Source organism: Lytechinus variegatus, chromosome 17 (assembly GCF_018143015.1).
Source record: "Lytechinus variegatus isolate NC3 chromosome 17, Lvar_3.0, whole genome shotgun sequence".
Lineage (NCBI taxonomy): Eukaryota > Metazoa > Echinodermata > Echinoidea > Temnopleuroida > Toxopneustidae > Lytechinus > Lytechinus variegatus.
The window spans coordinates 7,778,518-7,850,606 of record NC_054756.1 but is presented as its reverse complement, the minus strand read 5'-3'; the positions used below and the strand labels follow the sequence as shown (position 1 = coordinate 7,850,606).

General features: G+C 36.9%; 2 protein-coding genes across 2 annotated transcripts; one reads left to right on the top strand and one right to left on the bottom strand.

The window, feature by feature from the left end:
* Positions 1-33,984: 33,984 nt before the first annotated feature.
* Positions 33,985-37,109, top strand: LOC121430920 (vesicular inhibitory amino acid transporter-like). The gene has a single exon (XM_041628352.1). The coding sequence runs from the start codon at positions 33,985-33,987 to the stop codon at positions 35,155-35,157; it is 1,173 nt and encodes a 390-aa protein (XP_041484286.1). The 3' UTR covers positions 35,158-37,109.
* Positions 37,110-46,390: 9,281 nt separating this feature from the next.
* Positions 46,391-64,018, bottom strand: LOC121430746 (armadillo repeat-containing protein 1-like). Its single transcript, XM_041628123.1, has 8 exons — positions 63,835-64,018; positions 60,192-60,322; positions 59,745-59,819; positions 58,560-58,651; positions 55,434-55,650; positions 53,633-53,749; positions 51,246-51,320; positions 46,391-46,783 (listed from the first exon to the last, which is right to left on the bottom strand). Exons 2-8 carry the CDS (start codon positions 60,264-60,266, stop codon positions 46,589-46,591), a joined length of 846 nt encoding a protein of 281 aa, XP_041484057.1. The 5' UTR covers positions 60,267-60,322; positions 63,835-64,018; the 3' UTR covers positions 46,391-46,588.
* Between the last annotated feature and the right edge of the window lie 8,071 nt (positions 64,019-72,089).

The window sequence follows — 72,089 nt, the reverse complement described above, 5'->3', positions numbered from 1 at the left end:
GGCGTGCCTCGCAACTTGCGTTTGTCTTTTTTCGGACTTTAGTTATCGGAACTGGCCATCCCCAAAAACCAATTTATCTAGCAATGCGAATTATATATCCAGGACAAACTCTAAAATTTGTGAAAGAAGAATATGGCTCACCATAATGATTTATTTTCATGATTAACAATAAGCATGATAACCCACCGTGATATCCGTATCGCATGTTCCTTCATTAATGTCATAAGGTGGACTGGAGGAAGTAAAAGGGGGTTAACTTACAGTAAAAAAAAACATGTATTATTATGGAAAAGTGGACATTACCGGGAATAATCAGCCAAAAGGCCGAGGAAGTAATGACTAAAAATGAGTAAACCGTATCGCTAACCCTTGTCGAAGAAGAAGGGGCCTGGGGTAGCGTGATGAGAAAGATGTATTGAAGATGATTTAACATGATAGCTATAAAGTTTCAGGTAGCATCAACAAGCATGATAAGGGATGTAAGGAGGGAAGTGCACAGCAAAGACTGTAGTGTTTACCGTTGTACATAGAGGACCACACCAGTTATTTTACACCGGTGTTAAATTGGTGGTGTTAGTTTTACACCTATAGGTGTTATTACAACACCTATGGTTGTTACATTTACACTCTTTGGTGTTATGTTCAATCTCTAGGGTATTATAAACACCTCAGGGTGTGGTCCTCTATTAACACCAATTGGTGTCAGTTTTAACACCACAGTTTTAAGGTGTGGGACAAATTCGAGATAGATAGTGAGTGAGAGGGAGAGAATGACAGGGAGGGGAGAGGAGGGAATAGAAACTTTAAATAAGAATTATTTATGAATAAAGAGATGAATAAATACACCTTTTTGCGTAATTGACGTGACCATGTGGAGGTTTTATGTGCGTGTGCGGTTATGTGATGTGAGAGGATGTATATGGGTGTGCGTGTATGTGTGTGCGAGGATGAAAGTACGAGTGTGTGCGTTCGGTGGGTGTGTGAGAGTGAGTGGATGTGTGGTCTGAGTTTGTAAAGACCTACTTCTGGGGACATTTTTCTTACATTCTACACATCAACTGGGGACGTCCCCTGTCCAGATAAGCATGCCAATCGATCCTTGATCTCATTATAAACCGTTTCATAATATTAAACTTAATGATTTGTACAAAGTTCCTGATTGGCCATTACGGCCTATCAAATTTAGGTTGTGTGTAGGGCATTTTAAGGGTCCCAGCTTAGCGAAGTACGCTGTTGTATGTCCGAATATGAATCCGGTTAGCATTAACTTCATTTTAAATGTATAAGACTACAAACGTCCTCACATTGACAAATGGTGATAAGTGAGTCATTACAAGTCACCGAGCATGAGTGTGTGACGGTGGATGGGTGTGTGTGTGTGTGTGTGTGTGTAAGTGGGTGTTTATGTTAGAGATATCGGGCTTTGGGATAGGATTACAGACAGATAAACAGATATACAGACATTGAATGAGACGAGGAAGTAAAATAGTGAAGTTGATACATGACTTTCAGAAACATGAACCTCAGTATTGCAAGGCAAAGCTTGCGCCTAAAGCGTGTTATTCTATTCCGCCAAAAAAAAATGGCTGATCTTCCAAAACGGACGAAAATTTGAACTGGTCGCCAGCTCCTCCGGCTTTGCATAAGGACAAAATCACTACGGTTTTTTGGTGTAGGTTCGTGATTGATGCGCGCATGCAGAACTCGTAATTGAGGCGATTTATCGCTGGGGGCACCGGTGCATCACTTTCGATATAGGAAGGCATCCATCTACCTAGGTTTAGCACCTTTATTTACCTGACCTTGATGGCGGAAGGGGGTTGGTCAAGAAGACTGCCAAAACGGAACATGCACTTTGGATACGACAAAGTACATAGACATCCAGTCCTCTCTCAACGATGTGCTCTCTTCTGAGTCCGTATGCATTTATTCTTCACAATGGCGTAGTCCCTATACTCCTGATATTGGCAAGCCTTAACTCGGAGATTGGAGATATATTGCAACTTAAATCTGAAAGATTCGGATTGGCCAATTATTTTTCAAACTTTATCCTATATGTCCAATGCCTGTTTCCTTCACCACCCCTCCCCCCCCCCCCTCCGCCATTATCATCATTATGACATTTAGCAGAAATGTAAACATTAACTTTTAATGTACTTTTATGCTATTAATTTCTGAAGACATGCTAATTTCACGATGTAATAGTTTTTGTATTGTGTGCTATTGCCCATTCTTAAATAATATTGATATAGACAAATAACCTCAAAAGGCTTGAGTGAAAAGCCTATATGCATTCTTATTGAAATTGCAGTTCCATCTACAATTACTGTTTAGTTAAGTCTGTTCATTATTACAGTGGCGTACAGATGGGGGTGCTTTGGGGCGCTTGCCCCCTCCCACCAAAAAAGAAGAAAAAAATATGACCAAATAAAACAAGAGAAAAGGGAAAGAGAGAGTATGTTTTAATATTGTGTTAAAATCTATCCCAAAAGTTGATATTTGTATAATGAAAATGGCGATATTTTGCTCGCTAGCTCAAAACATTTTATGATATTTGCCCGATACGCCATATTTGGCCTCAAATATTTTTGCTCATTACCCCACAGATTTCTACTAAACTTTATTTTTATTTCGTGTTGAGCATGCACGTTGAGAAAAGTGATGACGTTAGTCAACTCAATTCCTCCTTTTTTTCAAGAGAAACACCTTTACTCTTCATTCTTATGCTGCCAAACAAATATAGAGTGCCTCTGACTACTCTTAATTACAAATGGATATTTGAGGAGTAATTATTGTATTATTTGGATACACTGTAAAAAGAACTGCAATTAACCCCAGTTGGTGTTTCTACAGAGGACTGCACCCTGAGGTGCTCAATTTTTACCTTACAGTGTGAACATAACACCAAAGAGTGTAAAGGTAGAAATATCACCCTTGGGTGTTTAACTTACACCCAGAAATTTAACACCGGATGGCCAGTAGTGACACGACATTTTTCTCCTACGACATTTGCTCTCATAGGGCATAAGGGGTTCGAGTTAGGATTGTAATAGAGTTTTGTTACAGAATGATGCAAAGATCAGGATTAGGGTTTGTTAATTTTTTAGGTTAGTTTTCATGCTTGGCTTAACATGCAGATTTTCCATCGCTTGGAAAACTCCATGAACACTGGTCAACACTACACTTTTTGTTGCGACGAAACCTCCAATCCAACCAATGGTAGGTCTGTCTACTTAGAATTGCTTTGATCGGCCTGGAGTCGGTCTCGCCGGTGCTACTGTGGCATAGTAACCCTGTTGCCGATTTCACCAAAGAACTTTCCACAACATTCCGATAATCGGATGCCTGCTTGCCTGTTTTCGGAACCCATACTATGAGCGCGGAAAGCTTCTTTGCAAGCTCCAAGATCAATACCAATGACGTCACAATGCTTCTTAAGTCTACTGATCGAGACATAGAAATTGAGGTGAGCACTTGCCAACGTACTTCAAGAGGGTATGCCACATTTCATCATGGCCATTTCAATGCCAATCATCCACGCATCCATGTTCCGTGACACATATCTATCTCTCTATGGCGACAGTCACACGAGGCATAACAAATCCCGACCGACAGATGTTAATACGTTATTACCGATGACATACCGTCGGGCGATTTGGAATCGTGTTCGTTGGTGTGACTGGCATATCTTTCAAGTACCCGTCCGACATTGCTCGCAGGATTTCCCCATCTCGTAATGGACCTCAAGGGCCGTGGTAATCATAATTACATCTCTTGATAGAAAAAGCTTTCGGCCCACTTCTCGGGAATGAATGAATGATGAATGTGTCTTAATGAAATTAATGCAGTTGTGCAAATAACGTGGAAGATGTGAATCTGTCTGTCATTACTCGCCCTGTTTGCCCCCCCCCCTTCTAACCAAACGTGAAACCGAACGCTCCTTATACCATTCACACCAACGAAACAGACCCCAAACCGATCAAAACCACTACATTTTATCTAATGTCATACCATCGGTCGGGTAGGAACCGGTCTCACCGATGTGAATGCAGCATAATGCTACAGACAAAGCAACGAAACCGACTCCAGACCGAGCAAAGCCATTACGTTCTTTCTAATGGCATTCCACCAGTCGATGCGGAGACTTTAATCAAGTGTAAACTTAAGCTTGTAAACATTAATCATGAAAACAAAATATAATTCCTTAAAAAAATTAAAGTATACTGCTCTATCCAAGCTTGAAGGTTATTAAAGCTACTCCCAGCAGTCAACTATTCAAATATGTTTATTTTAGTATGATTATAATTTTAGATGTTTATATTAACATATCATACAGATATATAATTTAAATGTGTATACTTTCTAAAACAAATTCTTAAATTTTGCTTGGTTTGCATGAGTGGTTTGGGAGGGATTGCTTCTTCGCATGTACATGAGCGTCTCTTTAAAAAGAATCCTAATAACTAAAGAACCCTTGATAAATTGTGACGAGAAGCATGTGATGAATACTACTTTATCATGTTTATTGGTAAGTGTTTGGCAATGACAATCAAATTACGAAGCAGTTATGGCAGCCGCATATCAACGGAGCGCACTAATTGTCACACCCTAACACGCCAGGGTTCTGGAGCGCGCTACCAGCGCCTCAAGAATGGGGGATATTCTATTTTTACTGCGTTAGTATAGAGGGCTTTGTATATCAGCGAGCTTACTTTATTCCCTTTTTGAGGTAGTGGAGGTATAATAGGTGTTCATTAATGAGTTACGATGTTATTGCTCTGTGTTGGACTCCGAGGAGTGGTTGAATGAATTATGTCTATAGTGAGGGTGGGGGATATGGAAAGATGACTATACGGCTATATAGGTATATGCATTCGATGGATAGTTAAGACGGAAAGATGAGAGAGAGAGAGAAGGAGAGAGGCGGATGAGGACAGAGAAAGCAGGATTTTAGGGAGATGGATCGAAGTGGGCACAGTATATTCACCCTAAAAAAACAGGTTAAGCAACAATTTGCTCAGTAATTGGTGTCACCTTTTTTAAACAGTGTTGCGATCAACGATCAAGAGAAAAAAAATTAGGAGAGACTTAATGAAAATGCTACAATTTTAATGAATAAGCTAATGAAGACGGTTTCCGCTCAATGACTTAAGCATGTTACGAGAACTAGCGCAGGTAAAAAGGCTTAATTTGTTTTTAAATGCATGGATGAGGTAACACAGTACCCATTTATCGGTTAAATATCATGAAATTGGATTTTGTTAGTGCCTTATGCTGATTTAATGGGTTATTCCGACAAGTGGGAAAATCGGGAGAAAAGGCATTACCTTTAATTGTGGCCAGAAGCAGTGAAGTTGCTTTTTAGCGGGATCCTCCATTTTCACAAATTATAAGTCACAAATCCTTTACACATGATTATTTTGTATGTAACTTTCTTCTAACAAGTTGATTTTATGACCTTAATATATTTTTTTATGATGTTGACCTGTTATGATTGTATTTATTTGATTTTGTTGAAAATGAAATAAATGAAATGAAATGAAAAGTTAAAGCACAAGTCGTGTTCATTGCGAGGGTGGATTGTTCTTACCCCCCCCCCCCATTCCGATTCCCAAATGGTGATTGTTTGAGAGCGGGGCGGTAACTCGCCAATAATTCATCAACGCTTGGCTAAGGCAACGACCCAGCAACCATTGGTTTTTTAGCTCGACCAATGCAACACTGGGTGCTCCAAGATGCGTTTAATGCAAATATGAAGTGTGGAATGATTTATGGATCCGGCAGAACATCCCTAAATTTGATTAAAATTGCTACTTTAGACGGCGCTGCTTGTCCGCCTTCCTTCAATCAAATGCCTCAGGTATCTTTGGGGAAATCAGTCTACCTGTTCAACGGCGATACTGCGGGGGGCTGGGCCGAGCACCCCCTCTCCCCTTCAGCTTTTAAAAATACGGAAACAGAAAAGAGCATAAGTACAGAAGAAGCGAGGAAAAGGAAAATAAAGAGCATGATATAAATAGAAAGGCCAGCAAAATTATTCTATTACAAAAAAAATTAAGTAACTTTTAGGCCGTCCTGCCCCTCCCCTTCCCGTGGTGTAATCAGCCCAAAATTAGAGGGGGTCAGGTATGGCGTATCGGGCAAAATTTAGGATAAATAAAATGCAAGAGAGTGAATCAAACGTGCGGAAATTTCGACATTGTTTTATTACCAAAATCAAATTTTATGATAGATTTTGACATACTTAGAAAATGATATCATTTTACTCTTCTCTCTTTCCTTATCTCTTTTTAGGGGGCCTGAAAAAATATTGGGGGAAGTGCCCCCGGCCCAACCTGTATCAAAATATCCTGGCGTTGCCCCTGTATACCTGTGCATGGAATAGATGTGAAAGTTGTGCTGAATGATTGCAAGGTGATGTGTCACATGACAGGGGATGCTGCAGGCGTAGCTAATACACCGTAAAAACACTGTTTAAAAACCTGAAATTACACCAGTCGGTGTTGTGATGTGACGTGCACATCAATGTAACCCACATCAAGTATTTAACACCGGCGCCGGGACCGGTGCTGAATTTGTTGCGTTAACTGAATGTTATTCTCTTTGTTTTATCAACACTATACTGTGTGTTACAATTCAACCCTATGATTTTTCGACACCTTAGGGTGAGGTCCTTTCACAACTCCGATACGGTGTTGACAAAATATATGCAAAAACTGAATTCCAATACAATCGTATTCATGCAACGCATTGATTGTAATATATACGTCGAAACTAAACTATTTAATAAATATATTTGTTGACGAAATATATGCAAAAATTGAATTCCAATACAATCGTATTCATGCAACGCATTGATTGTAATATATTCGTCAAAACTAAACTATTTAATAAAAGCTGGCATGAAACGTGTTTATTTAATCACTAAACACCCCCTCCCCCCACCAAAAAAATAAATAAATAAATAAAAGAAAAAAAATCAGGCCATTTTATTTTCCCCTTTCCCGCGGCGTTGTATCGTCCAATAAATGAGCTCGCAAATCCCTCTCAAATGGTTTAATAAATCCCGTTGATTATTGGCCAGTGCTTATGAACTCATGCTGATAATGACAATAATCATCTCGCTGCGTTATTAATTTCATGGCAGCTCGAAGCAGTATGTGATATTAGACATATGGGCAATGATGAAAAAAGGTAAGGCATAAAACGATAAGTAAGGCAGGTTCTTGGTAGGAATAGAATATAGACCAAGTGGTATTGGACCAAGTTGATATAGGACAAAATTTGTAAGCCTATAGGGCTAAAGCCTCATTCGAAATTCGCCAAACAATAGCTAAAAATATATGGAAATAAGACCGAATACTGGAGGAACTGTTTGAATATTAATCATCATCATTAGCCCGATCGAATTTTATCATCATCATGATTATTTTTGTTATAATCATCATTATTGTGATTATTATTACTTTCCATTTTTATCATTTTTACTATTATCATCATCATTATCATTATTATTATTGATATCGTTTTTATTATCATTATTTATTAGTATTGTTTTATTATTAGTATTAGCATTATTATTATTATAATTATTATCATCATCATTACTATTATTATTATCATCATCACCATTATCATTTTTATCAGTATTAGTATTTCTAATAATATTGTGACACCAAACGGAAAGTAGGTGAAATAGGTATAGTCCAAGTCGCAAATTTACTTCAAATAGTAGTTGTTCTTTCACCGTTCGTCAGCACTGATAATAGTACCCTGTTTTCAATACATAATGTGTTAACCCATATTCATGCATATAGCTCATGCACATGATACACTAGTCATTCCACTTATTCTACATGATCAGTCAATTCGTGAAACATGGAGATTACACGATCTAAATATCATTTCTTTCGAAGGAAGGTATCATTAAAGACAAGCAGTCCGCTGAATAGCATATTCCTGGAAAAGTATTATTTTAGAATTCTGAGTAAATTCTGAACTTAATTTGTTTTGTCTTATTTCTGCGCTTTTATTCAACTTAATGGTATCAATCGTCATCTTATTCATTATTTATTTTGTTATATTCCCACATTATAAAAGAGCGACATTATTATCTCACTTTCTGCGTATCATGGGGATAGCGGATCTGCCTCAATTCCCAACAGTAAGATCCACTTCAAATTACATCGCGTTTAAATACGTTCACCTGACGTATGACCGGTGAATCGCTGGTAAGACTTTGCTGTGTGTGGCTAATAATGCTTAAAAATGGATATGGAAATGGACTGAAAACGGGGAAAGAGGAAGAATTAGAAAACGCAGGAGATGAAGAGAAAGAAGAACTAGGTGGACTTGAAGAAAACTAGGAATAATTAAAAGAAGATGAAGAATTAGAAGAAGAAGAAAAAGAAGAAGAAAGAAGAAGAGAAGGAGGAGGAAGAAGATGAAGAAGAAGACAAATGAAGGTGGAGGAGGACATAGGATTAAGAAGACAAGGAAAACGACGACGACGATGAACTTGGATCATGATGTAGAAAAAGAGGACGGTGTCGAAGAAAAGACAAAAGAAATAGGAAAATGATCGATCTTTAAAACAAAATTTGAACAAAACTAAGACTTTTCCTGCATAGCAGAGAAAAGTTAAAGGTTAAGTCTACCTCAGAAAATGCTGATTTGAATCAATAGAGAAAAATTAGACAAGCACAATGCTGAAAATTTCATCAAAATCGGATGTAAAATAAGAAAGTTATGACATTTCAAAGTTTCGCTTATTTTTAACAAAATAGTTATATGAAAGAGACAGTTGCAACCAAATGAGAGAGTCGATGATATTACTCACTATTTTTTTTCTTTTTATTATTATTGTTTGAATTATATATATTTCAATTTTTACGAATTTGACGATTAGGACCTCCTTGCCTGAAGCACAAAATGTTAAAATAATGAAATTCCACGTGTTCAGGGAGGAATGAAATTTCATTTCACATGACAATGACGAGAAAATAAAAATATTTTATATTCCATATTAATAAAATACAAAAGAAATAGTGAGTGAGTGATGTCATCAGTTCCTCATTTACATACCGACCGAGATGTCCATATAACTGTTTTGTAAAATGAAGCGAAACTTTAAAATGCCATAACTTATTTTACATCCGATTTTGAAGAAATTTTCAGTGTTATGCTTGTTGAATTTTTCTCTTTTTATTCAAATCAAGCTTTTGTTGGGGTGGACATGTCCTTTAAACGAAAATGAAAGTGTGAGAACCTAAATTGGATGGAGAGAGGAAGAAATATTGAAGAACAATCATTTGATACATCGTTCGGATGCGAGGTGAGATGAAAATCTCTATAGGTTGATGGTAACTAAATCGGCAACTTAAGCCTGCTTTTGAGTAAACTCAACGACGAGAGAGATAAAATCATCCTCGGTATTTCGCGCGTCTGTTTGATTTTCATTTCAAGAGCTTAGTAAAGTGCACGGTTTTGGCTTCATGCAGGTAGACCACAAAAGCAGTATATAGTAGCGGCTTTGGAAGGGGCTGGTGTATTCTCCTGCTCTACGGAAAAAATATTTCTCTGATGATATATAAAGAATGTAAAATAGAATATGAAAATGCTGATAATTTTGGGAAGGTTGCAATTCGTCATCCCCCCCGAGCACTATATAGGCTACGTACAGTCGAAATGTTTAAGCTAAACAGGGGATTGCTAGTGTCACTAGCATTAGGGGTGGGCAAAAGCTTTTTTAAAAAAAATAATGGATTATATGCCTATTTTGACTGCTGGACACAAATCCGACAACCATTTTGATCAAGAATGTAGTTTTATATTAATTGCTTCCCGCCATTTTCTGGAAATTACATGAAGGGAAATGGTCTGGGTGCCACTTTTTCACATTAAATGGCACAAAAGGGGTGTGTAATCTTTGTGTTACATTTGAAGAGTGCTGAGTTCAAATATGAGAATATCTTAAGGCCTGGTCACACCGCCCGAGCGTTGTTGGAGCAGTCGTGGAGCGGTATAAGGGAGAGAGGGTCGAATTTCGCTCACAAAATTGGGGAAAAAATCGAAAGAATCGAAAAAAAAACAATCGAAATCGAAAATGGTAAACGGTAGCGAGTGGTGATGATTTTTTTCTCTCCGCTCCACGACCGCTCCAACAACGCTCGGGCGGTGTGACCATGCCTTTAGGGATTAGAAGCACAGGTATGGTGATACAGTAAGAAAATATTTTTAACAAAATTAGAATACATGCTTTAAGTCTATAGGAATCCATTGATGATTATTAATTACTTTAATGAATTACAATTATGCACTTGAAAATATCAATGATTTCATTTATCTGCAGACCAGCTAAATCATCATCTGATATTGTATTAATAATAGAGTATATTTTCACTCTTCACATTTTGCAAACTTGACGTATATCTGTTTGTGAAACGAGCTTATAAGAAGTGGTGTAGACAAGTAGAGCACGCGATTTTCTACAAGGAACATAATCATGAAAATTTAGCAACATCTACTGTATAATTGGATTCATAAACGGACGATTCTCACAAACTGAGGTCATGATTTAGGATGGTTCGTTATTTCACTTAAATTAAACGTGATCTTTTGGGGGAAAAGATTGACACAAACAACCATTCTCATCATGTTTATAACAAGTTTTAATATCTATACTGGCAAGCGGTTTCAGCAATTGCGTTGTTAAAAAACAGCTGTTGTCCTATATTTTTATTCATTAGCTAGAAAATCGATAACCCTGGAAAAAGATTAATGCACATTTTTCAATGAAGTTTGTATTCCATTTTCATCCTTCTAAAATGACAATATGCCAAAAGCGATATATGCACTTTCTTCATTCCATTTTTTTAAATTATTTTTTCATGTTATTAACATGAAAGTAAAGAAGCGGTAGAAGAGAGTGGCTTTAGTCATTGTGAGCTTTTGAATGGGATACCATGGTAACCAAAAGTGTGTATAGAAAGGGGGATTTGGCGGTATCCTTGGTAAATATCATCGCAAGTAGAAATATAGGCAAACAACAGACAATTCGGATAGGTGTCGAGACATTAATTGGTCGCGACCGAGTCACTGGATACATCTGTGGTAAGCCACTTTTGATGGCGCAATTAAATAATAAATCATACAGGCGCATAGCATAGAGTGATTAAAGAGTAAGATATGGCGATGTGGCCCACATCACACCTTGTCAGGCGCAGGGGAAAAAACGATACCTTGATTCGACTAAACAGTATCTGCCTGCATATCCCAACATGCCATGTCTTTTCATTTACAGCATAGCCGTACGTAATTCCCGGCGTACTGAATAGCACACAATGTCAAACACTGTGTGTCACAGTGTGAAAGACAATGTGAAATCACATTCACACTGTTAACATTGAGCGTTTGAACGGTGTATCTAAAAAGTCAGATCCGGGACGTGAAACTTTTTTTTTTTTTTTAAGGATGTGTTATTGTATTCTCTCTAATCAAAATACACAATCACATTCTATATGCAATTTGTACAAACTATTTGAAACATCATTATAAATTATACAATAAATCCATTACAAATATGATTATAAGAATTGTACATTAAACCTAAAAAATAGTAGAAATTAATACTAATGCGTTTCAGCAATTACAAAATGAAATATCAACAAGATATATGACATGATAAGAGAGAGAACTTTACCACAGATCATCGATTAAAAGTACTTTTTAATGGAAAAAAACCCGCCATCTTTAGTTTGTCTGATCCAGCCTCCTCTCTTTATAGGGAATACCACTTCAAAAGTACGACATCCACCTTACAGTTACGCAGAATAAAACAAACCGCATTGCGAATTTCAGATTAATTTTTCTCCGCCCCTGACTTGGCTTTGCAATCAATCATACCCCACTTCCAATTCAATTATGCAGCGATTTATTCACGATTTACCTTATTTAAATCACTTGGGTGCCGCTGTTTAATGATTTGTGTCTAAACCATTTGAACCCAGATAAATATATGGAAGGGCTTATAAATTATATGTGCCTATTCTGTGGGAGGAATAATGATTGATAACAACTGTCCTTAAAAGGAGAGAGAAAACAAAAGATGTCACAAGTGTAGTTTCAGTTTGAAGAAAGGGTGAACAGGCAAGGTCATCTATAATGATTTACTCACTTGAAGTAAAAACACTATTTCCCAATTATAATTCTTTATCTTAATCATATTTGTAAAGCACACAATCATATCCACCTTGTTAAATGCACAATGTTATCCCGGTCTACCGATTCCAGTGATCATAGCTTATTATTTCCTACCTGCAGCGATTCACCTCAACTGGGCTGAGTGCAGTACATTTTCGATTAACGTCTTGCTGAAGGAAATTACACCATAGCAGGGATTCGAACCCATGGCCCTCGGTTTCAAAGGCGAGAGTCGGGCCAGGATAGCATATCACAATGTTCCATTATCATTATAAGCCCTCATCTGTTCTTTGATAAACTAATTCAAATATATACACCTTTGCCATTTTGTAGTTCCTGACGTGATACCATTATAACATTCTCGGGTATTTTGAAGGAAGGTAAACGTGCCTTGCAGATAACGCAATGATCACGCCAAGAATCAAGCCCGATATGTCCTATGTTCAATGCATCTGCAACCTCATTATACCACTGGGTCACTGCACCTCGATATGTACACTCTTACAATGTTAGGCAACATATATTATCTGCACAACATTGGTTAAAAAATACCAAAATCTGGGTAGTTTTCAACCAATACTGTGTAGCTTTCACCCAAATGCCAAATCACACATCATTGGTTTAAAACTACCCAGAATTGGATAGAGTTTTAACCTATTGTTGTGTGGACAGTGTGCTGCCCAACATTTTTAAGAGTGTGTCAATATTATTGTCTGCCATTTTTATGAACATTTTATTTAGCCCCCTGCCCGAATGTCGTGTTCTCGGATCCATCTCTCGTTTGCATCAGTTTTAACAGCTTTCCTTCATCTCATCTTGTTGTCATGGCAACGATCTGATCAATGATTGAGATTAGCACGTCTCAAGTTTCTCCCCCAAATGGACTAGGAAAGGAACAAGAACAAAAATAAGAGTTTCCAACATTCGAAGACATTTCATCATCTGAAGGGTATAGCATGCAACTTTTATTCCGAACATATAATGGCGTATAGATGGGTGATGGGTGCACTAGTACTTCCAAAAGCTACAAAGACCAAAGCCAAAAAAATATAATAAAAGAAGGGGAGAAGGGAAGAAAACGAAAGGATAAGAGAGAAATATGATATCAATCTTTGTATAATGTGTAAAAATATGTTCAGTGGTCGTACGCAGTGGAATGAAAGGAGGATCCCCCCCCCCCCACACCAAAAAAAAGTCAAACCTACGATTTGTGTAAAAAAAAGAAATTACGAAATTGTGCATGAAATCAATTTAATTAACGGAGAAATATAACAGTGTTCTCGTGATTAGCTCCATCGTTTTGCATTATCGCTTGTTGGAAAAGAACGGGGGAGAAAAGATAGTATATAATTATATTCAATTTCTATATGCCGTCTTTCAAGAAACAATACTCCATCAGTAACCCATATCACGGAGTACTTTTTCATATTCATGAAAATTTCATTTCTTCGCTATGATAAATGTTATTAGTTCAATGAATTTTATGGATTCGAAGTAATCCTGTCGGAGTATTGCTTTCAAGAGGTTTCCGGTTTGTTCATGCTAATTTTATTTCAATTTCTAAGCTTTCTTACTGTTTCTGTAAATCATTTCAAACGTAAATATTCCTCAAGTCTTAGTATGGAAATGGAGACATGTGCAGTGTATTAGAGTATTCCAATCAGGGTTAAACAGTTAGCTCTGCGACCGTTGTGAAAACAACTCTAACTTGAATCAAATTAAGGAGGCATAATTCGGTCGCCGGGTACTGCCAGGAATAAGGAGTTTTTGCCACTCGTAGGAAGAACTAGGAAATGTCATGCTCTGTATAGTCTATGATTATTTCTTCTAAAGTAGTGTAATCGTACACGATAACCATGCCCCTCAAAAGAGAAAGCGATGGGACTATTTCCTGTGTCTATATGTTTTTATCATCCAATTATTACCATGAAGAAAATAATATGAACACGTAGTTTCATTGCAATTAAATTCTCTTGCTCCCTACACATTCAAAGCTAAAGTTAATGTCATGTTACTGTCGGAATATGTAAAGTAAACTTTCTCGTGTCATAATCGTGTTCTATTATTCCTTTTCAATCATCAGTATCATTATTTCCACCGTCACCACTATCACCACCCCGACACCACCACCACCATCATCATCGTCATCATCATCGTTATCATCATCGTCATCATTGATTATATATTATAGCAAGTGTTGGCCTGTTAGATTTTTTTTTCTCTTTTTATATTATACTCGATACTTTAATAAATCGTTATTATCAATTCTGCTCATAATATGATTATATGGTTAACATATGTTTTGGTTTGTTATATTTTTCAAGCAATTTTTTTTTGCTTACGATGGCAATCCATCTTCTGCTACTAATTTTATGCTAACTGATATATGCCAGATTTATTGTCAATATATATTTGTTATATCTATGTTATATTATATTGTTATGTAGAAGAAAAACAAATCAAATCAAATCAAATTTCAACGCATTAACATTCCGGTTTTATTGTAACAAACAGAAGATACTTGGCACAATTCGGAGACACACATTATAACTACAAGGTAAACGTGAACATGTATTTTTACTCCATTATTTGAGATATAGATATTTCCAGCCTTTCCATCCCTTTAAAGTATGAGGTAAAGGGAGAGATGTCACCATGGTAATGAACGCAATGTCAGAAAAATAAAACAATTCTATTGTCTACAATTTGTAGTTGAAAACTTTAGTATAAGATAAATAACAGAATGTCGCCAAGATAAAGGAACAAATTGGATTCAAAGAGATATAGAGACGTCGTATTAGAAATTAAAAAAAAAAAAAACCGAGGCTACCGCTTACAAGCAAGTTAAATAATTGCTATACAGCGTGTCTCACAAAAATATTAATGGTACTTTAGATGGGTACGATATTGAAATTGCAATATAATATTCTTCATATTTTTACACCCGTATAAACTACAAACTATTTTCTACAACTGGATGAAATTTTATGTAGTATGGTCTGCCTACCACAAAGATATGAACATTCTTTTTCATTACACTTCACGAAACCTCTCCATCCAAGTTTTGTAATAAAAGTAGTATGTTATATACATAAGAAAAATTGTAAGTGGAATTACATTTATTTTATTTATTTATTTTCTCTTTAAGGATGTTCATAGCATAGAATGATTAAGAACATTCTAGAATGTCGTGTTCTTTAATAGGCTGAGGAATTTGTTATTTCTGAATAGAGACTGCAACACAATAGAGATTCCTAGTGGTTGTGGAAATGGACAGTAGGATTTATAGGTATGTTGTTTATGTACATTGTTAATTTCACTGAGGTCATTCAAGAATGTTCTAAAAATAGACTGCTCTAGAAAATGGCAGAATGTTCTTTTTGTAGACAATACTAGAAGCTTATGTAGTCAGGACAAGAATAATTGTCCGTCGAGCTTTCCTCCGCATGACTTAATGTACACAGACTGCAGATACGCATGTGCCTTGACGGGCAAATCAGTAATTTAGTCTAGAATAAATTATAATGATAATTCATTACAGAAAAATGTTATTTCAGCATGTAAATGCTTATGCAAAAAAAATGAATGTATGAAATGAACTCATGTGCAAACTAGAAGAAAAAATACACAAATTTTCAAGACGAGATCATGAAAAAAAAAACGTTTAATTAATTTCCTTGCATGATTCATTTCCTAGTATGATTTTTAAATTTGATTGAAGATATCTTGCCAATTTTCTTAAGCCTTCATTTTCTAAATGTAAGCATGTGCCCGCGATTTGTGGGCACAATTCTTTTAAAAAGGAAATGAGTGAATGAGGACATTCGTACTTTATTAAACGTAATAACGAAACTTGGATTGAGAGGTTTTTCTGATGAGTGCATACAATTCTTGCCAGTTATATAAAAACAGACGCTAGTTTGCGATTATAGTATCATATACAATATGATGTGGCAAGTGTCACTTAACACTCATTTTAAAAGTCATTTACATTTTTGTGGGACACGCTGTAGAATATTTAAAAATAAAAATGATGAAGTACGTAACATGAACAATGGTATCAAGGGACAGGTGAACCTCAGATCCAGGTTTAAACCCCTAATCTTATGTCAGAGTCCCGGGTATTGATCGAGCAGTGTTCCTGGAGAGTCCGTGTTGCAGGATTCTATTGGCATAGAGATGGTCACGTGATTCAGGGCTCAGAAAGGATAACCCGGGAATGACAGTCTGATCTTATCATTCAATCATTCAGGGATTCTTACCCACGTGACTTCAAGATGTGCAGCAAAGTTCATTGGTCACCGTAATTATGATGATAATAATTATTGATGATGATTAAAAACCCAGTCTGATGGTGCGCGTTATTACTATTTGGAAGATGATGATGGTGGTGATGATGATGGTGATGATGATGATGGTGGTGGTGGTGGTTGTGGCGTGTGATACGTCGAAACTAAACAAAACCTAAGAATCAGACCGAGTCTAGTGTGTTGATGTGTGCACAATGAGACTGGCTATTCAATCTGCAATTTAATAACAGAATAAACAATACTTGTATAAGCTGAATTGACAACATGTCATGACACTTTAATATAAATAATGTCTACAGATTTCCAAACAGGCAAATAACGTTTACTTGTATTACAACTTATATTATTCAACAACCAAGAATGACCTTGACATGCTTCAAGGTCATATCAAGAATCAGCGTACTGTAAATGTCATGTATTGATTAATGCACCCTAAATTCTTCCTGTTGTAAAACAGTTTTCATAAAAGAAATCATATACGACTTTAAGTGCGTTTAAACTTCTCTATGTTTACATGGCTTATGACAATGCATACATCACGTGCCCGAAGGTGCCAAATTCAAGTTGCTTGCCTTTCATACAAAACAACCGCCACGGACGCTTTCTATTACCATGATTACGTAATGCATGCATGTACACGTATACTGCGTTTTCATTTGAACACATTCACTCGGCCTATATAACTTGGACACATCAATTTCATTACTTAAGAACAGTGGTGGTCACGATGATGATGGTGGTTGTGATGATGATGATAATAATGATGGTAATAATGATGATGATTGATGATGGATAATGATGATGATAATTATGATAATGATGATGATGCTGACGGTGATGATGGTGGAGATGATGATGGTGATGATAATGATAGTGATGATCGTGGTGATACTGATGATGGTGATGATGGTGTGATGATGATGATGATGATGATGATGATAATGATAATGAAGATGATGAAGATGATGAAGATGATGATGGTGATGATGATTATGATGATGATGACGACGGCGATGATGATGAATGAAATATATTGACATATACCCTTTTACATCTAAAAATGAGTGCCTACCAATATGAGAATGTGCAACCTGGTTGTGGGGTTTCATAAAATTTTTCCCGGTTGAAGTAAAGTAGTTTGCAAAGCATGTTTTCAAACTGGTCTTCCTCCAAGAGCAGGAAGATAGGAGGTGCATTAAAGTATGACGAAAAATAACCAAATAGATCAAAAGAAATGTTCAAAACTGTTGAATAAAATTCGAAAATGCATGGGCAAGTTTATAAAATGCGAAGATGTTCTGGATGAATTACCCTAGGGGAATTATAACAGCTGCTTGGCGTTTGTCTCCGTTTTCCCTACACGGATGGAGCGATGAGAGTTTCAAGACGTTATTCCATACCAATCGCATCACTCAAAGCAATTTCCTTAATAGCTCACAGCAAAGCCCGAAAGAATAACCAGAGTTATGTGGTATAGATGATGCAAGGGCATTCATGTCCACCTTTGGTTTCATGTTTTTGCTTCAGAGTGAACGTTATGAATGTACGTAGAGAGGGTGTGTAGGTGCGTTGGTGAGTGTGAGGGTGGGTTTGTGCGTGGGTATTGTATGTCATGGGCGTGTGTTTTAGTGAGAATGGATAAGGAATGGTGGTGAAGATGAGTGACGATTTTGTTGACAATAAGAGATTTGATGTTGACGACGATGATAATGATGATGATCATCAGCAGCAGCAACAGCAGCATTTTTCATCATCATTATCATCATCATTTTTCTTCATAATCAACATCACCATTATTGTCATCATCATCATCATCATCATAATAGACAATTCGTTGAGATAAACCTCACTAAAACATTATAAGATATAGATAACATGTTTGGGAAGTATAAGTAATTCTTTTTAGCAATTTTCACTTTCCTGGATAGGACAATTGATATTGCTCAATTACAAATACCCTTTGTGTACCAGTTACAATAACACAAAAGTTGGCCACTTTCTCCTTGGCGTCTAGCATACACGGTACTGCTACATATAGGCCTACTTGTCAAATACCACTGCTGCTCGAAACCATGACCCTAAGCCCCTTTCTCTAAATCTTCATTCCACTTGACTATGAAGAGGCCTCTACCTCTGGAGGCATTTAGCTTAACTTGAGCATCCCGCTTACAGAATTGTCTGCAGCGGCACAACAAGGCTTTTGACAAACCCATCTAGGAGACCACTTTGTCTGATATCCTATCGCGAAGGGTCCACACAAGAGATCTGTTCAGCTGTCTCCAGCTCGTCAAACTCTTCTAAGACAAAGTCACCATGATGAAGATATTTAAAGGTACACGAATGTCTTGAGAAAGTGGAAATAATCCTTGAGAACTATAAAAAAAATGTTTTCAATATTTAGGGAAAGCATAAATTTGGTTAACTGTAAAGGATGCACTGTTAGAAAAAATAAAAGAAGTTCCTGCAGCAGAGTCTCGAGAACACCTGTAATCTTACCGAATTGCGTAATAATCATTCTGTAAATTCATAAAACAAGAATTTTTCTGCAATTTAACAGAACAGGTCTGTTTAAAAAGGGGAAAAGGGTGTTTTATTCAAGGAAATTTGTAAGATTCCATACATCAAATACCAATTTCCTGTAAGATTACGCAATTCGGTAAGATTACAGGTGTTCTCGATACTCTGCTGCAGGAACTTCTTTTATTTTTTCTAACAGTGTGCGCATCAAGTGCCCTACGTAAAAAATAAAAAAAGACAAAAAAAGAACAGCTTAGAATGTCGTGTCGTGCCAAGCATTTAGATGCAGTCACTTGAATGCATACCTATGTGCAGTGCGTGGGAATTTCAGAATAATGGGGTCAATTTGTCATCATTTTATGATTAAAAATGTGTAAAATTATTGAGAGAACCAGACCCTTACAAATTCAGAAAAGTTTGAGAGAAAGAAGTAATCTTTACGAAAAAAAATATAAATTACGTAAGTAATCTAAATATTGAACAATCTAGTACTATTTAGTCTGAAATGCTTTAAAAAGAAAATGGCATTACTGATATATTCAGGTGAATTTGACAATACCTTATCAAATTTACGATCGTGAGGTGTTTAAGGTTTTCATGTGTGTTATCACTGTGGTAGGTACAGTACCTATTACACTGAATTTGTAATGGAAATATTTACTTGTCAAATGGTAGGCCTATAATTATCGCCGTTTATATCTGTTATGTTTAACATGTTCAATGGCAATTCAATTATTTTTTTTTTGGTTCAGTTCCCCGGTCAACATTTCTATTGCGTATCACTCATTGAACGTTGAAGGTTTGATCCATTCCCTTTATTCACATGCTTACAAATTGACACTCTCTACCCCCTTGCCTCAGAAACAGAATAAGAACCAGATGCAAATTAGGCGGTTCTGATTCAATTTTGGTGCTGAAATGGAGCGATAACGGGGCCCTTCCAAAGCAGGTCCTGATGTAATTAGTGTCTTTGGTCGTGCCTTTGCTACCGAGTTCCTCTGTTTCCTCTTTTGCCAAAGACACACGTGTAGGATCACTCTTTTAACGTTTTTCTTGAGGGTTCCGATTTTCTTTAGATGATTGTATGTGCTGGATGTAAATGATATGTAAAAAAAGAGAAATATACGAAATGGAGAGGTAATCATGGTAGTCCGTAAAGTGAGAAGAAAATTAATAATAATAATTGATGATAAGCAGTTCTTAGAGACGCATGATACCATATAAATAGTCTCAATGCGTGGAGAAGATTTATTGTTTTCTATTGGGTTCATACATGTGCTTCTTAAATGGTGCGTTTTTGACACAGATTTGAATTTATTCAAATCTGTTAATTTTAATCTTTTTTTAATAATTAATCTTATATCATGAGGCAGATTGTTCTACAATTTTGGCGCCAATTTTCCCAAAAGCTCTATCCCCAAAAGTCTTGGTCTTTACCCGTATTTCAGAGAGAAGTTCCTGTGATTGTGAACGAAGATTTCGACTGGGTTGAAATTAATTGAATCACTGAGGTAATCAAGGACATTCCAATTAACGCACATAAACAGAATAAAATGACCAAAAGCTTAGAAAGCAGTGAAGGGAAAGAGTGAGAAGAAAAAAAACCCGAAGAAATTGAAAAGGGGCAGGATAAAGATGAAACTCAGTGAACGTATAATTTCTCAATGATGAAATCCTAATATGATTTTAAATCACATGAAATGCATTTCTCCTGCAAGATAGAACCGATGCAGGGTTAATGCTTTCCATTTCCATATGCTCTGTTTTTTCATAAACACATGTTTCGTATTGCTACAGTTGTTTTCGGACAAAATGACACATTCCAACTCAGTCTTCTTTTTATCTTCTTGTCGATACTTATATCTCGGTTGCATCGTATGCTGTGTGGTCATTTTGAGTGAAACCCCGAGGTTTGCAAAATGACAGAAAGCACTTATCCGCTCATTCAGCGCGTCATAAGCGATTTGCACCCATGTTTATCTCATTCCTCTTCAACTATGATGTATATATTTGTTTGTTTATGACCTTGATATCTATGAATTTGTGTTTTCATCACCCCATATTTTGTTTTCTGGAGCCTGAGACTGTAAACAGTCACACATTTCAGTCTTTGACTGCTTGTAATTGTAATATTTTGATATATAACGTTTCCAGAAACTTCGGTCGTTTGAATTTCCTTCCATTCTCTTCAGCACAATCTCACAATCTCTTCTATTTAGTTTCAATTCAATTAAACGGTTTTTTTTTCCGATTGACATTCCATTTATTTTCATGTAGAATCTACAAATCAATAATATTGTGAATATATTAAAAACACAATGAATATTAAATACAGTATGTAAATTAAACAGTATGTAAATTATATATATCTTTCTTCTTCACCTCATATTTCCTTTCTGTCAGTTCTTCTCTTTCCCTCTCTATCTCCCTCTCTCTCCCTCCCTCTCTCTCTCTCTTTTTCTCTCTCTCTATCTCTCTCTCTCATTTTTTTTACGCCTCAAAATCTCCTCTTGTCCTTTATTTTTTTTTCTTACTCCCCATCCCTCTCCCTTTCTTATTATCTACCTTCTCTCCTCTTTCTCTCTATCTCCTATGTCCAATTTTATAATAATTATATTTCAATTAATTTCTATTGTATTGAATGGAAATGGAATGTATTTCTTTATGTTTCTTTCATTGACCAATGTTTATTACCCTTTATCCTTTCAACATCATACTCCTCTTTTATCATGTTTGAAAATATTTGGATGGCATGTGGTTAATTTTACCTTTTTCCCCATTTTTTCTGTATACAAATGAAGTTCTATTTCCAATAGGCAGTGCGTAACAGACGGTATGTCTTTTATGCATTCTCAATATGAATTATTGTGATGTGAAAATTATGGACTTTATAGTGGGTGCAACGATTGAAATTAGGGCCAAACGTACTCTATAAACCCCAATCTTCAAACGGCATCAACATAAATAATTGAAAATGAAACTAATGTCATGCTAATATTGAAACTTTTTAAGTCATCATTTTTTGTATCCCATTAATCGCCTTTTTCCAAAGCCGTTTCTGTGAATTTCCAACTCTTTCCATTTACTTTTACTCGTTCCCACGATATTTAAGTCATTCTCAAAACGTACCAACTCGTCCCCTAAACTTATTGAAACCTTCCCAAGACTTATAACTTGTCGTAAGTAAGCCATGGAACGGTTTCTTAGGTCGAAATAGTGAGCTATCCGAGGGAACGATTCACTATGTCGTCCGAACGAGTAAATGTCGTATAACCACTCTGCTATCTGCTTTAGATATGAAACTATTGTTATCTTTAGAGCATGTTTTTCTATCCCGTATGATACATATAAACATTTACCCTTTAAATATCTTTTTTTCTCTCTCAATATCCCTCACTCACGCACGCAAGCACCCCTCACACGCGCACACACTCGTCTCCCCCTCACATTCAATCACCCTTATCTCCTCCCCCCCCCCCGAAAAAAAAAATGCTTGAATCATATTAATCATATTTTACTAAATGAACATTTTAGTCACAGTCCATATCCCGTGGTGCAGACACCGCACACCCCGCATACCCATACTCATCGCTCTCTATATAGATACTCGGTATCTCACGACGATAACGAGGACTGGGAACGATGCATCTCGAAACCCTCTGCTCTGATTCGATTTTACAATCGGGGAACCTTTCTGTCTGTTTACTTTTCAATTGATCGTGAGAGTACTTGGTTTATTCTAATGCAAGGTGTGGAGTGGTGAGCAGATTAAGCGCTCCCCATCAAACCTTCATTGACCCCGAAAGCTTTATTTACCGAGCCGCCCACGCCTCTCATCTCGAAATAAAGGAGGAATTCTATCTGTTTTGTTTTACTTTTGTAATTTTTCTTGTCTTTTACTTCTTTTCCGATTTCATTTTTTTGTTATTTCATTTCTTTTCATTAGGTTTCAATTTTTAACGATTACAATATATTTTTTCATACATCTTGATATAAACAATAATCAAAGAGCAAATTACTGCGTACAATATATAGTATAAGACAATTATTCATTACTGTTTATTCTATTATATTAATATGTATCACTTTTATATATTCCTGTTTTCATTTTCACCTATTATTGCTAGCATGAAATGATATTAATGTTGATAGCATTGGTGTTAGTAATAAGATGGTGAGGAAAGAATGAAAGGTGGATGAGTATATGACTTGCTTAAGTATAGCACTAGTTGTAGAGAAAGGGGGGGGGAGTATATAATTTTCTACAAGTTCTGCTTTTTATTTAGGCTCCTTACTTTTTTGTCATTTTGTAGTGTACCTTGTGTTAAATACTTATGCTAGATAGTTATTTTGATCTTTATAGACAATGTTTATGAATACATTGTATATTATGTTATTTGTCTTAAAAGAAGAATACATAAATAGAATAAATACTGATGAATAATAACTTGTTACCCCCCCCCCCCCCGACTGTATTCGTTACCACCAAAACAACATTGAACACCAAAAAAATAAACAGAGGTTTTTTTTTCTTTGACGTCACTTTTTTCATCTTAATGCTCTTCTTCCTCTTGTCTTTTTTCTTTTTCTACTCTTGCAACTATAAATTAACCCTGTCTTCATTTCTTCTCCACTTTGAATCTGCACCATGTACGGAGGTTTCTTTAACAAGTTATGTATATGATCGTATGGTTATTCTAAAAAAAAATAAAAAGGGGGTTTTCAACCTTATAAAAATATAAAAAGCCTTTAAGGTGAGTTTTATTAAGGCTCCTTTTCATCATTCCATAGTGTATTCCTTCCTTTTCCATCTCTATTCAGGAACTCATATTGATCTGTATAGTTGGAAAGAGCACAGAAGGACAATGAATATTTGCAGACGATGAGATCATGCCCCATCCCGTATAAAACACACCATCGCTTTCCATACAGCTTAAGCCCAACGTCCCCGTTGCCATGGTAACGATATCGGTTTGATTTATTGATCGATCAGACTTTAAGCTTTATCACTCTACTTCAAAAGCCAAGAGGACAGGCCGCGAATCGAGTCAGGGATCCTTCGGCGGGGAATGCACATTTTGCGATCAATCTGATTGGTTAACGATATTCCGATCCTTGCGATCCGGGAATCGATCACATGTTGTCAGGAATATTATTTCTCTTCCATTTCAGAGTGGATATAGTCCAAGTTTTTTTTTCTCGCTAGTGCTTATTAAAAAAAAGTACGTTGCCTTGGTTGAGCCTGATGAATTTGAATATTCACGAGGCTTTCCGATGATCAGCCACACAAAGTTGGAGAAAACTTGCCAAGTTGACAGGAATATTACTTCTTTTTTTATTTGAGAGTGGATATAGTCCAAGTTTTTTACGCAAGTGCTTATTAAAACTTTGCCCTGTTTTTTTGTCAACGCAATAGTATTATTGTAATGCTGAGTTAGTAATACCATCGTGTTGGCCTATGGTTCAATGACATTTGCTCCGATGACAGTTGCTCGGCTAGAATTTTTCACACACTAAAACAATGACCAACTTCAACCTTGGATTAAGTGTACCCTATCCTACACCTAACTTAAAACCCTATTGCAACCACAGCACTAGCCCTACATTATATCTTAGACGAAATAAAGCCCGGAGAAATTGTCGCCGGAGCAAATTTCGTGTCGCCAGTCCTATCTGCCTCTAGGGGGTAGGACCTCATCTGTCATCATGCTTGAAATTCCAAATGAGGGAGATTCCCACGCGGCACGCTGTCTATTCATCAAAGTATTGAGTGGTTTCTGTTCTAAAAAACATTGTAAATTGATTTGCATCTTGTTTAATGCTCGTTCAGACACCAGCCCCCTAATTGGCTTACGATTATTTAAGCTTTACTTTATAAGAAATCCTGATTGTATTCAATATGATAAGGTAAAAAAAATAATATCAATAATCGAGTGGGATAAATAACAACTTAATTGCCCGAACTTGAGAAGAAAGATATTAAAATATTAAAATGTGATTTCTTTTTTACGGCGCAACTTCCCGGAAAAAAATGAAACAGATATCTACCTCAGGAAAATAATTTCAATCGCAGTCACACCAGTTCACACCTGCAAGCCGGCCTCAGACCGAAACATATATATTACGTTCTTTCCAGCGACATACCATCGGTCAGTTTTGGATTCGGTTGTGTTGATATGCCTGTGTCATAACACTGGTACAAGGCATGACTGATTAAAACTGAGACAAGACCGCAAAACTATCAGAGAAGATGAAAACGGCAAACAGATGATAGCATAAAATGGAAATCGATGGAACAATGTTATAGCAGGGAAATTGAAATCGATGGGCCCATGCGTGTATTTCCCAGTCAATTCCCAGATGACAGTTTGGTAACTGTGATCAAAAGAGCAATTCTTTTTCTCTATTCCATCACAGTTCACAAGCGATCGTTGGCATTTGTGATCTTTTTTTTTAATGTTCATTGTGTTGAGTAACGGGGGGCGTCGTGGTCTAGTGGTTACGACTCTCGTCTTTCAATATGAGGGACGTGGGTTCGATTCCCAGCCACGGCGTGTTTTTCTTCAGCAAGAAATTTGCCCACATTGTGCAGGAAGTAATTCCTCAAAAAGCTGTGCGCACCAGAATCAGTAGAGAAGCTTGGCAGGGGTAACTTAGAAGCAAGCGCATTCAGCACCTAACAAGGTGGATACGTGCGCTATGTAAATCCTATCAATATTCATTAAAAAAGAAATCTCGGAGAAAATTAAGTCTAAAGTATTACTAGCAACCATGGTAAAAAAATCTTTGGTACAAGTAAATATTTTCATCTTAAAAAATGCACATCACTTTTATGCAGATTGTTCGTTGTATTTCACTTAAAATGTATTACTTTCTTGTATTTAAATTAAAGGGCGCAAATTTAATTGAAAGGCTTTCACCTCAACCTTCACTTTGACACAGCTTACTTATGTAAATGCCTTTTTTATGATACCATGTACTAAATTGAATTATTTATTTTGATCCCGTTGATTATCATGATTACAGGAGAAAACACGAACCTTTGTTAATTGTCTTAATCAACTGATTTTGCAGATTTATAGATATGATATAATAGCTTGATTTATTACATGCACTATAGTCATAATAGCTGGTCTCACACATAGAAATGACTTACATGATAATTATAACGAGTAGATACGCGTTCCATAATATTTAACATGCATGTATACAGTATCCACAAGCAAACGATAAGGCTGCTTCTTTTGCAACAAGGGGGGGGGGTATCCCCACGCCATTTTTCTTGAACCTATTTTGCAATTACGTCGTAATGATGTTAAGAATCTTCGTTTTATCCATTGAAGGGCGAGGATTCTAATATGATTTTCGTCTTCTTGAATAAACTATTTCGCTTCGGCTCGGGGAAATTGAATTTGATTATGGATAAAATCCCATTGAGCCCAATGTAGGGCTGTGTGTATTATCCGCAGAACGTTAATGACTGCGTATTTATCTTTTGCGGATTTTGAGGTGCTCCGGTCACACTGAAGAATCCGACTCCTGGACCCCGTCTTACAAAGAGTTACGATTGATCTAATCAACCACAACTATGGAAAGGCAGCAACGTCAACATCTAAAACACATGTTTGCTCAAAATGTTTTCTAGATATGATGTAATAGCGGTATTTATAAAGCGCCTTTTGCCCGAGGATACAAAGCGCTGCTAGTATTACCCCCGGCTTTAGCTCGAGCTGCCATCACCGGCGCTCAGTGCATGCAAGGAATTAATCCTGCCGGGTACCCATTCACCTCACCTTGGTCGAGTGCAGCACATTGCGGATAAATTTCTTGCAGAAGGAAAACACGCCATGGTTAGGATTCGAACCCACGACCCTAAGTTTGAAAGGCGAGAGTCAGAACCACTAGACCACGACGCGATGTATGATATACTTAACATATATATTCATACTTTTCTTGAAAATTCAGTGCGTTTCTCCTTGTCTTCAAATGACATTGTGCAGATTTCCTGAAGAAAAAATTATGACGTTGATGGATTTCCATGTAATAGTTGCGGTTGATCGGATCAATCGTTACTCTTTGTAAGACGGGGCCAAGACCGACCAAATGAAGCTATTACACGATTACCAATGATAAACTGCCGATCGATTTTAAGTAGATATCGTTGGTGTGCCTGTAGCAGGTGAATTAAGGAGAGAAATAAAGAACTGTGCGACTGATTGGTGGTATTCCTGCATAGTACAGCGTCCTTACTCCTAAATGATATGCAGTCTCGTATTGATCTTATCTTGTCGAAAGTAAAAAGTAAGAAAGAGGTATTCATCCTGATAGTTGCGAGGTTTTTATACAAATCGAAATCAAGAGATTATATTGATATTTGTTGATGTCATAACAGATACATTCTGGAGTAGGAATTTACTTTGCCGAATATTATGCCGAATAAATAATAATAATTATAATAACAAGCGCATAAGGGAATATAATGAAACCATGTACAATAAATTTGATCGCTCAAGTAATTCTATTTTTTACCTTCTGTTGGATGATAAAGTCTTGTTTGGGCTGTAGACAGAGGCGTCGATTATGGGGGGGCAGGGGGGGCGATCGCCCCACCAATGAAAATATTGGGGGCAAACATATCATTTTGCCCCCCCAATAATTCCGCATGTGCTAAAAATAAAATAAGATTGTAATGTTACACAGAAATCAGCAAGCGAGATTGAGATACACAACTCGTTCTTCGTCTAAAATCGTGCTCAAAATGTCCACTTTTCAGATTGGAATATCAAAAAATTTCAGCTCGCGCTTCGCGCTCGCATCATTTTTGTAACAAAAACCCATACTTTCCATGATTAAATAGGTGAATATGGTCCCGTTTTCAGTTCTAAACCTCAAAAGAACTCCCACTTCGATTTGCAATAATCTTTTGTTGGATATATATATCTTGTTCTTTATTAAAAACGTCCATTAAACTCAATTTTTTTTCAGATCGAAATATCAAAATTTTCAGCTCAGGCTTCGCGCTCGCACTAATCTGCTGGTGAGATATGTATATATATATATGTGTGTGAGGGTGTGTGCGTGTGTGTGTATATACATATATATATATATATATATATATATATATGTACACATATATATATATGCATATGTGTGTGTTTGTGTGATCGAGCGCCTTTGGAAAATTGATTCATGATTTTGCCCCCCAATCTGAAAAATGGATCGACGCCCCTGGCTGTAGAGAAAAGATCTTCCACGAAATTGAATTTTCATTCATATATATAATGCTCACTGCTCACTTTTCCTTTCTTTTTCTTAATTTTTCTCATATTATCTTAATGGTAAATATTGTAGGAATGTCCATGGCCCACCCCCCCCCCCCAGTCCAGATGAGATTCTGGCATTTCTCCGGTATTCATCAACAAATGGGTATGATCATTTTCAAAGAATGGATATACCAAAAATGGGTTTGGTGATGAATATAGTCCAAAGACACCACCCCACCCCTCCTCTTCCCCTCCCCCTCCCACCAACAACTTCCATATTTCTTAACTTATTTGCTTGCCAGCTATTACCGCTCTATCTCGCTTGGGGAGACAATTATTAGCTAGGTTACTAATGTGAGGGTGTTTTCTTAGGCTCCGCGAGCTTATGCTATTCCTAGTCCTCATAGACCGGTCGAAGGGACGCGTGCGGTTGGAGTTTTTATTAGTTAGGAAAATACTCCACAATTCAATTACGCTCATGGATAGCATAAAACGTAGATATTAAGATTGATGATGATTAATTCGCATATATCCATTCGGTGCCCCTGTAGCTTCCGCATCATCATTCAAGTTTAAAAAAACCTACTGAAGACGAGGATTTCCGCCATAGATATAATACATTTGATTGTTTAATTTAAAGTGCGGGTGATTGAGAGTGTCCGGAAGGGTGTCGAGATTTGGTGTTTGGTTGCATATTGGTGTAATGGTGTTCGAGTGTAAATTTCAGCGCGGAATGTTTGCATGTTTGGCCGTAGGTATTTGGAATAATTTACAAAAAAGAATTTCATTACAATTCATTATATAGAAACAATCTAGCCCTTCATCGATAATGTCATGTTTACCCAGAAAGGCCCACTTTGTCGGCCTAAGGAACACTATAAAAACTACGGTGTCAAGTATAATATTCGGTGCTCTAATACTACCATGCCCTCCATTACTAACAACACACGAAATTTCCCAAATCAAATGGTGTTGCAATAATACCAATAAAGTTTAACCTAACATGTAAATTCGACATTGGTGTAATAATCGGTACATATGGTTATCTGTTCACCGGTGTTGAAGCCTGAACTTCCAGTTCAACAACAGATCAAACCCGTTGTTAAGTTGTGCTGTGTGGGTAGGAGTGTTGTAGAGGTTAGGGTTAAAATGTCGTAATGTTACATGTAACCTGTTTGATAACTCTAAAACGTTAAAACAAAGGATTTCATGTTGTAGAATGAAATCAAAATAAAGTGTTACCACTTTGCACATCATTTACTGATGTAAATAAAGAGGCTTTTATAGGAGGAAATTATAATTTGTTAAAAAAAAATCGGCATTACTCCTATCAGTTTATGATCAGTATGCTCGATCTGTAATGAAAATCATAAGATCAGTATGCTCGATCGGTAATGAAAATCATTAGATATTAACAGATATTTTTTCTGACTTGATATCTTATGATTTTCATTACAGATCGAGCATATACTGATCGTATCATTTTCATTACAGATCGAGCATACTGATCATAAACTAATAGGAGTAATGCCGAAAATTTGTTAACAAATTTACTGATGTCTTTGTAAAAATCCAGTTCGAATTGCAATGAAATATGTGTGTGTGTGTGTGTGTGCGGGGGTGTGTGTGTGAGAGAGAGGGTGTGTGCGTGTGTGTGCGTATTACATTCATGTGTGCGTATTACATTCATGTGTGCGTATTACACTCATGTAGAGTTTCTTATTTGAGTTGACATAATTTTGATATTAACATGATATTGAGGTAATTTTTTTTTCTCTCTTACAAAAAAAAGTTTCATATTGTTATAGACATGATAAAAGAGAAATATGGCGGTTTGATTTCATTTGTAATCATTTTTAAAATTTTTGTAATTTAATTGATATTGATATATTTATTTGTTTGATTGTTAATTTATTGTATACATGCAAAGAATCTTTATTTATATGAATTGTGATTGTCAACTTATTGTTTTGAAAGAGGAAGAAAATAAAATATTATTAAAAAAAAAAATGTGAAACAGTCCATTTTATGTATAGTAAATAATGAAATAAACGAGGCAGTCTCGTGCAAATTTGCAGTAATTTGATTTTGTTTTCTTTTATTACATCTGATAATTTCCAAACGAAGGACTCTCTTGTCAATTTACGCACGTAGAGAACTGATATCACGATCTCTAGTTCCTGCATGGAATACTATTTAATATTCCATTTGAAGTTTGGATATGATGATTAATAGTGGAATTAGCAGCAATCTGCTCATTTGGAGTGTATAATGGCTTAGTTGACACTTGTTACCATGGTAAAATTTTGAATGGTCATAGTGCGGGGTCAGTTATTGTTTTTCGAGATGTTCATTTTCGCCCTCTTGGCAACGGTCGTTGTAGTGTGATTTTGAATTATATGGAACGCGGCACGTTATATTTTTGTTTGAATTGTTTGAGTGTAGGTAATCACTTGATTACGTCACATCGCTACATCTATCGCCGTGGCAAAAATAGTGCGTGACCGTTGCAAAGGTAGAATTTTACTTTCCCCCCTGCTCTCGTTTCAAAAAGTCGTAACTTAAGACAATAGTGTTGATAATCGTCCTTTATTTATTAAATATTTCACTGCGAATATGTTTTCTAAAATTCATCATAATTGTAAACACTATATTCCAACTATCACTAGTACTTCGTCTGCAATAAAATAATACCGGGGGGGGGAGGGCAGCCAGATATATTGCTGTACACATGCACGCGTGACAAAAAAATGCGTTTAAAGGGGTGATTTTTATCAGTTTGGGACGGTCCGCGGGTATCAAAAACACCGATTTTCAAGAAAAAGGGTGATTATGAAAGACTGGTCAATTGTGTTTAGGTTATGTTTTTTTCCAGAGCTTTTTCCCCTAGGTCATATTTTGGCAACAACTTGTTTAGGGGCCAAAATGTGTCAGTCTCTCTCAATTATTATATCTTTCTCCCCTTCCCCTCTCTTTTTGCACCATTTTTATTTCACTTTTTTCTTTCTTTTCCTTTCTTTCTTTCCTTCCATCCTTCTTTATTTCTTTTTTTTTATTTCCTTCCTTCTTTCCTTCTTTTCTTTCTTTCCTTTATTTCTATCTTTCCTTCCTTCTTTATTTTTTCTTTTTTCCTTCCGTCCTTCCTTCTTTCCTTTTTTTCTTTCTTTCCGTCCTTCCTTCCTTCCTTTCTTCCTTTCTTTCTTTCTTCCTTCCTTTCTTTCTTTCTATCTTTTTCTTTCTTTCTCCTCTTCCTATATTCATTCAAAAGTCTTTGTGTCTAGTCAATAAACTTTATATCTTCGTAGCTATACACCCAACTCTTCACATCTCCCCATGATGTGTTTCCAACATATAACATACCGTAGAAATTCAAGACATATACCAGCAAGATAATGCAGGCAGGGGAGACTTACGTACGTATAACGCTATTTTAGTCATCAGGCCTCGTCGCCGTTAGATTGGATTATCGACAGGTGTGTAAACCAATGGGGTTAAGACTATACTAGGACAAGCCTTTATGCAAATCACGTGATGTGTGTACAATGTGGCGCCAATCACTACCAGTGCGTCCCTTGTTACAGTCACGATGGGTAATCTTTGATTTTTGCTGAATAAAAATGCATCAGCCTTAGTGAAGAATATTTCCACATACTGAACCCTTGTTTGTTGATTCAAAGAATGGTGCATGATCTCATATGTAATCTTGGGTTTGATTATGGAAAACCAAATAAGTGGCACATATTTGAATATGAATATCCAAATTTGTGCCATTATGCATTGCATTCACATTTCTTTTTATTCGCCTGGAACCAAAAAAATGAAATAGTTTCAACATTATAATGACTAAATTAAACAATTAAATGCAGTAAGTTATATGCAATAAGTAATTATCAACGTACAGTGTAAAGCACATAAAAGGTCAGTGATAAATGTATTTGTTTCCAACACGTTAACCCTCGTGCAGGTTCGAATTATACCCAATATTTTTTTACAGTGTAAAACGTATATAAATGTTGAGGAAACAGAAGCAAAATGCTTGTGGACAAGGTTTGCTTTTAATACATATCTTTCAAAAAATCATGTGATATGTAAGTATATACTGACTTTCATCCCTTTATTTCACAAAATATCTACCGTTGCTCTGTATTGTTTTAACTTTTTCCTCAGCTGTCTGTGATTACACAACTGGGTAAAGTACATATTGGGATTGTCATCGCATTGCACTTTGGGACGCCGACAAAATGACAGACTTATCTATCAAGTTGGGATCTAATGCCATGTTAGATGTAACTTCGACGTGTAACCGGAGACCACGGCTATGGAACTCATACGGGGGAGCTAGAGATGGAGGAGATATGAAGAAAGAGGAGGGGCGAAACTGGGAGTGAGGGAGGGGGTCCAGGATTGAAGAATGTAGAAGTAGGTTTGTGTTGAAGGAGAGAAGAAAAGTCATTTTACAGTACTTAAAGGGTGCATTTTTTTTTGTTAATGAGACAAACACTTTAAGAAAGAGGAAAAATACAGAGTGACAAGAAGAAAGACAATCTGAGAGACAGAGTCAGAGGGGAGGATAGGAGATGAAGAGAAACAAACTGTATTGATTAAGAGAAAGAAAGAGAAAAGTATAAGAGCGTGAATACATGGTAAGGTAGGTCTTAAAGGCTGCATGGTTGTTTGTTTTGCATCTGTGAGAGGGTGTGCTTGTGCGTGTGAGGGTGTGTATGACTGTGTGCCATGTGCGGTTAAAGGGTGCATTTACATTTTTGGGTGTGGGTGCGCGGTTATTTGTGTGGAGGTGCCGTAGCCGAATGGCTTAAGGCGCCTGACTATACAATGAAAAACTTTCCACATGTCATGTTGTTGGTCAATATTAAAATTTTGTATCACTGGCACCTCTCAGCTAGAGGCTTCTGACTCGCTTCAGGGGCCACGAGTCCTGAAATCTATACGATCATGATCCTAAAAGTTCACACTCAGACTTAATCTGAAACTTGCGAATTGACAAATTGACATTCGAGTACGTCATTTCATCTTCACTTATCTAGAAACGTTTATACCTTTGATTTGTAGACAGGGATGTCATCTATCATTACGAATTCTTGCGTACGGTTGAGCTTGGCTGGACGGGAAGGGTGCATAAGAACTTGGCATTCTTTCACGGCCACCATTACCTTTTATTTTCATTTGCATGCCCTTAGAACGCATTTTCGCGCTCTATGTTGAACTGCAATATATTTCTTTTATAAGTTTCAGTTTTTATGATTGTAAACTGTTTTGTACATTCTTGTAGGCCTGCAAGTTTTGCACAATTCAACTCTTCGGCTGCGAAGTGCAATGATCAGATGATGATATTAAACCTTGCCAATTAATTTCAATTGAGCATCCATCTTAAAATCAGACCGCCGACTTATAATTGATTTGAAATTGCCTGATCTGAACTGGGTAGCTTAAACATGGGATGGACTTTGAGAGCTGTGTGGTAACGAAAGATGATCATGATTCTCCTAAAGTCCCAAAAGACGTATACCACAATCTCTCCCGTTTTCGGTTTGTGTGTGTTTAGAAAGGGGGTTCGTACTTCCAGAAACTGGTGGTATGAGTAATTTCTGATGATGGTCCCTTATTTTGTTTCTTATATATTTTATACCATAGCGACTGTCTAAAACACATCACCTTTTATATTTCTGCAGGGTATGTTCCTTGTGGCACTTCCTTATGCTGTCCTGCACGGTGGCTACTGGAGTGTCCTGTCTCTGGTCCTTGCCGCAGTCATCACTTGCTACACTGGATTGGTTCTCGTGGACTGTCTCTACGACACCAACGCAATCACCGGTGAGAGGGTCCGGGTCCGTCAGACCTATGTTTCAATTGCTGAAGAGGTGTGGGGTAAACGATTTGCCTCACGGATCGTCCACACTGCGCAGTTCATTGAGCTGATCATGACGTGTATCCTGTACCTGGTACTCTGCGGCGATCTGCTCTACAACACCATTCGGCACACACCACTTCGGGAGAGCGCCTGGACACTCATAGCCTGCTTCTTCGTGTTGCCGTGCGCTTTCCTGCGGAACCTCAAGGCCGTTTCACGTTCCAGCTTCGGAAACGCCATCGCCCACGTGATCATCAACGTCATAATCCTCGGATACTGTTTCGCTCAAGCAGGTCACTGGCACTGGAAGGACACCAGTCTTCGGATTCACATCCATTACTTCCCCGTATCTCTCGGGATCGTCGTTTTCAGTTACACCTCTCACATCTTCCTGCCAAGTCTGGAAGGCAGCATGGTGGATCGACGCTACTTCAAACGGATGATGCTGTGGACGCACGGTCTCGCCGGATTCTTCAAGGCTTTCTTCGGCTACGTCTGCTACCTGACCTTTGGCCTCAGCACACAGGAAGTCATATCGGATAATCTTCCAACCCATTCCTTTCGCTCTCTCGTCAATATAGTTCTTGTAGCCAAAGCGCTGCTGTCGTTCCCGCTTCCTTACTTCGCAGCCGTCGAACTCCTGGAGCGGGCGTTCTTCCAGGGTCGTCCTACAACCGTCCTACCATCCTGCTATTCTCACGATGGCATGCTCACGGTTTGGTCAATCCCGCTCCGGCTGCTCCTCATCTGCGCCAGTGTTCTCCTAGCTGTTTTCATACCGCACTTCGCCATCCTCATGGGGCTTATAGGAAGCTTTACTGGGACCATGTTGTCGTTTGTCTGGCCATGTTGGTTTCATCTTAAATTAAAGTGGTACGAACTGAAATGGTGGAACAAAGCATTAGATATCACCATCATGCTAGCTGGTGGCGGATGCGGTTGTATAGGAATCATTTATTCATTTGAAGCTCTTATCCAAACGTATATTTCTTCATAGCTATGTGATGTTCTAACCAATCGTATTAGGCACAGATGTAAATACCTTGAAATTGTTTTATCAGAGTGTTATAACAGACTATCTAATGTGAGAACTATTGCCTATGATTTGCCATTGTTGGAGATATTTAGTAGTGGTGTCTTTGTTTTATGGTGCCGAATTACTTTGATAAATTATGAAATCATTGAACACTCACTATATTAATTCAGAGTCCAGGTAACCTCATAGGTATCAATAAAATTACGAAGACATTTACATGTAAGGGCATTTGGGGGTTTCTTTTTATCAATAGCACACTAGTAATTCTCCTGAGGACGACAAGAACACACTTGCCGAAACGTCGAGATTGGGTGGTCCTTTTCAGGACCAACACTTGCCCAAGACAGATACATGGTGTACCGTGAAAACTACTTCACTTTTCTTCTTCGCCATGGAAACCTTCTGAAGTTACACTAGTAATATATTATCACGACAACATTTGGGAGTCCTTCCTGATAAGAAAAAAGGATAACGGGACACTCAAAATTGATTTCCAAATTTATGAAGAGGAGGAAAAGGGTGTTTAAATCACATTGCATCCCACCCTTGTTTACCACGCATCTTTTCCTTTCCCCCCTAATTATTAAATCGACTTATGAGTATATTTAACATCAGGGGCCCATCTCACAAAGAGTTACGATTGATCCGATCGATCGTAACTCTATAGAAATCCATCTTTTGTTTCTACCGGAAATTTGGAAAATGCCCTTTGTTAACAAATGGGAACATACCGAGTTGTCAAGAAAACAATGAATTTATGAATAAACGGCATATCTAGAAAACATTTGAAAAACCGACAAAAAACCCATTTCAAATGCTGACGCTGCTGGCTTTCCATAGTTGTGCTTGATCGGATCAATCGCAACTCTTTGTAAGACGGGGCCCAGGCGATTATCTTCAAAGGCGTTATTTTCAAAATCGAAAGTAATGTCCTTTATTTTTTTTACATTGTAACATCTAACAAGTTGTCGCCAGAATATGACCCTGGGTAAAACGCATGCCCTAAACATGTTTGGCTAGTCTTAAAAAAATGTTTTTGGAAAGAAAACACATACACTGGCCTGCCAATAACCTCCCCCCCCCCCCACCCCGACAAAATTTGAAAACTGAATGTTATAGCCTGGGTAATATTGATATTAGGTATAATCTTTTATTTTTCCCTTCCTTTTAGTAATAATTTAGGGTCTGTAGAAGGAAGCATGCGTGTACACAATAGGGGAAGGAGGGGGGCGGTTGCCCTGTCATTTTGAAAACTTACAATTTTTTACTGAAAAGTTTTATAAAATTCACCAATAGTAGGGCTATACATGAAATCCTTGCGCTTCAATTTACAAAATGCAAAAGCACCTAGTTGACAAGCTCGGTCGCCTCGCTCTCCCGCTTTCGAGGATTTACGCGTCGTGCAACCCCCCCCCCCCTCCCCCGCCAGTCAAAAGAAAAAATTTGCGTGTGACCATGCCCGAAAGTGGAGATTTTCGAATGATCATCTGTACAGAGAATCGGTAAAATTATGGTCAGCCGTTGCTGATCAGAAGAAGACCATTTGGGCATACGACACTTGAGATAAAAACAAATCTAAGCCACAGATGGACGCATCTGATTTGCTACATGATGCATAATTCGTCTCACCACAGATACGATGTTATTACACTGAAAAAGATGTTGATTTAACACACATTTTATATTTCTACTGACGTATTACAACATATAGTGTACGTTTACAAAAGATTTTAGTTATAACCTAGTCTTACAAAGTATTATGTTTTTTTTAATTCATGTGCAATATTCATTATTGTCCAATCAATATACTCGTAATTCCAAGTGAGTGTCAGTGCACTATGCAGTCTAGTTTCTCCGTCGGTTTGAAACTAGATAATTGAGTAGCCTAATAAAAAGTGAGTTTGTTATTGAAATTGGTTCCTCTATTTTCTTGCTTAATTGGCTTTGTGTTCAGTTGTAAATTAAATGAAAAGTTTTCCAAGACAAGCTGAGTTGAATAAGTACTGACAATAGGACAAGACTGAATGCTGATGAAAATTCCGCATACATTCGTAATTCCGAAGCTTCGTTATTCCGAAGGTTCGGATATTCCGGAGGTTTGTTATTCTGAAGGTTTTGTATTTCCGAAGGTTCGTTAGTCCGAAAACGAAATGAGGTTCGTAATTTCGAAGGTTCGTTAATCCGAAAACGAAATGAGGTTCGTTAGTCCGAAAACAAAGTGAGGTTCGTAATTCCGAAGGTTCGTTAAAAATCCGAAAACGAAATGAGGTTCGTAATTCCGAAGGTTCGTTAGTACGAAAACGTAATGATTAACGAACTTTATTTCGTTTTCGGACAAACGAACCTTCGGAACAACGAACCTTATTTCGTTTTCGGATTAACGAACCTTCGGAACATCAAACCTTATTTCGTTTTCGGATTATCGAACCTTCGGAATTATGCCACAAATGTTCAGATTAACGAACCCTTTTACGTTTTCGGATTAAAGAACATCGAGGTATAGGCAGTTTACGTGTTTCGGAATTACAAACCTTCGGAATTACGAAGTGTAACCGAAAATTCAAATTCGGATTTTAGCCCATTTTCAAAAAGCATTGATCGACGTTGTTTTTTCACTTTCTTGTATATTTTATACACGAAACGCAACCATCATCCCTTTACATTGATTGAATTCCCGGGGGGCACTTCCATTCACGAGTGAATACCATACGCGACCAAGGGGTCTCGAAAAGCACCCTAAACACGTAATTTCCATATTCTGAAAATGAACTCCTTAACAAGTATTGGCGTGTGAAATCCTACCCTTAACAAGTATTGGAAACAAAAACGATACTCTTGGCAAATATTCCCTGAAATGAACCCCTAAACAAGTACAGGAATGTTTTATTGTTACGGTTCCTTCGGTCGTCGGCTTTACCTTATTTGGTTTAGTACGAACCCACTTCTACACCTCGCGCAAATCGGACTCTAAACACGAAGTGTTGGGGCAAAAATGACATCCTTTATAAAGCATTTTAATTTTGTTTTATCATCCCAGCAAATTAGACCCTAAACACGTAATTTTCCTAGCGAAATATATACCCTTTTTTCATTATTTTTGTGTTTTGGCACCCTTGTCACGTTACGTACGTAACATGCCCTATCGTGAAAAAGACATCCTTTTTACGTGTTTTTTTGGTCGCGCATGGTATCCACTCGTCAATGTAAGTGGCCCATCCGGGTTGAATTCATAATATAAAGAATCGTAATCCTACTCATATATGCTCGCCACCCTGTTCCCTATCAGATCATTGTCTAATTAAAGTAAAATCACTGAGAGGCGATCACAATATTTTCCAAGAACATTAAAAATTGATTCACGATAAAAAATCATTTCTTGTGTATAGCCTTCCGGAATTGCACAGCACGGTACCCCTACCCCCTCCTTCACCCCAAAAAAAGGAAAAAAACACGCGCACGCGCGCGCACACACACACCTTCACATAGACAAGGAATAGATAAATACATAACATAATCAAATACTCGCATTTAAAAGCAACACAAATTGATTATCGTAATATCAAACGTCCATGAAAATATATATATTAAGAATGAATATAATTAGAATTTAAAAAATATATATTAACGAAATGACATGTATGAAAAAACGTGGCGCGTTTCTACACACATTCTGAAAATTCATTATTTCCCCAAGATATTAACCTCTTTTCTGCACTGCCGAGAAAGGGCAAACGTCACACCGCACCTATGATCCATTAGATGACATTTGCATCAAATCCGTCACTGGATCACCCATTGTATAGCTTCTGTAATCCGCCGATTTATGCAACTCATGAATTTAGACGCATCTGAACGGGAATGAACAAAAAGTAAATGAGGCTGTCACACGTACGTTCCTGTATAGGTGTGTGTGGATCCGTTTTCTCCTTTAATCACATCAATTGCTGTCACGAATTGTATTCTTTTAACAATAAAAAGAACGATTCACATTTTTGCACAAAGAAAACGCCCCCACCCGCCCCCCAATAAAAGATATGTTGTTAATGAGGTACTCCGGCTTAAAATTAACTCCATGAAAATAAATAGAAAAAAAATCACTGTGCAAAATGTTGAAAATATCATCAAAATCTGATAACAAATGAAAATTCATTAGATTTTAAAGTTTAGCAACAGTTTGTGAAATAATAATATATGCACCCCGTCATGAATATGCAATAGGTGGGCTGATGATGTCATGTCCCCACTTTTCTTTTCTTATTCTATAACATGAAATCCGATAATTATTTCTTATCTTCAGACGTGTGTGTATGGTCTCTTCCTTAATTGTGACAATCTTGCGCATTGTCAGTTGCCAATCCATTTTTTGTTATTATTGGTGTACAAAATTTAAATGAATATAATTTAATGTAATAACACACAGAAGAATAAGTGAGGATATGACATCATCAGCTTGGTCATTGCATATTCATTGCGACATGCATAGAACTGTTCATTTACCGGAATATGCAAAACTTTAAAATGTAATAATCTGTTTTATCCTTTGTACGAATTAGAAGAAATTTTCATTTTTTTTTTGTTTGTCTGATTATCTTTCTTACTCTTTCTGCAACGGGCCCCAGGGGCCCGTTGCAGAAAGAGTTGCAATCAATCGCAACTCTAAAAATCATGCGCAACTTGATTTTCATCCAATCAACAGCGTGAATTTGGGACTTGCGTTTGATTTTTTGACATGCGTTTAAACGCAACTCTTTCTGCAACGGGCCCTTTTTCAATCCTGGAATAAAACTATGTGGGGCGTCGTGGTCTTGTGGTTAAGACTCTCATCTTTCAATCTGAAGGACGTGGGTTCGATTCCAATCCATGGCGTGTTTTCATTCAGCAAGAAATGTATCCACATTGTGCTACACTCGACCCAGGTGAGGTAAATGAGTACCGACAGGAAGTAGTTCCTTCAAAAGTTGTGCGCACCGGAATCGGTAGACTATTAAAGGAGCACCTACATGTAGCAAGGTGGATACATGCGCTATACAAATCCTACATTATTTTTTTTTCAATAAAAGACAATTCTTTATTTCAAAAGGTGGGATGGTGTAAACTGCAACTGCTTGCCATAGCCTACTTACCGGGCCTACTTACTCGACTGTTAAAAATAATTTAAACAACGCTGTTTACTATGTGAATCGCACAGTAGTTGTTTAAACATTTTAAACAAGTGTTTAAAATCTGAAACAACAAAGTTTAAATTTATATATTTAATTATCAATAATTTAAGCATGGTTGTTTAAGATTTAAACACTTGTTTAAACTGTTTAAACAACTACTTTGCGATTCACATAGTAAACAGTGTTGTTTAAATTATTTTTAACAGTGTTATACGTCGACATACGATGGCTTAAACGTCAGGTGAGACGGCTCCCTATTAGATAATGCCCTACAAACAAGCGAATGAATACAATGCGAATGCAAGAGGGAATATCTGATCTATTGAATACAAGTTACCGCGCATCAATCATGTCATTGAAATGTGAATAATAATAGGATGCATCCAATATCACGAGCACGAGGGGCGTCCCTAGCTATTCTATTGTTGGAGTGTTATGGAAATGAAGTTATATGTATAAATAAATCACGGAAACTGATAAATGATTGTATTACCTTGTTATAACGCATCATCCATCGAGTGATATTGGTTTTCATGGGATTGTTCTGTTGTAGTGGGTATTGATACCAATCCCTAGCTAGGAAATGTATTTAGTATCTCGGGGTACAGTGGAATGAAACCCCTTTAGGATATATGAGGAATTAAAATGTTATGACCAGTTGTTTTAACACTGCACTATTTTCTGTGATATGGACATGTATGTTACTAAACCCGAGCAAAATAGATATGGACTTTGACTAAATTCACATCAAAAACTTTGATGCTTCTGGAATCATTTGTTTTCTTATTGCCAAACGGATGATGGTGATTTCCCCGTATCGTGTAGGTTTTTTTATGTTTATTAATCGAATGCCCGGTGAAACTTCTCAAAATGCTAGTGCATCAAAATATATTCTCATCAGTTATTACCATAAGTTCATATTCAAGATCGTTATGTCGTTTCATGGTAATCATAATTATGATTAAATTCATTATTATTAATGTCGGCGCCATCCTCGTCACCACAACTAACACTATCATCATTACTAACAATGTCATTATCAACTTCATAATCAACATTGTTATCGCCATCTCTATCATCAAGATCACATCATTATCACCATTACATCATTATATTCACAATCGCCTTTACCACCCCCACCACCATAATCTTCACCATCATCATCACCATCATCAAGATAATCATCATCATAACCATCATCATCATCATCATCACCACCACCATCATCAAGATAATCATCATCATAACCATCATCATCATCATCATTATCACCACCACCATCATCATCATCACCACCATCATCATTATTACCATCATCACTATCATCAAGATCATCATCATAACCATCATCATCATAATCACCACAATCATCATCCTCATCATCAGCAGCACCATCATCATTTCCAGGAGAAGCACATGAACATAAGATTATAATCACCATCTTCATTGTCATCCACTCCATAGAAATCATTACCATCACCACTATCAACATGTTATCGTCATCTTCACAATCATAGAAATCAAAATAAAAATATCAAATCAGCTCCGTGCTTAGTAAAATAATTTGTGTGAAAGCACACAATATGCCTCTGTGCATGTATCTTTGAAATAGTAAAATGCAACAATTTTCCACATCAAATGTTGGAATGAAAACAATCATGCACTACTTTACGAGTTCTCAATCCTTCAAATTCATTTACAATTAATTATCATTTTTACAATCAATTTTATTTACAAATATATACATACTCCATAGTTGCTTAAAGGTTTTACTACTGGACAAATATCTTTCAGGAATGATCAAGTACATTCTTTCATTGCCCCGTAAAATGAAACATTTGAAACTGCCGAGTGAATATTGTGTTGAACAAATACATGCAGTTAGCACCAGGAAAGCATAATTCAAGTCTATAACCAATATTAAATTGGGAAATCCCCCACAATAAATGCAACACTCATAGCTTATCCCCCATCTATTTAAATGGTGTAGAGCAAATATCTGAAAAAATAGTTTTAATTGTCTAATTCATGTACAGCTTGATTCATCTGCCTTATCAAGCTGACATGATATTAATTAGGTGAACAGAGAAAAAGTTTCATAACAAATGCATGGTTCAAAAGTAGGTCTCAGACACACACAAAAAAAGAAGCCATAATCATCAATCTTGTGTGACAATCCAACCACAGATGAAATTGAAAGGCTTAGAAGGTAGAACCAAGTTTAGATGAGGTACATTTCAAGAATATGCTATTATTTAAAAATATATTAAATAAAGGGAATCAAACCAAGCCTTTTAAAATCCATGTTAAAGGACAAGTCCACCCCAACAAAAACTTGATTTGAATAGACCAGTTCGTAGTTACCCCATGGACAATTTTGGTCAAATTACCTTTCATTTCTTTCATCATGATAGGCAGATTTCAAAGCAAGATATTACGTAAGCTTGCCTTACATAGCAGGATGAAAAAATTGAATACACCAGGTGACTAGAATAGCACACAAATGAACACTTAATGAAGGCATTTGTCGCATCCCTTCTTTGAATGTATATCTTAGCATGTTGCACAATGTACTTTGCAAACTGTGAAATACCAGTCGTTCGTGGAAGTATTGTTGTTTTTTGTGGATGTAAATGAAAACGACAATTCAAAAGAATATGTGAATAATCAAGACATCAAAGTTGGTGCTTATCTCATTAGATTTTAAAGCGCCATGTCACTTTAGTACAAATGACCTTCTTCTGATCATGCGTATAATCTTTTGATCATGCGCAGAAAGGAACTTCGAACTGGCTTATAAAAAGAGAAAAATTCAACAAGCATAATGCTGAAAATTTCATCAAAATCGGATGTATAATAAGTTATGGCATTTTAAAGTTTTGCTTATTTTCAACAAAATAGTTATATGAACGAGCCAGTTACATCCAAATGACAGAGTTGATGACATCACTCACTCACTATTTCTTTTGTTTTTTATTGTTTGAATTATACAATATTTCAATTTTTATGAATTTGATTATTAGGACCTCCTTTCCTGAAGCACAAAATGTTAAAATAATGGAATTCCACGTGTTCAGGGAGGGATGAAACTTCATTTCACATGACAATGACAAGAAAATCAAAATATTTCATATTTCAAACAATAAAAAACAAAAGAAATAGTGAGTGAGTGACATCATCGACTCTCTCATTTGGATGTAACTGGCTCGTTCATATAACTATTTTGTTAAAAATAAGCGAAACTTTGAAATGTCATTAACTTTCTTATTTTACATCCGATTTTGATGAAATTTTCAGCATTGTGCTTGTCTGATTTTTCTCTTTTGATTCAAATCAACATTTTTCTGAGGTGGACTTGACCTTTAAATAAAGGGAATCAAACCAAGCCTTTTAAAATCCATGTTAAAAATAACAAGTAAGTTTGACACCAGTCTATGGAAAATATGATATATGAAAGCGGTAATTGCCATGCTACACCTTTGCTTCAAGTCCTGCCTTTTCTGTGAGTCGTGTTCGCACCAGCGTGACGTTGCTATTGTTCAGTCCGCTAGCAATCGCTTACTGAAGGCAAGAATAGGGTTCAAACACTAGCGAAGGGTTATGCATATGAAACAAAGCAATTGCTGAGGCATGATCTTTTGCTTGGCTAGCTATTGCTTGTGCTTGAAGCAATTGCTTGCCAGCAATTGCTACTTTTTATGCATCTGACCCAGTGACTTTACCATGAGGTCATTTCCAGTGGCATTGCATAATGTCTGCTGGTCATAAATCTTGTTCTACTCTGGATGATTTATATTTGAATGGTGTCAGAATTCCCAATGAAAACACACCAGAATCAGTCAGCTGTAATATTAAACTCATATACCCTTTTCAGAAATCTATCCTCCAATTAGCCGCCTCAGAGTAATGCGGATAATTCAATAAAAATTGCGTTCACAAACTCCGAAAATAAGCCGCATTATTTTTACAAGCGCCCGTCCTGAAGAAGGCGGATAATCGTCATGACAACTGGACACACCCCCTCCGATGCGGTTGTGTTGGAAAAGGGTGTCCTTGTGACCGCACCATGGCAATTATCCGCATTATTTGGAAATGCGTTCATAAACTCAAAATCTTGTCCTGATGCTGCTATTATGCGGATAATAGCAGCATCAAAATAATGCGGATAACTCTTGTCCTCCTCCAATTTTACGACCAAATTATGCTGCTATTAGCCGCATAATTGGGTTTATGAAAGGGGTATTAGATACAGATATACCTATCATGGATGCAAGCATTTAAAATCTTCATACTCCCTTGGCAGCATTTCATAAAGTCGTTCATACGTCATAAACGTATGGTGAGTGACCCCCACCCCCATTCTTTCCTTTACTTTAGTGCTAAATCTACTTCTTGAAAGAATTCTTGGCACAAATCTCAACTTAATAGAACAACATGATCAACAGCAAATCACAATGAATTTGAGTCCAGCAAATCTCTATCACAAAACAAGACTGGGCCCCCGATCGGTAAACTACCAATCGGTCTATAATACCCGCTTCGTCTACTTTTCATTTGGCCTCCTTCCACAATTTCTAACCATTTCGGTGGATTCGCAATACGGTGCGCCATCTATTGGTTGCAGCGAACAGGCCAAATTTCAGGTTTCACAGGCCTAATTCATTCCCCATAGACTCATGTGTTAAATTGGCACTTTAAAAAATTCATACAAAATAAGGATGAAATTTGGGGGTCGAATGCTTACTACCAGTGGATAGGATATATATCTGGCAATCCATATCTGACCAGAAAAGGGTCCCTCGACCGGCTCATTTTAAAAATAAATTGGCGCGTTTGAAGACACCTTCAGGGGGAGCAGATTCATCACCTCAAATAGCAAAATAGCCCTAATCCTTCCTTCCGCCAGTCAAAATATAGTCCAAAATTGGTGACATTTCTTCCCAATTTGGGAAAAGGAAGTTCAGTAATTACAAAAAATAGAATCAGTGTTAGATGGACAATCATATGCATACACTTTGTCAATCAGCCATATCAAAATTTAAAAAATAGCAATGGGTTCGCTCGAATGAATATCTATGGCCTGCCACTAGTGATTAGGCCCGTGTAACCTTCAAACTTTGGGGGTTGACATCGCACTCAGGCGCTTCAAAAGTGAAAACCATATGGTAAAAAAACACGAACAGGCCATCATTTCAAGAAGAAATATACGGTCAAATTTCTCTCCTATCTCCTGGACCCTAGTAAGGAGCATATCCAGTCGAGCCGTGTCCTCCAGCGCTGAATAATCGCACGTATGCATTCACTTTAGTACTAGCACATGCAGCAGATGTCGACTTTTCCCCATGATGCATTGCGAATTTCTGCTGGTCCGCTGCAACTGATTATTATTGCAAAGAAATATGTAGATAAAGTGGAAAATGGAACAAATGGCAATTAGAACAAATGTAGACATTTCATCCATTTTCCACTCAATCTAATCTCAATTTAGGCCATACCAATATCATCTAATACCCGAAGTGGTCTAACACCATTTTGAATGTGTGGGTAGATGAACTTGTTCATGAATCAATTTTGCATCATGACAATGCAAGTCAAAAATAGTAATTACACACAAATTATAAATTATACCATCTGGGTATTAAGACTTAATGAGAATTAGACTAAGTGGGTATTAGACTTGGGCCCCGTTTTACAAAGAGTAATGACTGATCTGATCAAACCAGACTATATGGAGATATAACAATGTCATAAATTTACTCAAGGAAATTTGCATATCCTTTGTAAAATAAAGAGAAGCACACTGAATTTTCAAGAAAATCCAGAAAATATTTCGTACAAACATGCACTTTAGATGCTGACGTTATCGGCTTTCCATAGTTGTGGTTGATCGAATCAATCGTAACTCTTAAGACGGGGCCAAAAAGACAATTGGATCAAACTGATGGAAGACCATTGGGAAGTTGCACTTGCAAAGAAAGCGTAAGTCCCCTAATCAAGCATAGTTGGGCGTTGTAAAAAAAAAATTGAGTTGCAATTCAATGTAAATCAACTTTAAGTTTACGTTCAATTATAAAAAAAATAATTTATGGGATTTATATAGCGCACATATCCACCTTGCTAGGTGCTCAGGGCGCTCCTGTATTACCCCGGCTAAGCTAGTCTACCGATTCCGGTGGAACAGCTTTTTTGAAGAAGAGCTTATGCACTCTCCAATCTACTTGGCCCCATGATCACCAGTAAAAATTGGTGGATATAAACGAAGCCGCGGCGCTGAGCCAACCACCTCGCCTCTCTTCGTCATCCTGGCCAATGTTCTTGATAGACTTGTGACGGATGGGACTGTTGTCCTCCGGTAGATAATCTGGGAGGAGTCCGTTGTTCTCCTTATCGGCCATGGCAGGGTTGGCACCAAAGGACAGTATCACCTGCGTGAAACAGAAGACAGAAAAGTCGATTAAGTCTACTACTAAAGGCCTGGGGCGGTATTCTGAAAACGTTCTTATCTTAATTTTGTTCTTATCTACGTCACAATCTCAAATTGGTATTCTGAAAACGTTCTTATCCTTTTCTTATCTTTTGTTCTTATCTTTTTCTTAACTTGCTAAATACATCCTATGCTGAGCGCGTAAATATATTACTCGCGCATATAATACAAAAGCGCGCTAAAAAAAGAACAAAATGAAGATAAGTGGTATTCTGAAAACGTTCTTATCTTTTCTCTTTCTTATCTTTCATGATATTTACGATAATATTTAAGACAGCTAGAAGGTTATCACATCTCACTATGTCCGCGTTCTTTCTTGCTTAAAATCGATGGCCACTAGTAGTAACAAGTACCCACAAGTATTCCTCCACCCCTTTTCTTTCATTCACCCTTTATTTTTCCGTCTTTTTTCTATCCCTTTTTTCTTTCTTTCTTTATTTTCTCCTTTTCTTCCTTTCTATCTATTTGTCTTTCTGCCTTTCTATGTGTCTGTCTTTCTTCCTTTCTTTAAGTTCATTGTCCATTTATATTTTTTGTTTTATTCTTTTGAATCTTTACTTTTCTTTTGCTTTCTTTCATTTATTCTTCATCTTTCTCCCTTTTTTATTTTCCCTTTTAATTTTATCCCTTTCTTTCTTTTCTTGAATTAATCTTTATTTCTGCTTTTATTCTTTCCACTTTCTCTCTTCCTTTCCTTTTATTTTCTTTTCATTTTTCTTTCTTCCGTCACATTTTTGTAATCTTTTTATTTCTTCCTTATTTTTTTCTTTCATTCTTTCGTCTTTATATGTGCTTTGCCTTTTTTCCCCTTTTTCTTTCTTTCTTTCTTCCTTCCCTTAATATCAATTTGTTCCCCTTATTTTTTTTCTTTCCTTTTTTCCATTTTTGGGTTCTTTTTTGTTGTTTTGTTCATTGGTTTGTTCTTTCTTTCATTTTGTTTTAATTTCTGCTTCCTGACACTCTTCTGTCTTATTTACTTTCTTTCTTGTGTTTTATTCTTTATTTCGCTCATTCTTTTTCCGTTCATTCTTTATTTAGTCTCTTTTTTACTTTCCTCTCTGTGTCTTTCTTCTATCAATTTTAAAAATCTTTTTCTTTATTCTTTCCATTAGTGTCTTTTCGTTTTCTTTTTTTTAATTCTTTCTTCACTTTTCCTGACTTTTCATTTTCCCTTTTCGTTTCTTTCTTTGAATTTACCTTTCTTTCTTTTTATCTTTCTTTAATCTTTATTTTGCTTTAATTTTCCTTTAAATTTCTTCTCTCTCATCTTTATTTCTTTGTTCCATTTTCATTTTCCTCTCTTCTTTTACTTTTTAAATTTTTCGCTTCTTTATTACTTCATTTTATCCTTTTTTAAAATCTTTTTTATTTTGTCCTTTTACTTTTTTTTCCTTTAAGTTTATTTCTTTTCTTTCTTTATCTTTTCTTCCTCACTTTATCATTTATAATCGTTCTATTTCTTTTTCCTTAATTTATTATCTTTTTACTTGCTTACCTTTGTTTACTATTTATTTCTTTCATTATTTTCTGCTTTGTTCCTTTCATCTTTATTTTATTTCTGCTTCATTCTGACACCTTTCTGTCTACTTTCTTTCTTCATATTTTATTCTTTATTCGTACATGCTTTATTTACTTTTTTTCCTTTCTTTCTTTCTTTATTTTATGCACGTGTCTCGAAATAATAATCAGTCATTGCGTATAAAATGCCCATTTCGCGCAATGCGCCAGAAACAGCGTGCGCACAGTGCCCATGATATTCTCTTGACATAAGGAATGCTTCTATTGGTTAAACTGCCAATATAAAGCGCATTTTGATTGGTAATATCCTAAAAATGGGCGTGTTGAAGATAAGAAGAAGGCAGTCCTTACAAAGATAAGAACGCGTTAAGAAGATTTTCAGAATACCGATTTGCAATGATTTTAGCGTCTTCTTATCTCAATGAGATAAGATAAAAGATAAGAACAAAGATAAGAACGTTTTCAGAATACCACCCCAGGTCACATCGCCCGAGCGTTGTTGGAGCGGTCGTAGAGTGGAGGGAAAAAAATCATCACCACTCGCTACCGTTCACCATTTTCGATTTTGATTTTTTCCCCAATTTTGTGAGCGAAATTCAACCCTCTCTCCCTACCGCTCCAACAACGCTTGGGCAGTGTGACAAGGCCTTTATATGGTAACTGGGCCCGTCTTACAAAGAATTACGATCATCCCTTTAAAGGACAAGTCCACCCCACCAAAAACTTAATTTGAATAAAAAGAGAAAAATTTAACAAGCATAACACTGAAAATTTCATCAAAATCGGATGTAAAATAAGAAAGTTATGGCATTTTAAAGTTTCGCTTCATTTAAAAAAACAGTTATATGCACATCTCGGTGGGTATGCAAATGAGGAACTGATGACATCACTCACTCACTATTTCTTTTGTATTTTATTACATGAAATACAAAATATTTCTATTTTCTCGTCATTGTCATGTGAAATGAAGTTTCATTTCTCCCTGAACACGTGGAATTCCATTGTTTTAACATTTTGTGCATCAGGCAAGGAGGTCCTAAATCGTCAAATTCGTAAAAATTGAAATATTGTATAATTCAAACAATAAACAAGTGGAATGCCTCTGGCCGTCTCACCTGCATCACGCGGTTCAATGTAGCAGCAGTGCTGACTTTGAATACTACTCTAACTCGCACAAGATGTTCAGTGATACATGGTTACTCTTATGTCCACTTTTTATGAACTAGACCAATAAACTTACAGAGATATGATGGTTATTCAACAAAAAACCCCAACATGGCCAAAGTTCATTGACCTTACATGACCTTTGACCTTGATCATGTGACCTGAAACTCGAACAGGATGTTCAGTGATGCTTGATTACTCTTATGCACAAGTTTCATGAATCAGATCCATAAACTTTCAAAGTTATGATGGTAATTCAACAGATACACCCAATTCGGCCAAAGTTCATTGACCTTTGACCTTGGTCATGTGACCTGAAATGTGCACAGGATGTTCAGTGATACTTTATTACTCTAATGTCCAAGTTTAATGAACTAGACCAATAAACTTTCAAAGTTATGATGGTAATTCAACAGATACCCCCGATTTGGCCAAAGTTCATTGACCCTAAATGACCTTTGACCTTAATCATGAGACCTGAAACTTGCACAAAATTTTGAGTGATGCTTGATTACTATTATGTCCAAGTTTCATGAATCAGATCCTTAAACTTTCAAAGTTATGATGGGAATTCAACAGATATCCACAATTCGGCCAAAGTTCATTGACCCTAAATGACCTTTCACCTTGGTCATGTGACGTGAAACTCATGCAGGATGTTCAGTGATACTTGATTAACCTTATGTCAAAGTTTCATGAACTAGGTCCATATACTTTCTAAGTTATGATGACATTTCAAAAACTTAACCACAGGTTAAGATTTCGATGTTGATTCCTCCAACATGGTCTAAGTTCATTGACCCTAAATGACCTTTGACCTTGGTCATGTGACATGGAACTCTCATAGGATGTTCAGTAATACTTGATTAACCTTATGGCCAAGTTTCATGAACTAGGTCCATATACTTTCTAAGTTATGATGTCATTTCAAAAACTTAACCTCAGGTTAAGATTTGATGTTGACGCCGCCGCCGCCGTCGGAAAAGCGGCACCTATAGTCTCACTTTGCTTCGCAGGTGAGACAAAAACAAAAGAAATAGTGAGTGACATCATTGACTCTCTCATTTGGATGTAACTGGCTTGTTCATATAACTATTTTGTTAAAAATAAGCGAAACTTTGAAATGTCATAACTTTTTTATTTTACATCCGATTTTGATGAAATTTTCAGCATTGTGCTTGTCTGATTTTTCTCTATTGATTCGAATCAACATTTTTCTGAGGTGGACTTGACCTTGAAGCATGAATGGGGACCCTGTCTTAGAACTGTGCTAAAACAAGATTCTTAGCTACATTTGCAATCTGATTGTTGTAATTAAAATTCTCAATGTTGACAATAATCTGATTGAAAATTTCACTATTTTGAACAGATGATTACAGTTAGAAGGGCATTCCTACCCATGTAAACAAAATAGAAAATTCAAGGAATCTCATTTAGTACAAGTCATGCATAACCTATGAAACTGCTCTCTGGGTGGGTAGTGTACAGATATTATTAGTCAACCCCGCTTCAATCCTTTGTTCAATATTTTTGCAGAATCAGAGAGACAATGCAGTGCTTCATGACTCTTGTCACTCACATGCACACATTTCCTGAGACCATATTTGCAAAGTCAGAAAGAGGTGGGGAGGGGTAAATTGACATGCATCTGTGATATTACTATAATAGAGCAATATCTGCATATTTTTAATTGAACTGAGCACAACTTATATTATATATACCTCTTCGCCATGCTCATTCCTGACGACTTGCTCCGCAGACATCTTTTCCGTCTTTGAAATGGCAGCAACGAGCACCTGGAACAGCGTGAGATAAAATGAAATAAACAGAAATGTTGGAAAACCTGAACAATTCAGACATAAATGAACCAACCACAAGGATTCTGAACATACCGCACTTTTCTGCCCGATAAGCCTGCAAATAATGAACAAATCACATCCTTCTTAAACAGAAATCTTGAGCTGCCAGGAAAAACTAATGAACCTTATAAACGATATGGACATAGTTCAGCTGTTCCTATAATCCTGAGCCAGGAAGGGGGGGGGGTGTTGGGAGTTACCCTCAATCAACCAGGAGAGGCCCTTCGAAATTGTAAAGTAATAAAAAAAAGAGTGCAGAGAATAGGTCTGATGATGATTATTAGGAAGAGGTAAACTCATCTATGTACAAGCAGTTGACACAAATGCAATTCATGAACACCTAACATTGGCACACATGTTCTGTCTGTGTATACAAATGTGGAGCACTCAATATCATCTTTGAGAGCCTCGCATACCGGTACAATGATTTTTAGATCATCAATTTAGAAGTTGCTAGGAAACAATTATCCATGAACATGTACTGGCACTCATCTCTGTACAGGGAATAATTTTGCTTTCAAATTTGAATAGCATTTTTGGTCATAAGAGGAAAGCTCTCAACTAAGTAATGTACACTCCTATGTAAAACTATGCTATACAAGAAACTTTATGTATAGCATTCTTTCAAAAATGTGGAGCAAATTGCGATGCAATACCAAGAAAATCAGTCCCTGCTGTACAAACAAGCAGTTGACACAAATGCAATTCATGAACACCTAACCTTGGCACACATATTCAGTGTACCCGGTATACAAATGTGGAGCACTCAATATCATCTTTGAGAGCGTGGCATACAATAATTTTGTAGGTCATCAAATATGAACTTTGGAAGTTGCTCGGAAGCAATTATCCATAAATGGACTTTGACATCTTCTGTCTCAAGCGCTCATTACAGGAAGCAGAGAACTTCCAAATACTGATTATATATAATGTTTTATTGTCCAACTTAATGGAAATTCATTTTGTTAAAATGCAAACATACAAATTACAAATATACATAATCAAAGAGAGACAAAATTAATACAAAATACTGGCATGCACGTAATACATTCGTTCTTATACATAAGACAATTATCCCACAAAAAATGGACTACAGTATGAAATCCAGATCAAATTTATAAAAACAGCTGATCATTTAGGCCTGCCAGGTATTGTTCATTGATTTTCATCTGAACAGAATATAAAAATAATAGAAGAAAAATATGCAGATGTTTTTCAGATTATTCTTTTCTTTATGCCCTTTTTACACAGGATTTTCTTAACCCCGGACTATCGCTAACCCCGTACTATCCTTAACCCCGTACTATTTCTTTTCCTTTTCACACATGCCAAATTGTTATTGCTAACCCCGGATAAGGAATGCTTGCTTTTTACACACGAAACTCGCTAACCCCGGACTAGTGGTTTTTGTCGATCATTCGTAGTACAAGTGCTTCACTCGTACACTTTTTACACACGCTACAATTTCCTTAACCCCTTACTATAGGTAGGGCCAAATTGCCATTTAGCCCCACCTATAGTACGGGGTTAAGCTTAGCCCACTTTCGTTTTACACATGCGATCTTAACCCCGTACTATTGCTCTTAGCACCGCAATTGGTGGGATAACCCTGCTTTTTTGCAGGGCCAAATAATCCCGTACTATAGGTGGGGTTAGCCCACTTTGCAAAAACGCTGTGTAAAACGAAAGTGGGCTAAGCTTAACCCCGTACTATAGGTGGGGCTAAATTGCCCCGTACTATAGGTGGGGCTAAATTGCCATTTAGCCCCACCAATAGTACGGGGTTAAGGAAATTTTAGCCTGTCTAAAAAGGGTATTAGTTTATTACAAAACAAAAAAATTGGGGGAAGAGATTAAGGGTTGGGAAGAAGGGCCGGGATTTTCTTCTTTTTTTTTGGGGGGGGGTGTTTTCTTTGAGGGAAGGTGTGCCTAGTTTGAAAATCAGGTGCATCTTCCCTTTAATGGTGATTACAAATGCACATTGGCGAGACAAATAATCAAAATATTCACACATTAATGAAAAACTCAAACAGTAAAAAAATACACCAAAATGGTGGTCTGTACTAAACAAAGGAAGAAGAACACTTTACTAAAGTTTTAGGCAGTCGTTGAATGACCAGTACATGTATCTTAGTGAGAAGAAAAGGTTCCAACATGTACTAAATGTTTGGAGGTATTGTTAATATAAATACCAGATAAAAAAACACCACCAAGATGATGAAATGGCATTTCTACTAGAGTGTGCCCACCTCGGGTTTCAGGTCCATTCTTGTCCTCACTACACATCGTTTCTTCAACAGGTCAAAGGTGAAACTAACAACCCCTTTCACTTTGAGAAGCTCTTCTTCGCAAGATTTACGGCATTCCTGGAGGAAAAAAAAAGAGAAGATTTTTTAACTTTAGAAAAAACATCCTACCATAAACAGGGCTTTGCTGTATATGATACGATGAACATGATGTACACGTAGTTTTCTATGACCTGTCTATAATCAACCATTCTGCAAGAAACCATTATTTTGAATTACATACTATCTTCTAATAGCTTATTAGAAAACAGCACATACATGTAATTCTGGTAGAAGAGTAAACTAAAAATTCGATTTCGAGGAGAGGAAGGGAAACAGAGCAATATGATGAACATTTGACAAGTCAGCCTGCAATGTCAGTGACACAACATTTTTTCCGGCGACAATTGCTCTGGGCTTTATTCCGTATAACTATAAGACATAAGGTTAGGGTTGCAATATGGGGTTAGGTTAAGAAAATGTATTAAATCCAGGGTTGAAGTTGGCAATCGTATTAGCACTGAACTCACAGCAGAGCGAGTGATGCCAGAGCAAATGTCATGGATCCGCCACATCAAGACAAAAGACCAACCAAGTCAAAGAAAATTTTCCAGACCAGATTTTTATACAAGTACACTGTACAGTAAAGTCAGTTTCGCCCCAAAAGGAAACCAGACTTCTGTGGACCAAAAGAGATTTGGAATGGGCAGATTTATCTGTAATTTGAAGTACTCACATGGCTTCATGGCGAATAATTGACTTCTTTGCCAATAGAGGGCGTTTGGCAAAACTCATCATTTTTAGAGAGAGTACACATAATAAAAATAGTACCACTTTGTATATCAAGTTCACTACAGGCCTCCAAATATAAACAAGGAGGGTTTTAAACTGAAAGTCCAGACAAGTATAATCAATATAAATGTATTTTATAACAGTAAAAGAATGTTGCATTTGGTGTTTAAAATCAATTGACTATACATTAGCAATTTGTGATGAATATGTTAGGTCCTGTATTAAAGAGAATAGCAAACAAAAAAATCTCCATTCCTATCAATCATACCTGCACAGTACATGCACCCTCAATATTTTATAGAACCCATGTATGGAGTAAAAAAAATCATTCTAACATCAATGACAAATAAAGTTACAAGTTTCCCACATCCCAGACAGATCTTCATAAAGGAAATGTAACAAAAGAGTATATAATTTTCATGTTTTTATTGTATATCAAAATTAGACTGCTCTGAACTAAGCATCATGCAAATAGTAATAAAAAACTTGTTTTTCACAATTTTCTGAACTCAATATTGCCAACAACTTTTTGAACTTCAGAGTTGCATTTAAACACAACTTCAATAAACAACAAGGTTCACAAACCACAAGTCTCCCCTGATTTCACAATCAATCAAATATGCAATATGATCTTTCGAGCCCTAGGTGACCTTTGACCTTATCATCCTCAAGAACACACATGTGGTATTACCCAAGGAACATTTGTACCAAGTGTGATCAAAATTGATGCAGAAATGACAAGAACAAGTAGCATAAAAACTTTTAACATTTTTTAACAGACCAACGGACTAACAGACCAAAAGGAAAAGTAATTACTAGGTCTCTGTCGAACTTTGTTCAGGAAAGACAAAAAGTAATTGCAAACACCAAGTGCAGAAATCTGGTTGAAAAGCAAATTGTATTTGATTTTAGGGTTGCGTTTGATCCCAACTCTCTCTGCAACCAACCGCTACAAAGGCAACTGTATACTCACTATGTCCATAAGGCCAACGATTTGCAGAGTGATTATTTTTGACTTTCTATTGCTCGTCCCTACAAAGAACTTGCTACCATGGTGTTTTCCGGGAACCCTGGTACTCTTCGGTCTGTTGGGATTGCAACTCTCTTTCAATGGGCTGGGGGAGGGTGGGGCAGTCAGCCGGTTGTGGATGCTCCGGGCCAAGTTCTTGCTCCTTACGTCACTGTCCCTACTGCAAAGAGGGAAAGGGGTTATTGAAAATGTTGTAAATCTTTTTGTCACTTATAAAATGGACCTTTTCTTTCATCTTGTGTGAGGGAATTTAAATTCAAGTGTAGATTGCAACCTACTCATGCAAATACAACTGATGCTGACTTGAAGTGTTCTTTTATTATTTCACTGGGTTGCTTTAGAACAAATAAGTATGTCTCAATGCAAATGTCCACCTCAAATTGAAATTGAAAAGGTTTTATCAAAATTATCGCACTTTGCAGCCAAAAGGCTGAATTGCGTACAATTTACAGACTTAGAGTGCACAGATTAAAAACATCAAACTTGAAATGATGACGAAAATATAATGCAACATGATATATTATGCATACTAAAAGGAAAAGATGGAATAAGAAAAATACAAACACTGAAAGGTGGTGGAAAGATGCTTATTGATAAACATCTTGATTCAAACAATAAAATAAAAACCACTATTAAAGGACAAGTCCACCCCAACAAAAACTTGATTTGAATAAAAAGAAAAATTCAACAAGCACAACACTGAAAATTTCATCAAAATCGGATGTAAAATAAGAAAGTTATGGCATTTTAAAGTTTCGCTTATTTTCAACAAAATAGTTATATGAACGAGCCAGTTACATCCAAATGAGAGAGTTGATGACATCACTCACTCACTATTTCTTTTGTATTTTATTATATGAAATATTTTGATTTTCTCGTCATTGTCATGTAAATGAAGTTTCATTCCTCCCTGAACACGTGGAATTCTATTATTTTAACATTTTGTGCTTCAGGCAAGGAGGTCCTAATTGTCAAATTCGTAAAAATTGAAATATCGTATAATTCAAACAATAAAAAACAAAAGAAATAGTGAGTGAGTGACATCATCGACTCTCTGATTTGGATGTAACTGGCTCGTTCATATAACTATTTTGTTGAAAATAAGCAAAACTTTGAAATGTCATAACTTTCTTATTTTACATCCGATTTTGATGAAATTTTCAGCATTGTGCTTGTCTGATTTTTCTCTATTGATTCAAATCAACATTTTTCTGAGGTGGACTTGACCTTCAAGGTTCAAAACAATATATAACTTGTCAATATTGATCGACAGTAACCCACACTATTAGACAAAAATTAGTGACGTTCACCCAAGCATAACACTTGCATTATGAGCAAGGGGGTGAACCCCCAGCAGTCTGTTTCAATGAAATGGTCTCATGAAACAAATTATTCATGTTTTTTTTTTAAACAGGGATGTAACTGGAGTTTTGTATAAAAACCTGAAAATGCGAAGCGGAGCGAAGCTCTCGCGCCTTACGGCCGGGGGTCCCTGGTGGGGTCCAGGGGCAACGCCCCGGTGGGGGTCGGGGGGCGAAGCCCCCCGAAGCCAGAGCATTATTGCACATTTGGGGCCACAGGAGAGGCCATTTCAGGGTTTAAATTGTAAAAAAAATTACCTTTTGTGTAGGTCCTTTTGATTTACACGATGTACGGTACCATCCATTTTCAAGCGAGAACGAATTTAAAAGTACTGTCAAATTGCAAGTTACAATTCAAACAAATTCGCGCATTCTTGCACAAAAAATATTAAGCACCGTAAAAAAATGTAATGCTGATCCGATCACTTCAATAACAAAATTATCCAAGCAATGTTTAAGCTCTTAATTCCGAGTTAAATCACAGTCCGAACGAGAGGTTGGCAAACAAATTATGTGCGGCACATGTGCATGTGTTTGGAAATTGCGATCCAGGGTTCACTTCCGCATTCAAGCCAACTCGCGACAGCTCGACCATCAGAATTTCAGACAGCGAGCGTTCTGTGCATTGAATACTGTAATTACGGTCAGTATACACTGTATACTGACCGTAACGTAATCAGAGCGAATTTCTCAGTAGCCGAGATGTCGCGATTCACGTGGCAAGCAAAGCACATGTACAAAACACATTGGCGAAATATCGTCTTTTTTTAGAACGTGCCGATCGTGAAATTTCGAAGGGGCCGGGTTTTCCGGCAACTTTCGAGGGAGGGAAAACCGGAAAAGTTGAGATTTCATGAAAATACCGGAAATCCGGCAATTTCCGGAAAAGTTACATCACTGTTTAAAGGGGAATCCAGCCTTCACCATAAAATGTTATGTTGGGAAGGAGAAAAATAAATTTAACAGAATGGTGAAAGTTTGAAAGAAATCGGACAAGCAATGAGAAAGTTATAGCTGCTTTAAAATTGAGATCACTAATACTATGTAGATTTCAAATTGGCAACTGTGTAGGTAAATTATGACAAGGGGCAAGGACAACTTTCCCATAGGCCATGTAGTTTATTATCAGGGATTTGTGGTTTTCTCTTATAGTACCCATTCCCCTGGGGCAGTTATCTAAATACAACACAGGTAGTATATTGTAGTATGTCCTCATGAAAGAAAAATATAATTTGAAATAAAACTTTTGGGAAAAATGACAGTTTAGCCATAATATGTATTGGAGTACATGGAAGAGAAGTCCTTGCCTTACACATCACTATGACATCCCATATGCGGCCAATTTGAAGTCTCCATGGGTATAGTGATTACCAATATTTATAACTTTTAAAAATTCATAACTTTCTTATTGTTTGTCCAATATTGTTCAAACTTTCACCTATCAACTTGTCTGATTTTTCTTTTCCTTATGAAAACAAGTTTTTATTTGGGTTGGATTCCCCTTTAAACTTAAACAACTTTCAAAGCTTGATAGAATGGAGAAAAGTTCCTTCATCAGACAAACTAATTTTCAAAAGCTGTATTTTTGAAAACCAAATTACTATTTTGGCTTATTACACCAAACCTTGCCTGGCGATTTATTGTTGATTATTTGGGCTGATGCATTGCTCACGCTACAAGTATAAACACTGAATGATTATTTTCTTACTTGTTTGTTATCGCTTCTAGACTAACCAGCATCCCAAGTTCTTTTTTCATCAGAGGACGATTGATTGCACTTTCCGATAAGTACTGTAGAGCCTACAGGATTAAAAGGAAACAATATTACAGGATACATCGCTCAAGTCAAATCTATTTATAGAAATTTGACTTCAGATAGAACCACCAAGATCTGTTCGTTTTTAATTCATAAAGGAGAAATTAAAGGAGAATGAAACCTTTGGAACAAGATAGCTTGGGTCAAAACAGGAAAATCAAAGAAACAGATCAACGAAAGTTAGAGAAAAATCAGACAAATAATGAGAAAGTTATGAGCATTTGAATGTTGCGATCACTAAGGCTATGGAGATCATCGAATTGGCAATTAGGCAAAGATGTGTGATGTCACCGATGAACAACCCTCCCCATTACTTTAGTACACATTTCACTTAAATTGCCTCTTTTATCACATCTATCAGTAGATCATGTGTTCTTTCTATAGGAGGGCATGTAATACAGATTTTTAAAGAATACATCATGGATAAAGAGTTTGTATCACCACAAGATAAAGCAGAAAGAGACATTTTGAGGGTATTTTATAGTCCATCAAAGGGAAAGTTGTTCACCTGTGACATCACACATCCTTGTCGCATTGCCAATGGGAGGATCTCCATAGCATTAGTGATTGCAATATTCAAATGCTCATAACTTTCTTGTTATTTGTCCGATTTTTCTCAAACTTTCTTTGTTCTTGTTCTTTGATTTTTCTGTTTCGACACAAGCCTACTTATTCCAAAGATTTAATTCCCCTTTAACTTTGAAGAGGCACACACGTAAAAAACAGCCGTTTTCCAAAGCTCTACGGGCAAAACCAGGACATCATCAGTGACACTACTCTAAAATCACTGTGACAGAATAAGTCATGACAATCAGACTGAAATTGTCATGTCAAGAGGTTGTTGCGTATTAATGCAAGCTCATATGATAAGCATAAAGTAGAATCATTTTTCTCATTACATGTCTGTCTGAACAGAATGCAAAATTTACTAACCTTCATTGTATCAATAATTACTCAATTTGTCTTGCGACTGAAAAAAACAATGATTGCCTTGACTTCAAATTTCATACTTTCATTGCAAGATAAAAATTTCCTCTTCTAACAAAAAAAAATAATTATTTCAGATTACATACGAACCTCCAGTGCAGTTGAAACCACAATGGGATCATCATTATCCAAGAACAGTACCAAGCCAGGCAAACAGCCTTGATCCTAAATATTTTTTTAATACAAATAAAGGAAAGAAACAGTACACATCAATATGAATTGGAAAAAACAAATATGCTCATTAGACCTGTGTAGAATAAAGTCAATCAAACCCCATTCACTATCATAAAAAAATAAGATGTAGGATTCCCTCAAATATTATAAAGAGGATACATGTATATCCTTTTCGTTTACCCATACGGATAGGGGCCTCAAAAAAAGGTAAATGATATACTCCATCTGTACCTCATCACAGATTTCTAATATTAGCTAGGTGTATACTTCTTCAAAAGTCTCATACTGTCAAATTCAGGAAAACAATTTTTTTTTCTACTTTGTACAAAATCAATGAATTCCTATAATGGTTTTGTATTATACCTTGACAATCTTCTCTCTGTTTTGGGGATCTTTGGCCAAATCTCTCAACTGTTTGACAACTCCCTGAACAGCCATAGTCGCTTTTCCAGTTTACAGGTCTCACGTCAAAGTCCCTTGAGAAATGTGGTTATCTATGAAACAAATGAGAATCTGATAAAATTAAAGATAGTAAATAGTCACTTGGTCCTCTTTCTATTTGGTCCAATCAATGGCCCAATCCTAGTTTGTCTACTGTACATCAAGTCGTCAGATGAGACACACCTATTTTTGAAGTAATATCCAATGACAAACACTGTTTTATAGCACTTCAAATCACCCTTAAACCCCCTTATTTCAGCAGATGTGCAGTAATTACGTAGCTTGAATGGATGAACCTGTGCCTATAAATGTTTTTAACAGAAATATGGCAAAATGTAATATGCTATGGATCTTCATCATCACTTTCATCTCATCCAACTAAAGAAAATCCATTCCGCCAGGTGTGGCAAAAGACTAATAAGTGGGGGGGAGTCAATTTGAGCCCCCCCCCTCATCAAATTTTGTCACTACGCCAGGTCTACGCCGTCGCGTGAAATTTATTGACCGTGCCACTCACTCACTCTACTTTCAGTCTTGCGCATCTTTTGAGACCAAATTTGCGATGCCCGGGTACGCAGTTCTGAAATTACGCAACATTTTACTTTTTTGTAAACGTTCGAATGTCAGACCAAAAATTGCTCAAAAACGTGATTCTGTGACGAGTCGATGTGTACAAACAGTACTCCGTAGAGGCGAATGGCCAATATGGGAGACTGTCTCCCATGAGAGAGATTAAAATCTCCAATATCAGAGACTTTTGTAAATAATTTGGGTAACTAATTTCAGAGACAATCTCCAGTTTGGGAGACCAATTTCCTTTGTTTAGATCTACATTTGCTGCAAAAGGATTAGCTTGGCAGCAAATAAAATGTGATAGGCAGATTCCTCACGAAAAATTTCCCCTTTTCACAGTCTACATGCACTTCAAATATTCACTGTCTACTTTTGTTTTGATGATTTTTGTTGTCATCCACAGTCCACACACAAAACAATGGGCTTCTGACCTCGGTGAGACAAAATTTTGGGTGGGAAAAATTGCACATTTGTTGGTGTTGTTTCTTTTGTTCTTTTGGTAGTTTTGCAAAGCAAGTCTCCAAATGGGAAACTATCTCCCCTATTTAATATTTATTGGAGAGAGTCTCCCATATTTTGGCCATGCGCCTCTACTCTAGTCTCTACTGACAAAGACCAAAAGTCAATGCAAATTGTGTTTTTCAACCAAAAATCATAGGCCTAAATTATGATTATTTTTACTTTTGTTGGTTTGTATTGATTCATTTTATGCTATTTATGATCGCAAAAGGGTCCCCGACAAATCAAATTTCATCTGAAACGACAAGTCGACAAAGAAAAGTTTGAAAAAAAAATTCCATCATGTCAAGGCCTCAATAATTATTATGTAGCGATCGCAACGGGTTCGCGTTTAACACATTTCCTATTCTGCCAACACACAAAATGGGCAAAATTCATTGAGCCAGTGTATCAACATTTCAAATCCTTTTTTCATAAAATGTTACGATCTGTTTCTAAATATATCTAAACTTCTTATTTATAGTCAATTTACTCACATTTGCATCGCCAAAATGTTGTTTTTAAGGCCGTTTTCGAGAGCACCACCTGTCCGTCGTCACACGATGGAAGTCGCCATTTTGGAAAATATGACTCCAGAACCGGGTTAATCTTGCAAGTTACTTTTACTTGTTGATGCCCTCTAGGGGCATCAAATAACCATGTGTTATGTATCATTAAAATCGGCAGACTTTCTTCTACAAGTTAGTGACGATTTCAGTTCAATGTCGGCAATGTTTTTCGTTACAAAAAGGAGTTTTTTGGACACTTAAGGTAAATCATGTTTCTATTTTCTTACTTCAAAGCCGTATAAACAGAAAATTTCCCAGGGAACAGTCAAATATCAGATATAAATTAATTCTTTGAAGTGTATTTGTATCAGAAAATCTAATTTTGATATATAAGAATGTGTCGCATAGCTGCGCAAGAGGCGAATGCAAGCCCATGTTGTGCCGCCTAGATCGTGATTTTGGTGCCATGGCTGACCGAAAGGAGTGAGTGGGCGTGGTGGCCGTGGGTGTGGTACTTGATGCATGTATGTTATTGTTAAACCCATTGAAATTAGTTGTAGGTGATAAGCTGTGCATTTGATTTCTGCATGAATTATGTGTATTGATGATAAATTAATGATAATTTCAACTTAATATTTCAAGAAAAAAAAACAGGCGGGAATTAAAGCACGTTTAATTCCAGTCTCATTTTTTTTTCATGGTGTACAGGCGCAGACCATGCATTGACTGCTGCCTGGTACTGGTATTAAAATGAATAGATACATGACTATATATTCTGTTGTTTTGTGTCATCATATCAATAAGCTGTCTCATCAATTCACATGATGTACACAATAATGGGTCCCTGTTTTATTATGTTTACTAGGAGGGAGATTATTTTGTAAATGTGATTTTAAATGTAGTAGAAATTCAGATAATGTCAGAGACTTGCTTTTTAACTTTATATATTCCAATATTTTTAATGTTAATATATTCTATAATTCTAAGCAGTGGAGTACATTTCTAGCTACTGTTGCAGCTCCAGCTGTCTGATCTCGCATTCTCAGATCTGCAAACAAAAAGAGACATCATGGTAATTATACAGAATACAGAGTGAACATGGACAAACAGAAAGAAAAAAAAATTACTTGCAAAACTTAATTTTCTACTTTTGAATGATATAAATCTTACAGATACCGGGAAGTATAGTGGGACATTCATTTTTATTTTCTGATTAAAGTCTGTTGAGGAATGAGACCCCCAAGAGTTGATTAATTTTTTTTAACAACGCAAAGCGTCCCATGCACTTCTCTTGTCTTATTCTAATTTGTTATCTTTCTTCTTGTATACTATATTTTCACAAATAGAAGCTGTTTGAATAAGAAAAATATGAAGGTAACACAGCCATGCTCTACAAGATCACCTCTTGTGTTGCATTTTAGTCAAATTAACTTAGTAACCTACATGAAAAAAAAGTATGGAAGTTTCTTGGATCTACAAGTACCTGTAGATCTGCCACCCAATGGGTACGGTACTTGTCTTGGGTGGCAGAAAAGTTCCGTGTATAGCGTCCCTTTAAGAGGCCATATCTTCAGTTATGGTGCTCCAATTGTAATTTGGTCTTCACCATTGAATTTGTCTTGAAAAAACCTTTCAAGTGATGTATAATTTGTCTGTATTTAAAAAAAAAAAAATCATGTAATATAGCTATTATGAGAAAGCTTTTTATTATTTTAACGAAAATTTTGGTCTACATCTAGATCTAGACCTATTATTAATTTAGTAGTAGTATTTGGTTGGAAATCGAGCTATTCCTTCGTTCTTCTTCCTCTTGGCTCGCGCTCGAGTTGAGCATTCGCCATGCCGCCCTACTACCCGGCATGGCCGTCTCTCTGGCTCAGGAGTCAGGGCCCACCCCGCCGCGCCGGGCATCAATTCAAGCTGCAGGCCGGATTGCAGACAGTGTGAGTGTTCGGCTGCGCGCGATCAGCTACTCTTGGTCTTACCGACTCGGTTGTATGATGATGATAATTGTCTCGGCCTAGAAATGTACGTCTCCTTTCTCTCATTTAGATTTACTTCAATTTTCACTTGAATCTGTATTCTGCTTCTGATTTAAAGTTGAAAAAATTACAGTATTTACTAAAGCGTCACGATACGGGCTATTTAAAAATGGCGGTGTGTACAATTTTCTTGCCTGTGATTGGTTGCGGCTTCCCGAATACTGTCGTTCTATTGGTCAATACTTTGAGGTTTCAAAGTGAGGTCATAATATATGGTATCTGCAAAGAGATAGTCTTCTTCTTCATGTTACTGCAGGCAAACTCCTCAATCGGGATATAATTGCTGCAGGCGTGTGGCTTATGATGAATTTGAATTAATGGCCCCCCCCCCCGATGAAAGTATAGATATTTGAGTTTTGTTTAGCCTCGTCTTAAAACCATCCACTGATTTTGTCTTTATTGTTATAGTAGCAACAAATTTCTGTGGCCTATAATCTTGTACATATATAAACGAAAAGAATCATTTCAAAAATGAAATTCAATTATAAGCCTTCTTTTGACCTGGCACCTGATTTATGGAAAATAGATATAGAGCTCCCATCAACATGTCAAATCAACTGAACTCCGAAGTCTATACAACAGCTAGTGTCGTAATGACAGAGTTGATAATTAAATAAAAATATGAATAAGTACATATAACTGAACAAATAAACAAATAAATGAATGTATGAATGAATGAATAAATGAATGAATAAATAAATAAATAAATAAACAAGCAAATGAATAAATATATAAATTAATTAATAATCAATGGCGTACAGGGGGGTTCTTGCCCCCCCCCCCAAAAAAAAAAAAATCACTGAGGGAAAAATATAGAAACAGAACAAGAGAAGAGGGAAATATCAAATTACTTTCTAATCATTATGTAAAAATCTTTCACAAATTTGATTTTTGTAATGAAAATGTCTAAATTTTTGCGTAAGGTGCTGTGTTTGTTATTTTCCATAGGCAGCACCCCCCGGAAATCTGGTAGGTATGACAGAAATGTAATGGAAATGAACAATATTTATATATTGGAACCTGGCTCCCCCTTCAAAATTTTCTTACATAGTGCTGAAATCATGCTTAAATTCATTTTCTTTCAGATCAGAATATCAAATATTTTCAGTTTGCGCTTCATGCGCGTTTTTTTGATTTTCATAATAACAATGGTTTTAGAATGCCCTTTTATAGGACTAAATCTAAACATGCATTTTATTCAGACACGCATCTTTTTTTCAAAAAATACAAGTTAAAATATAAAGTTTCAGATCAGAATAAAAAAATTGTGTTCATGCTTCGTGCTCACATTATTAATGTAAGAAGATACCCAATAATCCATCCTTTTCCTGATTACAAAACATGAACAGAGTGCCCCGTTTCTAGGTCTGAAATCTCAATCTAAATTTTGTTTCTGCTGTTTCCCCACTTTTTTCCAAAACCGTGTACAAAAACGTAAAAATTACCATAGTGATTGTGATTTTTTGCATGGTCAGCCCCCTTACTTTTTGCTCAGCCCCCCCCCCTTTGAAAAGTGGGGGGGGGGGCTGAGCGGCCCCTGCAGTTTAATACTCCATACATATAAACTTGATAAACATTTTTTATGGCAATTTATCTTATGTGAATGCATATTCATATCACATATTCCACCTGTGATATTGATTCAAGGTCAAGTCCACCTCAGAAAAATGTTGATTTAAATCGATGACAGCCCGCTAGACCGAAGGTCCGCGAGACCGAGGGTCCGCTAGACCGAGGGTCCGCGAGACCGAGGGTCCGCTAGACCGAAGGTCCGCGAGACCGAGGGTCCGCGAGACCGAAGGCCCGCGAGGCCGAAGGTCCGCGAGACCGACTTTTTTTTCCCTTCATCGGTTGCCGCGGTCGAGTGGTTTAAGGCGCCTCGTTGCAGCGGCGTAACAGGTACTTGTTATCAGAGGGGCCGGGGGGGGGCAGAGCCAAATATTTCCGAGTAATTCCGTCTAGAATTAATTGCTAGGATTTCAGTTTAGGTGGCAGAAGTGAGCACGGGAAGCGCGTTCCGGGGGGGGGGGTGCAGGGAGGGGAGTGTACCTACCCCCCCCCCCCGCGAGATAAGAGGAAGGTCCGACGTTTCTTTAAATTGTTCCTTAGCTGCTCTCGCTCATCTTAATCCATCCTCTGCCTGTTAACGGAGGGGGGGGGACAAATTTCGAATTGCGGAACCCCCGACGTTTCTTTGAATCGTTCACTAGTCTGCATGCATCCGCTCTTATTACGTTTTCTGCCTGAAATGGGGAGGGGCACAACAAAAAAACTTCCCGTTAACTAAGTCTAAAATTAGTGGCAAAGCTAGGATTTAGTTAAGGGGGCGGTAGTCAGCACGCGAAGCGTGTGTGAAACACTTATGAGCGCGCAAAACGCGTTCCCGGGGGGGGGGGGGGTGCCGGGAGAAGCTGCGACGGTCCCTTGAACTGTTCCTTATCTGCTCTCGCTCGTCTTACGTTCTCCTATACATTTGTATTTTCTCGCTCACGTTTCCCCCTTTTTTTTTGGGGGGGGGGGGTATTGGCGTTTTTTTTTTGGCTACGAGGGTGTAATAAATTGTTCATTTATTTATTCATTCATTCATTCACTCAACTATTCTTTAACAGATTCCTTTTTTAACATCATTTTTTTTTTATATAGATAACATTTCAGCTTCTGCCGGAGTATCATTAGACTGGGAATAGTTTGTAAGAATGCTTTTCATAATAATTTTTAACATTTTAATGCGTAACACATCTCACCCAGGAAATTTGGCAATTGACCACTGAAAGTGCACGGTAAACTCAAACTAAGATATTTATAAACAGTTTTCTATTCTCTCAATTTAAAGTTGGGAGTAGAATTATCGAAATCTCTATAGTCAAGGGCTGATAATAGTATGTGGCAATTAAAATGTATCGATTTCTTTCTTTGTAAATGCTGTATTAGGCCAAATTGGGGGAGGGGCTGGAGTGCACTCTTAACAAGGGGCAGATGAAGCTTACATGATATGCGAGCAAAGCATCGACAACTGCAACAATTATATTTTTTTTAAACCCTGAACTAGGCCCTTTAAAAGGCTATAAAAATATTATGAGATGCTGAAGCGAAATATATTAATGAGGGGAGCAAAGCGAACGAGCTTCAGAAAAATGTGGCATTTAAACCGTCAGAAGACTCTTTTTATTATCTGATGCATTTACACTACGAATGGGAAGGGGGCGCTTATGCCTCAATATTAATATTATGAGTTTCTCCATTGTCTACATAATCTTTTTTTCTCCTTTGCTTCTACGCTCACCTCCAAGTGCCACCCCATGTTATATTTGAATTTCTTTCAAAATAATGTTTAACCCTGGCGAATGCTATATAAGGCCACACCGGGGAACAACATTCAAAGAAGCAAAAAAAAATTCTACTTAAAAAAATCTTCTATATAAAAAAAAGGCTGGCCAGTACATCAGAATACTCAACCCTTGGCGTAAATCCCGGGGGATGGGGGATATAACCCCGCCCCCACACACTCACTTTTTGGAGTGGGCGGTTGGCGTGTACAAATACCCCCCACACACACACTTTTTAGGGAATAAAATATATTTTAAGTAATTAGTAAAAAAAACGTACTTCAAAATTTCTATTTGAAAATGCGATTGAAAACCAAAACTGGTTATTTTGGGGTCGCTCGCTTCGCCCCCTCGTAATATTTTAAAATTTATATTATGAAATGTGATTAAAAGCGAGAAAATTGGTTCTTTATGGCTCGTCCGCTTCGACTGCTCGCTAAATAGATATTCAAATGTGTGTATAGAGGGGGCAGGGGCGGATCCAGCCTTCGCCATTAGGGGTCCCTGAATTTTTTTCATCCATATTTTCCCCGATCGGCCGCTCAAAGATGATTTTTTGTTTCTTTGAAGGGGGTAGTCCTATGAGTCACTTCTTATCTTTATTCTTTAAATCAACGTAAATATATAATATCATAATCCTTATTCAATAATGCGAGCGCGAAGCGCGAGCAAATTTCTTTTTTAATTGTATGTATTTTTTCCTAAAATTTGAACATTCTGAAAAAAAGATGTGCCTGCAATAATTACTACGAACGCGAAGCGCGAGCAGAAATTGTTTATACACGTTTTGAAATGATCGGAAATGTAGGCCTACCTGTTAAAGACTGCTTGCAGTTAGCCATAAAGTTGTTACATATTTCAACAATCAAATAAGGCGAGCGCGAATTACGAGCAGAAAAAATTTTGACATTTCTACATAAAGAATGGAAAATTATTTTTTGTAATCATGAAAGGATACCTACATAACTAAACAATTGATGCGAGCGCGAAGCGTGAGCGGAAAAATTCTAGTTTTAGACCTAGAACGGAACACTATTCATGTTTTGTAAATAATGAAAAGGATGAGTAAGAGGGGATATTCTTATATTAATAATTCGAGCACCAAGGGCGAGCAGAAAGTTTTTGATATTGTGATCTGAAACTTGATAACTGAATGAACATGCGCGCGCGTGTTTCAGATTTAGACATAGAATCTAGGCATTCTAAATACAACTTTTAGTATGAAATAAAGGTGAGCGCGAAGCGCGAGCTTAAAATATTTGATATTCCGATTTGATTTATATTTCAAACACTTTGTAGGAAAATTGTAAGGTGGATATAAATCGCACTTGATAAGGAGCTGATAGTTTTCATTATTATTTTGAGTTTGGGACAAAGGACCATGACATCCTTAGGACATGTTATCATATGAATATGATGACTATATATCTTCCTATTCATCTTGTTAAGCGCGAGATTAAACAAAAGGGACAATTTAATTATTAAATTGATACCTTATTTATTAATGCATAATGAGGGCGCGGAATCTGATGATATCATGGCCTGAACAGTGTACATTTCAAGCACTTTTATAATCATGAATAGGATGCTTCAGTAATCAGTTGATATATTTTTAACCATTAATGCGAGCGCAAATCGGGAGCCGAAATTTTCTTATAAACTGCCATGAAAAGGGGATTTTAAGTAGTTTGTTGAGACAGAAATACCTCGCAAATCAAAATGCAAGCATGGCAGCGCTAGCTGATATGTTTTGACAATCAGACCTGAAAAAGGATATTTTGAAAACTTTAGGGAATACATGAAAATAATAGGTACCTGATAAATCAATTTCGCAAGCGCGCAGCGCGAGCAAAAAATGTGAATATTTAGACAATAAAACTGACATTTTTACAGCAGAGCACTTTTTAGTCATCAATTTGTAAATCACACAAATTAATGAAAGTTCGATTTCCAAGGAGAAATATGTTTTGTATATTGACTTCCAAACTTGATATTTAAGCTCCATGTTGAACAAGATATGTGAATCGCCTGACAGGCAATGCGAGCGCGAATCGCGAGCGAATTTTTTTTTTTTCAAGTCTTCCTCTCCTCTTATTTTATTCACTCGTCTTCCTACTCTTTTCTTTTTTTTCTTTTTTTGCTCCGCCAATAGGAGGGGGAGCCGCCTGGATCCGCCTATGGGGGGGAGGATAAAACTCGATCATCCCCCACTCCTCAAAGTGGATTTACGCCGGTGTACTCAACACACCCTTTCGAGACAAGTCCCCTCCCTAGTTCCCATGAATAGGTGTTTATTAATTTATCTTGAGTTGAGTTTATTAACATTAACATATTTACATGAATGAATATATTATGTATAATACATATTTACAAGAATGTGTTTGTATAACATGAATTATATAAATGCAGTTCATAACATAAGCATAGTCTATATAAGAACACAATGTGATACCCCATGATATCAGCATATAATACAAGAGTCTTGATGCAGTTTCACCTGACAAGAAGCAAATCACCATAAAAATTGATCGTATGCATGAACATAAATTATTAATGGTTTGGGTGATTTTGCACCAAAAGAAATGCTGTTTAAGGGAGAACCAAAAGTTAGCAAAAGTGCTAGTCGAGAATGGTTTCCCCAAAAGGATCAAAGTGCAATGTATCTACTCTACTAAAACAACTTTCTTTTTATTTTTTCCCCCAAACTCATGTCAATCATCAACTTCATTAATCAAGAGAGTTTTCATATCTTTTACGAAATGAAAACCGTGTTCTTGAATACTCTGGGGCAAACTATTCAAAAACTCCAATAAAATATATAGAAAAAGTGCCATGTGTAGTGTTACTTTTCATGCTTTTGGGGAGTCTTAGCATGGAATGTTCTCCCCGCTCTCAAGCCATCCTGTCGCGATAACTGGAGAAGGGGTGGGAGGGGGGGGGGGGGCTTCTCTCGATAGGGTGCGGCCATCCCCGCTCTGCTCACCCACCCTTTCGAAACATCGACAATCCCTTCCCCGCTTGCTCTCACTTTGTTTGCTTTTGTTTTGTGTTGTATTTTTTGTTGTCTCCAGCCCGGTTGAAGAATTAATGTGTGTTTTTTTTCTTGGGGGGATACCCCGACCCCTCTGGCTATGTAATGACGCAATCGATCTGCATCTTTTAGTTCTTGTATATCACGTCGATCTGTCATCATCTGTGGGATTACCCAGAAAGGTGGGGGACTGAGGCCATGTGGCATGTTATCAGTGGCGTAACTACGGGGGGCATGGGGGGGGCACGTGCCCCCCAATCGGATGGCCAAAAAAAAAGGGGAAAAGGAGTAAAAGAGGGAAAAAGGAAGATAAACGTAATGGGGGAAAGAAGAAATTGTTGTTTATCATAGTGTTATATTATGTTATATAACATAAGAAGCATTTTTCACAACTTTATGAAACATTATTTGCTTAATTGTGTCTTCATTGTTTCTGGTGCTCGCATAGACTTTTTAACGAGACATATAAAACTGCTGTACTAAAGCCTCCCGTTTTCAAATCAATATACAACAAAATAATATATTTCCTCGCAATTAGAGTAATTATTGTTTTAAGTAGTGATATATTCTTCTTTTTCATGACTACTGAAAGTTATTGACCTATTTTAAGGTCTTAATATAAAACATTTCCTGTCCGTGCTAACGTTCGCATTAGTGGATTGGTGAGATTTCTGCTCTTCATGAACTCCTAAAATCAGTCCTTAAAATGTCAATTTTTCTGATCTGAATATCAAAAAATTTTAGCTCGCGCTTCGCGCTCGCATCATTTGGTTAGTGAAATACGTGGGGTCTTAGTGAATTCCTACAAACAAGCCTTGGAATGCCCCTCTTCATGTCTGAATTTCCTAGATTTTCAGCTCGCGCTTCGCGCTTGCAGTATTTCATTAGTGAGATGCGTATGATAATCATGATTACAATGACTTCAAAAAGTGCTCCATGTGTTTAGATGTAATTCTAACAAAATCAGCAAGCGCTTGGCACTCGCATTAGATGACTATGGTGAGATATGTATACTCTGACTTAATGGATTCGTAACTATAGTCCTTAAAATATCCATGTTTTGAGGTCAATATATACAAAAATTTCAGCTCGCGCTTCGAGCTCGCATCATTTGGTTATTTAAATACGTAGGGTCTTAGAGAATTCCTACAAACAACCCTTAGAATGCCCCTCTTTAGGTCTATATTTCCTAAATGTTCAGCTCGCGCTTTTGCGCTTGCAGTATTTGATTAGTAAGATACGTATGATAATCATGATTACATGACTACAAAAGGTGCTTCATGACTGTGTTTAGATGTAATTCTAACAAAATCAGCAAAGGATGGCACTAGCATTAGATGACTATGGTGAGATATTTATACTCTTAATGGATTCTAAAATATAATCCTTAAAATTTCCTTGTTTAGGGTCAGTATGTACAAAAATTTTAGCTCGCGCTTCGCGCTCGCATTGTTTGTTTAACGAGACAGTTAAGTATCATGATTACAAAACAATTTCCTTATAATGTCAATTTTTAGCCCTCAATATCAAAAATTTTCAGCTCGCGCTTTGCACTCGCATTATTTAATCGGTGAGATACATATTCGTTTGATGGCACTGCATGCCCTTAAAATATCTCTATTAGGTCAGTATACCTGTCAACTGAGCGCGCTTCGCGCGCTCCCTAAGTGACCCGAAATTTTTGCTGGTGCCCCCCCAATGCCGTGACCCACGGTACGCCACTGCATGTTATCTTTTAATGGAACTTTATACAGAATACTTACCCTCATCCTATGTGGACGAGCCCCATCCTCAACTTGGAAAACATTTGTTGTTGCTCGTCTCTGACATTGCTTCCTTCA

Excerpts from the sequence above, each read along its gene's own strand:
- LOC121430920 (XM_041628352.1), top strand. The coding sequence starts at position 33,985 with ATGTTCCTTGTGGCACTTCCTTATGCTGTCCTGCACGGTGGCTACTGG.
- LOC121430746 (XM_041628123.1), bottom strand. The coding sequence starts at position 60,266 with ATGGCTGTTCAGGGAGTTGTCAAACAGTTGAGAGATTTGGCCAAAGAT. Across the intron at positions 55,651-58,559 it reads CTAGAAGCGATAACAAACAA|TAGGGACAGTGACGTAAGGA; the intron begins GTAAGAAAATAA and ends CCCTCTTTGCAG. Across the intron at positions 51,321-53,632 it reads GAATGGACCTGAAACCCGAG|GTGCTCGTTGCTGCCATTTC; the intron begins GTGGGCACACTC and ends ACGCTGTTCCAG.